At 41.1% G+C, this 72,089-nt stretch overlaps 1 protein-coding gene and 1 pseudogene across 1 annotated transcript; one reads left to right on the top strand and one right to left on the bottom strand.

The window, feature by feature from the left end:
- Positions 1 to 30,251: 30,251 nt before the first annotated feature.
- LOC142456051 (sorting nexin-5 pseudogene) lies at positions 30,252 to 38,159 on the bottom strand (annotated as a pseudogene).
- Positions 38,160 to 41,889: 3,730 nt separating this feature from the next.
- Positions 41,890 to 52,125, top strand: C9H7orf78 (chromosome 9 C7orf78 homolog). The gene is made up of 4 exons (XM_075557339.1): positions 41,890 to 42,279; positions 47,909 to 47,993; positions 50,626 to 50,768; positions 52,042 to 52,125. The coding sequence occupies exons 1-4, from the start codon at positions 41,890 to 41,892 to the stop codon at positions 52,123 to 52,125; spliced, it is 702 nt and encodes a 233-aa protein (XP_075413454.1).
- The last annotated feature ends 19,964 nt before the right edge of the window (positions 52,126 to 72,089 follow it).

The raw sequence follows: 72,089 nt of genomic DNA, 5'->3' as shown, positions 1-72,089 counted from the left end.
GTTAGAACAGGGACTGAATGTTGAACTAGCCTCTGCAGAAGGGAATGCTTTTCAAGATTTCCAGCCACTTGGATGTTTATTCAAACTTACTGAAAACAATTTGCTCGACAGGTAGGCTAAGGAATAGGAGTCCTTTCATGCTTTTTAAAATTGGTTGTTATGTGTGTTCTAAACTATGATTTGGAATTAGACTTTTTTTTGATATTTCAGAATATGAAATGGCTTAATTAGGGAGATAGTGTAACAATGTATCTGGCAAGCATGTGTTTTGTTGATGGAGATCAAAATCTCTCTGTCATGAATTCTCTGGTTAAATTTAGGCAAGTTATCTAATACCTCAAGACTATAGTTTCAACAACAACAAAAAGACTATAGTTTCCTGTCTCCATGATATAAATAACTTTTTTGCAGATACCAAATAATTGTAATAGGTTAAATGAGCTCTCTGAACTTACTATTTCAGTGAAAAATGTATTATATATTTCTACCCCACTCATTCTCATGAATTATTTTATAAATTCTCATTTTGGAGGAATATATTTAGCCTATTTAGAAAATTGGGAGCTCATACAGCTCTTATCACAATCCATACATACATTCATTGTGTCAAGCACATTTGTATATTTGTTGCCATCATCATTTTCAAAACATTTTCTTTCTACTTGAGTCCTTTGTTTCAGCTCCTCATTTTCTCCCCTCTCTCCCCATATTATTATTTTTTCATGTCTTGCACTGTCAGATGTCTCCCTTCACCAATTTTCTGTTGTCTGTTCCTGTGTTAGTCTGTGTACTTTAGAGAAACAAATCCACAGAAACTCATGTATAAAAGAGAGTTTTATATAAAGGGAAAGTGTGCATCAAGAAAATATCCCAACCCAGTGCTGCCCAAGCCCACAAGTCCAACATTAACCCTTATGTCCAACACCAATTCACAAAGTCTTCCTCCATCTCACAAAACACACACTATGACGCAGACTGTAGGAGGAAAGCGGAATCAGTGAGCATATAAGCATCTCAGTGCTGGCAGGGGTCTCCACACAGCTGCTCCAGCACCCAGGACTGCATCAGAATAGGTCCATGTGGCTTCTCCTCAGGGATATCTTGCAGGAAGTGAGCCTTGCCAGCTAAAGCAGGGAACTGGCTAAGGGAGCTGCACCCTTGTCTGATCATCAGAAGGCAAGAGACCTGAAAACTAGCAAGGCGAGGCTTACTGAGCCATTTATCCCTCCACCCTTCAATTAACCCCACATGTGTTTATCAGCCAGGTTGACACAATAAAGTAACTTAGTCTCCCAGGAAGGGAATTATATGTAGATCATTGTGATTGGTTCCCCCTTTCTCTCCCACCTTCTCCTTCCCCTCCTGGTATCGCTACTCTCATTATTGGTCCTGAGGGGTTTATCTGCTTGTGTTTCCAGCTCTTATCTGTACCTGTGTACATCCTCTTGTCTAGCCAGATTTGGAAGTTAAAATTAGGATCATGATAGTGAAGGGCAAGAAGCTCTAAAGAACTAGAGGAAAGTTGTATGTTTCATCAGTGCTACACTGCATCCCTGATTGCCTAGTCTCCTTCCCACAACCCTTCTGTATGGGGATGTCCAGTTGCCTACAGATGGCCTTTGGGTCTCCACTCCGCACTCCCTCCCATTCACATAGAGTATGATTTTTTTCTAGGTATAGATACCTGATCCCATCAATACCTCATGATCACACAGGCTGGTGTGCTTCTTCCATGTGGGCTTTGCTGTTCTGAGCTAGATGGCCGTTGTTTATCTTCAAGCGATGTTTACGATGAACACTTTTATTTTGACTGAGCTTGTGTGGGACATGTGAGAGCAGAGCTGCTGTTAATCACTAGGTCATAAAATCCTACTGGTTACTGGTCTTGGATATGGTAGAGCTCACGCAAAGGAAGCTCAGGAGGAAAATGTTGACAAATGCAAAACTATTAATTTTCACCTGTCCTCACCCCCACACATGTTATCTCTTTAAGGGAAACAAAGTCCAGAAAGGGGAAGAAACCTTCACAAATTCTGCCAGTATTTACTTGTATAACCGGGAACAGCTTATTTAGCTTTCTGGAATACCTTTCTCAATAAAACTGGGATAGTTTGGTGGGATATGATTTCCCCCCTCCCCTCAGGATTGGAGTTTCATGAATCCTAGATGTTCTGTGACTTTCCAATAAAATCATTTTCCACCGATTTATTGAATGCTTTATATTAGGTTTTATTTCTTGTTTGCTGCCTGTGACAGTTAGGTTTTGTGTCAAGTTGGCTGGGCCAGAAGTCTCAGTAGTTTGCCAGCCCAGGTCTCCTCCATGATGCAATCTATTGTGATGAAATCAACTCTGGGATGCCACCTGATTTGAGCAGCCAAATAGTTGCGTGAAGATTAGGGCATAGTGCAACCTCTTACTCAGGTCTCAACCATAACGATGTTTTCTATGGGTTGTGGCCTCCTTCTTGTAGGAGCAGACACTGTGGTGTGCTGTTTACGGATCTGGATCCTGCATCTATTTCTAGTTCTTTGGACTTAAGCAAACAGTCCACCATATTGACTGCCAACCCTGGGAGCCATCTGAGCTGCTGACCTTGGATTTATCTGCCTCTACCTCCACCAGCTAGTGGTTTACCTGCTGTACCTTCCTGATTCTTGCTTCATCCAACCTGGCAGCTACACACATCAGGAAAAGCCTCCAGCTTTTTTTAAAAATCATTTTATTTTGGGCTCATACAATTCTTATCACAATCCATTGTGTCAAGCACATTTGTACCTTTGTTGCTGTCATCATTCTCAAAGCATTTGCTTTGGACTTGAGCTCTTAATATCAGCTCCTCATTTTCCTCCTTTCTCCCCTCCCCCTCCCTCATGAACCCTTCATAATTCATAAATTATTATTACTTTGCCATATCTTACACTGTCCAACATCTCCTTCACCCACTTTTCTGTTGTCCATCCCCAGGGTGGAGATTATATGTAGATCACTGTAATTGGTTCCCCCTTTCTATCCTACCTGTCCTACACCCTCCAGGTCTCACCGCTCTCATCACTGGTCCTGAAGGGGTCATCTGACCTGATTCCCTGTGTTTCTAGTTCCTATCTGTACCAATGTATATCCTCTGGTCTAACCAGATTTGTAAGATAGGATTGGGATCATGATAGTGGGGGGAGGAAGCATTTAAGAACTAGAGGAAAGTTGTATGTTTCATTGTTGCTACCCTGCACCCTGACTGGCTCCTCTCCTCCCTGCAACCCTTCAGTAAAGGGGTGTCCAGTTGTCTACAGATGGACTTTGGGTCTCCACTCTGCACTCACCCTCGTTTACAATGATATGATTTTTTTGTTCTGATGATGCCTGATACCTAATCCCTTCGACACCTCGTGGTCACACAGGGTGGTGTGCTTCGTCCATGTGGGCTTTGTTGCTTCTGAGCTAGATGGCCGCTTGTTTACTTTCAAGCCTTTAAGACCTCAGATGCTATATCTTTTGATAGCCGGGCACCATTAGCTTTCTTCACCACATTTTCTTATGCACACATTTGTCTTCAGTAATCATATTGGGAAGGTGGGCACCCACTGATAATGATTTTTTGTTCTTTGATGTCTGATACCTGGTCCCCTCTACACCTCATTATTGTTTATCTGCAATCCTTTAAAACCCCAGACGCTATATTTTTTGATAGCTCGGCACCATCAGTTTTCTTCACCATATGTACTTATGCACACATTAAGCCTCCAGCTTACCATCTAGGTTAACATCTGACCCATGGACTTTTACTCACCTGGACTTATATGCTTCTATAACTGTGTGAGCCACTTCCTTGATAGAAATTTATCTTTCTATCTGTATCAGTCATCTATCTCACTGGTTTCATTTCACTACAGAACCCAGCCTAACACACTGCTTTATTCCTCAGGTGTTAGAAGGTGTCAGAGATGCTAGTGACACTGGCTATTGTTTCATATTATTGCCTCATTGGTACTTTCCTTTAAAAATATGCAAAATTAATTATTTTTTATTTCTCTAGTAGTGGGAAAAGGTTACAGCTATTAAACTGTGATTCTCCGGTTGATTTCACATGTGTTGTTCTTTTTCTCATAACAATTTTGGAGATGCAAACTATTCTAATCTGTATATATTGTACTATTTTAGTTCACAGTGATCTCTGGATTCAGATAATCTATATATATTTCAAGAATGAACTAATTCTTTACTAACATGACAAATGAGAGGATAACAATAACAACAACAAAATCACTGCCATCAAATTGATTCCACCTTACAGTGACCTTATAGTACAGAGTAGAACTGACCCTATGGGTTTCTGAGCTAGTAACTGTTGACAGTGGTAGAAGGTTTCCTCTTTCTCCCAAGGAGCAGCTAGTGATTTTGAACTGCTGACCTTGGGAAAAGCAGCCCAATTTGTAGCCTACTACCCTACCAGGCTCTTCAAATAAAAGGAAAGACTATTGTTAAACATAAATACAGTTAGTGCCCCCTTTCCTCTGCTCCCCCAGGGATAGCCCATGCATGCAATATACCACATGGAAATAATGTTTGCAGCCAGATTGTGAGCCTAATGCTCACCCTATCTGCATTATAATTCACTTGCCTGATATTTATTATTATTCTAGGAACTTGGGTGGGGAACTTAGAAATGACATAAAACATGTTGGGTCCAAGCTCAAAATCCATGTAGATGACTTATTAGAATCTGGGGTTGGGGCAGGGGAACCCACTTCCATTTAGTTCATTCTGACTCATAGATTGATCCAACAAACGGTTTCTGTGACTAAATCTTGATAGAGCAGAATGGCGTGATTGGTGGATTTGAACTGTGGACTCTGCAGTTATCAGTCCAAATAAACTCAAACTAAAATGGAAATTACACTGGACCAGAAAGGCATGATGATACATTGCATGACTGTACTTAAAGCCATTTCTTCAGTAACTGGAGGATGATCACAAAAGAGACCATATAAGTTAATGCTGCCAGTGAATAAGAAACTTTGACCACCAGGATTTAAAGTCTATACTAATGATAAGATGGATTTGGAGTAGACTTTTCAATCAGTTTTTCACAGAAGGCTAAAAAAATACTTTGAATAATATCTTTTCATGACACTATACCAATCCAATGGATTAATTCGGGCCAATAAAACTTCATCTATAAAGTAAATTTTCTCTGTTAAATATTGAAGCAAAAGTGATAGAAAAAAAATCCATGCCAAAATGTTTTTAACCGAATGAAAACAACTTCAATTTTCTTGAGGAACATGTAAATCCTCTAATCTATTCTCTGGCATGTGATGCAAATTCAATGTGCTTGTTACAAATTCAGACATTTCTGCAATTATAACCAATAAGAACCAGCCCAACAGATTTCTGTGTATAGGAAACATCTGGTCATAGAATCGGTAGATATGGTGCATACTAATTCTCTAACTCATCTATGAGCTTCAGTTTGGAATCAGATGTCTCTGTTACTGTATGTTCACACCAGAACAACCACAAGAAAAAACACAGGAAGTTCTCAAGTACCACCTGAGTGTTTAGAAGAGTATTTGTTGAGTGGATGAAAACTAAACTGAAATTTGCTTAGTGAATTAGAAGTATGGAGTACATCTTGCTGCATATTACTGTTTCTACAAAGAAATTTTTATTTCGGTAAAACTTTCATATTTCACTTAATTTTTTTTCTATTTGGCCACTGCCTTCCCCAGATCTTTAATTGTGGATTATTGGATTATTTATTTCAAGGCCATGCCATCACTCTAAGTGTTTCCAAATCTGAGCGAGAGCGCTTCTATAAAATTCTGTTTCCAAAATAGGATTCAGCCAGGTCAAATGCAAAACATCCCACAGAAGACAGGAAAATTCCAGATGCAAATCCAAACTAGCTGAGTGCCCATTATCTCTTCAAAATGGCTCTTGGGAAATGAAACCTTTCCCTCCAATTAGGTGATATGTTTAGAGAGGCAAATGAGAACTGCGTTTCAGGCTGACCAGGCATCCATTAGCAGAATCATTTAGCCTGATCCCCCACCACCACCACCCTACACCCCCATGCTACCTAGTGTACATGTATGTGACAGAGGCAAGGGAGGGAAAGATTCTAGCTTGCGATTTCACATTTTCTTAAAATATTATATGTCTACAGTGTCTCCCTGCTTCTTAATTATCTAGTTATCCGACATTCTGCATTTCCGAGACTAGTGAAGATCCACTGAGCAATGACTTTGTGCTTTAATGGGGTCCCTCCTCTTGTCCAGTCACACTCAGAGCCACCCGTGTCCATCACGAAAAGATTTCCATCAGTGTCCTAGAACAGCAGCTACAAAGGGCATAGCCACATATCATTTCCACAGTGGCTTGTACCAGTGTAGGCAATAAAGCAACAGAGATCTGTTATGATAAAACCAAGCAAAGCCCCCCACTGAGGTAATTTTTATCCTTTCTTATTTGGCATATGTTTATCATTTAATCAGTTCCAACTCATTGCAACCGTATGTACAACAGAGCAAAGCACTGCCTGTCCCGCACCGTCCTCCCAATTGTTGTGTTTGAGCCTTTTGTTGCAGGCACTGCGCCATCCATCTTATGGAGCGGCTCCCTCTTTTGTGCTACCCCTCTACTTTGCCAAGCAAGATGTCTTGTTCCAGGAACTAGTCTTTCCTGACAATGTGTCCGACGTGTGGGAGGAAAAGTCTCGCCATCCTTGCTGCCAAGGAGCATTCTGGCTGAACTTCTTCCGAGACAGATGGCTTCTTCTTTTGGCAGACCATGGGACATTCAATAGTCCTCACCGCACCGCGATTTAAATGCATTGATGTTTCCTTGGTCTTCCTTCTTGAATGTCCAACTTTCACATGCATATGAGGCAATTGGAAACATCAAGGCTTTGGTCAGGCACACCTTAGTCCCCAAAGTAATACTTATAGAGATCTTGTGCAGCAGATTCACCTAATGCAATGCAGCCTTGTATCTCTTGACTGCTGCTTTCATGATCATTGATTTTGGAGAAAAGCAAGAGAAAATCCTTGAAAATTTCAATCTTTTTTCCATTTATCATGATGTTACCTATGGGCCCAGTTGTGAGGATTCTTGTTTTCTTTGCATTGAGTTGTAAAGCATACTGTGGGCTGCAATTTTTCATCTCCACCAGCAAGTGCTTTAAGACCCCCTCACTTTCTGCAAGCATCAAGGTATGTCATCTTATTACAGGTTGTTCATAAGTCTACCTCTGATCCAGTTCTCCTTCATAGAATCCAAGTTTTCTGATTTTTGCTTAGCATGCAGATTGAAGAAGCATGGTGAGAGGAGCAACACGGACACATACTGTTGTTGATTTTAACCACGCGCTATTCCTCGTCTGTTCGCACAGCTGACCCTGACCCATGTACGGGTTTCTCATGCAGCTAGATGAGGCTTCCTACTCCTGTACAGAGTTCTGGAAACAACAGAGGAAAATCTCGTCTGTCCTGAGAAGATAATCCATAGCCTTTTCTATTTTCAGTGCCCATATTATTATTTTTTCCGTTTTTGTTTTTGTTGGAAGCATTTCTAATAGAATCAGGATTTTTTTTTTGCTAATAAGAACACTTCAGGGACAGACAATTAATAGTAACTAATACCTTTCCGACATGGGTGGTACAAATAGTTAATAACTTGGCTGCTCATCGATAGAGCGGAGTTTCAAAGCCATCCAGAGGCCTGGTGATCTACTTCTGAAAAATCAAGTCAACCACAGCATGCCTCTCATTCAATTTTGGGCAAGATAAATTTAGAGTGAGAACTAAATAATGCCAATACGGTAAATTTCCTTAGGATGTAATTGGAAGACCTAACCATTATTCAAATTCTTGGATTTGCATTCTCAGTGGCTTCTTTGAGGAGCACAAGCTTTAAAAAGTAGTCTTTCTGATTGTTCGTGTTTAGGGAAAGTCTAGTCCCGGATGTTCTACTTGTGATCTGGGAGTGGGTAGAAAATCGTACTTCTCAAGGCCACATGTTCCTACCTACAAGATCTCCTGAAGAAAGTTGTAAAGACCATCCACAGGAAAAAGCAAGGACTTCGGGCAGGAAACATGGCCTGCTCTCTATCAACTCTTCCTCATGTCATCATCATGTCAGCAGAGTTTATCACAGGGATGACAGTCAATGGATTTCTTGTCATTATGAATTGTAACGGCTTGATCAAGAGCAGAAGGCTCATGTCAGTTCACCTCCTCTTAATATGCATAGGGATGTCTAGACTTGGTCTGCAGATCTTGTTAATGATACAGAGTTTGTTCCCTGTGTTCTTGCCACTCTTTTACCGGGAGAAGATTTATGGCACAAAGATGATATTCTTTTGGGTGTTTTTCAGTTCTGTCAGTTGCTGGTTTGCCACCTGCCTCTCTGTATTTTACTGCCTGAAGATTTTGGGCTTCACTCAGTCCTACTTTCTCTGGCTGAGATTCAGGATCGCAAAGTTCATGCCTTGGCTGCTTTTGGGTAGCCTGGTGACCTCTGTAAGCACGGCGGCTTTATGTGTCGAAGTGAATTACCCTAGGAACATAAAGGATGTTGTACTTGGAAATCTCTCACTACAGAGGACTGATATCAAGATGAATCAAATTAATGAAGTGTTTCTTGTCAATTTGGCATTAGTCATCCCCCTAGCCATATTTGTGATCTGTGCTTTTATGCTAGTCCTTTCTCTTTTCAAACACTCTTACAGACTACAAACCCTACCTCAGGGTTTCAGCAACGCAAGCACAGAAGCTCATGTAAGTGCATTAAGAACAGTGACCACATTCTTTTGCTTCTTTATTTCTTATTTTGCTGCTTACATGATGAACATGACATTTAGCGTTCCTTTCGGAAGTCAGGGGTTCTTCATCCTAAAGGACATCATGGGAGCTTATCCTTCTGGCCATTCCGTTATAATAGTCTTAAGTAATTCCAAGTGCCAGCAATCATTGAGGAGAATCCTTTGCCTCAAGAAGAACTGATGAAGAGGAAGGTTGATGTGACATGTTTTTCCTTGACATGGATTCAGTGGACTTATTTGTGTTCCCTGTGTCTTCTCTGCTTCCTACCCATCTCTCACCACCAGGACACCGGGGCACTGCATTTTGATATTGGATGGATAAGCATCTCTTACTTCAGCATTTTGTTTGCTTAAGCACATTTTGTGTGCTTACTTCAAATGTTGTGACAGAAACACATTAAAATGTGTTTACTTAAAATGCTTACTTAAAATGTTTACTTAAAATGTCTACTTAAAATGCTTACTTAAAATGTGACAGAAACACTGGAATGCTAGTGGTGGTAGAAATCAGAAAATGATATAAAGAGGGTGAGTTCATTTGGCTGACCAATATCTGACTGGTCAACACAAATCTGTTTTCCCAGACCCCAAGAATTTTCCGGTTTAGCTATGAAGTAGGAAAGACTTGAAACAATGTAATAATTTGGTTATTTTGGTGTACATAATTATTTTTCAAGAGACTCAGTGTATTTATTAGTAAAATGTAAATGGTATGTTAGAAATAGATGTCATAGCCTTCATTTGGATTTCAGCAATTCCTCTCAGTTACATTGTCCTTGATCCTGCCTTGCCAGACTTTCTACACCTTCCTTGCCACTGATTTTGGATCACTTGTTCCCTTGTCCCTGGGTTCCAGGACAGATGAACCCTTCAGGACTAGTGGTAAAAGTGGCGATACCTGGAGGGTGGAGGGAAGGTGAGGGAGAAAGGGGGAACTGATTACAAGGTCTACATATAACCTCCTCCCTGGGGGACAGAGAAGTGGGTGAAGGGAGACGTTGGACAGTGTAAGATATGATAAAATAATACTTTATAAATTATCAAGAGTTCATACGGGAAGGGGGAAGGAGGGGAAAAATGAGGAACTAATACCATGGGCGCAAGTAGAAAGCAACTGTTTTGAGAATGATGAGGGAAAGAAATGTACAAAAATGCTTGACACAATGGATGGATGGATGGATTGTGTTAAGGGTGTACGAGCCCCCAATAAAATGATTTTAAGAAAAAGAAATATACGTCATAAAAATGCTGAAGGTCTTATTTTGCTTCTAACTTCAGCTACTGATTCAGGATTTAAAAAGGACAGTGAAATTATAACAACTGTAGGTGTAGGCACAGACACACACAGTCAGGGCCATCCTAGTTTACACAACAACTAAAGTTTTCAGCTGCCTGAGTACTAACCTCGAAGTTAAATAAGGGAAAGGCTGCTGACAGTCACATTCCAGATGTGTAATGTTCAGTTGATGTCTAACCTCCCTTCAACTGGGACTGTAGTTTGGAGCGTGAATACAGTAATTGGTATGACAATCAAAAGTTAAACACTTTGAAATCTGTTGATATAGTTGAACAGATTTTGCTCTTTAAGGATCGCCAGTAGTTTTGCTTTGGGGACAAAGCTATATTCTTTTTCAGATATCGTATAGCTCTCAGGATATCTGAAGCTTGTATCACATTCTCTTTTGGAACTAAAGAAAGAAACAAACAAACAGAAATAGCTATTTAATTTAAAGCAAACTATCATTAAAGTGGATTAAACATTTTCCAAGAATTAGAAAATCAATCAACTAGATATGTGTGTTTTATATATTTTCACATATAATGTTGATTTCATTCTCACAAACACTTTGCCGTTGAGAAACGAATGCCCGGAGAGGCCCAGGCTTATGCCTCCTGCCACTCAACTGTTGTCAATGATGTAGCTGCAGCTCCAGCCGAGGTCCTCTGTTGGTAAAGCCAGTGTTCTGTGTATCTGGCTTTTCCACATTTTTATCACATTGCACCGTTGCAGCTGAAGGTGATGACAAGAAGTTATACTTAATCTTAATTTCCTTGACCCTTTCTCCGAGGGTCCCTGCAAGTACACTTTAAATAAAACAAAAATATTTTACAAATCTTTGAAGTGCTTTAAAAACCTTTGATCAATTGTGTTTATTTTCTATTTCACTTCGCAGTTAGCTTGTACATCATTTGAAATGATGCAAACATCCAGGGTGCCAAGCTGACGTTTGTTCCTGATTAAATGCCATTGTTAGCCCATACAGTGTGGGATCGTTGCCAGTCGGGCTGCTTCTAGGTCAGGTGGAGCCGAACTCCTTAAAGCAGCTAGCTATGCTCACCACTGTGCCACCAAACTCTGTCCTGGAAAATAGAACTCCGATCCAATGTTTGCTTCCATGTATCTTCTGAATCGTGGCTCATTGTGAGATGGAACCTGCTGCTCAGAATGGAGAACAGGTTTGCAGACTTTTGAATAATCCAGGGAAGTCTGATCCCCACGGAGAAGCTGAAAGTGTCACTTCTGCCATTGCCCGAATTGAACAGGTAATTGAGACAAGTATGTCTGTGTTGAAGTCTGATAGTGCCGGGCTACATCCATCTTCTACTATATTAATTTACTTGCTTAAAGCTACAGAATAATATTCAATGAACACCTTTGGGAAAATGCAGAAATGTAGTATGTGGACCTGATATAATCACATTATATTTTCATAGATATTCCTCCAGGACATGAAACATATACCTGTTAATATGTTATACATAGGATTATGAAAGTTTGTGCATATCAGATCGCAATATTTATGTTATTATACTTAATATTCATTTAAATTACATGTGAGAAATCTTGTACATTTTCATTGGTTTTATAATATTTCATTTTATACATATAACTTCATTTTAATCTTTGCTCCATTAATTGTCTATCTTTCTATTACTAAAAGGCACTAGAGAAGTATTAATACTGTTTATATTACTTGTGAAAAAGAAACGCCCATCCAAACAAAACAAAACAAAAACACTTTACCCATAATAAAAATCTCCTTTAGACAAAACAGAAACTTTTATTATTATTATTGCTTACATGAGTCACCAAATTGGTTCAAATACATTCAGGTATGATAGATGAGAGAGAGAGAGAGAGAGAGAGAGAAAGACTAAAAACAGTCAAACTTGCTGGCATGGAGTCAATGCTGACTCACAGTGGGTTTCTGAGATTGTAACTGTGTATGGAATAGAAAGTTCAGTCTTTCTTCTGGGCAGCTACTGGTGGTTTCAAACTGCAGACCATGTGGCTTGCAGCCCAATGCTTAACCACGACATCACCAGGGCTCCACTAGATAGGTGGACAGATGATAGGAAATATCTGTTTTATGTAGAACCTCACAGAGCTGTTTAAACTCAACAGATTGAATGCAAAGCAGATATAAGAATCTAGGGATCTGGTCTTCTATCCAATTAGACATATTAAAGATGTGCAAAAATGCAAAACAACACATTTTTCATTATTTTGGGAGGGGACATCATTTTTGTAGTTTGTGCACGTTAACATGTAGTAGGCTATTATTATTATTATTCTAAAATATATACTCTTTTACATTTTTTTGAGCCCTGGTGGCATAGTGATTATGCGTTGGACTGCTAACCACAAGATCAGCAGTGTGAAACCCACCCGGTCCTTGGGAGAAAGCTGAGGCTTTTTGCTTTCACAGACAGTCCCAGTCTTGGAAACCCACAGGAGTGGCTCCATCCTGTCTTAAAGGGTTGGCATGAGTCAGCATTGACTCCATGGCAGTGAGTTTGGTTTGAATTTTTACATTTTAATTTTAATTTCAAATGGGGTGGGTATCCATAGAAATATAACATTAACAAAAACCTTCTGGATCCACATGGAAGGAGAACACCAGCTATGTAATCCAAGGCTTATAAATAATCAAAACTAAGAGCAGAGGATGGAATTGTCTTAGAGTTTAAGTTCTGAGCACTAGATTTGCAGAAGGCTATGGAAGGCAGTGAAAGTCTAAATTCATGTGTAGAGCCCCCACCTGGATTAAGCCCCCACTGTGCTCTCAGACAGTAGATTAGAAAGTGGAGTATTTTGGATATAGGTAGGGTGAAATTTAATACATTTTCCTTTATTTTACTTTTTAAATCATTTTACGTTTGTTCTAGTTTCTATTATCTTCTATTTTCTTCTGGAATGAGGTTTTTCTGTTTTTTTGGGGTTTTTGTGTGTGTGTGTGTGTGTGTGTGTGTGTGTGTGTAAAGATGCTCTTTATATGAAATCCAGGATAAGTGATCCATAGAGATGGTGATGTAGTTAAAGTTTATTGTGCCAACCTGGCCGATAAACACATGTGGTGTTAATTGAAGGGTGGAGAGATAAATGGCTCAGTGAGCCTCGCCTTTCTGGTTCTCCGGTCTCTTGCTTTTTGTTGGTCAGACCAGGATGCAGCTGTCTTAGCCAGTTCCCTGCTTCAGCTGGCAAGGCTCACTTCCTGCACAACATCCCTGAGGAGAACTGCAGGGACCTACCCTGAAGCCGCAGGGACCTATCCTGATGCAGCTCTGGGTGCTGGAGCAGCCCTGTGGAGACCCCTGCCAGCACTGACATCCTTACACACTCACTGATTCTGCTTTCCTCCTGAAGTCAGTGTCATAGTGTGTGTTTTGTGAGATGGAGGAAGATTTTGTGGATTGGTGTTGGACATATGGGTTAATGTTGGACTTGTGGGTTGGGCAAGCACTGAGTTGGGATGTTTTCTTGATGTACACTTAACCTTTATATAAAACGCTCTCATACATGAGTTTCTGTGGATTTGTTTCTTTACTGTACCCAGACTAACACAGATGGTAACCAGATTAATAGTCCCTTAGGGCAGGGGAGGTTGTGGAGTAATGGAAAGCTAATAACAACGAGTACAAAAATGAAGAAAATATCCTAAAATTTATTTTGGTGATGACCGTACAATTCTTTTAACTATATTTAAACTACTGATTTGTATGGTATGTGAATTATATGCTAAGAAACGTGAAAATAAAACACCAATAAAAACATTCTGCAGACTATAGTAATTATTTAAGTGTAAAAATCGTAGAACCAAAAATTATGAACCCCTAATCTACTTCTTGGTGTGAGTATACTGCCTGCTTTTCTCTCCCCTTCTCAGTTTTTGTTTTGATTAGGAAAAAATATTTCTCTTTGTAATCTGCTATTTAAAGTTTCATAATGAAATGTATAGTTTTTAGTAAATCACTTTCAACAACTTATGTCTTGTGGACATAGAACTCCATTAAATGGGGCCATTCTATGAGAATGACGTGGACTTGGGATTGAGAGCTGGGGAACTCTTTGAGAGTGGGAACTCTTAGAACTGTGACATGGCAGGCATCCTGGGGCTTTACCACATTAGCGTAGGGTCGTGAATGTCTTAAAATATATGTCACTAGTTAGATAATTAACGTTTGCTTCCAGAGTGCTCATAATTTTAGTATATATGTGTATTATCCTCACCCACAATGGTAGGTAATAACATTATTATTTACATTAAAGACGAAAACTAAATGTAAGGAAATGAATTGGTTACCCATTTATCCTTGAACATTGGTGTTTAAATCTAAATTAGAGATTTTCTAAATATCAAAGCCATCTGGGAAACATTTAAAAATTACAAATACCCAAGCTCACCTCATATCTGTTGAGTCTCTGGGGATAGAGTTTAGAAATCTGTATCACAAATCTACTGGGGCAATTCTGATACATTAAAAATATTTGAAATTTGAAATTAATACATATATCATTCCATCGTCCAATCACGTCCAGCACAATTGTACATTTGCTACCACCATCAGTGTCCAAACAGTCCTTTCCACATGAACTCCTCGACATCGTCTCCCCTTCAGCCCTCCCCCACCACTGAAACTCCCTCCCCCCGAAACTCTTCTTCTACTTGCTATCGCTATAGGCTCATCAATCCTGGATGTCACATGCCGAGGAAGATAAAACATATAACACAGCCTCAAGTGATAACTCCCAGGGACCTGACACCTCTGCAACCCTCCCTAATATGTACACACAAAACCCAGACAAAACAGTGCAACATGTTTATGGCATAGACCTTGTGATCAAAAAGCATGTTACTGTTTTGTGAGGTGTCGAGTCCGCTCAGCCTCTGGCGACCCTCTGCACAACAGAACAAAACATCACCCAATTCTCCGCTATGCTCACCACGGTTGTTCTGTTTGCGCCGTTGTTGCAGCCACTGTGTCAACCCATCTTGTTGAGGGTCTCCCTGCCTTTCACAGCCCCTCCACTTTAATGAACATGATGTACTTTTCCTGGGACTTGTCTTTCCGGATAACATGTCTAAAGTACTTGAGACAAACTCTTGCCATTCTTGCTTCCAAGCAGTATTCTGGCAGTTTCGAAATATTCTAGGATTTGTTTGTTCTTTTGGCACTTCATTGGACCTCAACATTATTCATGAGCACTGTAACTCAGATGCAATGATTCTTCTCTGATTTTCCTTATTCATTGTCCAACTTTCACATGCATATGAGGCCATTGAAAATAGCATGACTTGAGTCAGGCTCACCTTAGTCTTCAGAGTTACATCTTGCTTTTCAATATTTAAAAGAGATCTTGTGCAGCAGATTTACCCAGTACAATGTGTTGACTGCTGCTTCTATGAGCATTGATTGTGGGTCCAAGCCAAACAACATCTTTACATTTATCTTGATGTTATCCATTGGTCCATTTGTGAAGATTTTGGTTTTCTTTATGTTGACTTGAAGTCTATAGTCTTGATGTTCATCAGCAAGCGTTTCAAGTCCTCCTCACTTTCAGCAATCAAGGGTGTGCCATCTGCATATTGCGGGTTGTTAATAGGCCTTCCTCTGATCCTGATGCCCCATTCTTCCTTATATTGTTCAGCTCGGCTGAGTATCTGCTCAGCACACAGATTGAATACGTATGGTGAGAGAATGCAACCCTTGACACATCTTTCTTGATTTCAAACCGCGCAGCATTCTCTTGGTTTGCACAAATGATTGCCTCTTAGTCCTTGTAGAGGCTCCATTAGCACAATGACGTGTTCTGGAATTCCCATGCTTCTTTTTTAAAAATCATTTTATTACGGGGTCATACAACTCATACATACATACATCAATTGTGTAAAGCACATTTGTACATTCATTGCTCTCATTCTCAAAACATTTCCTCTCCACTTAAGCCCCTGGCATGAGCTCCTCATTTTACCCCCTTCCCTCCCCGCTCCCCCATCCCTCATGAACCCTTGATAATTATGAATTATTATTTTGCCATATCTTGCACTATCCGACGTCTCCCTTCACCCACTTGTCTGTTGTCCATCCCCTAGGGAGGAGGTTATATGTAGATCCTTGTAATCGGTTCTCCTTTCCACTCCACTCTCCTCCATCCTCCTGGTATTGCCACTCTCACCACTGGTCCTGAAAGGATCATCTGCCCTGGATTCCCTGTGTTTCCAATTCCTATCTTTACCAGTGCACATCCTCTGGTCTAGTCAGATTCCTAAGATAGAATTGGGATCATGATACTGAGCGGGGGGGGGGGGGGGGAGAGCGGAGGAAGCATTTAGGAACTAGAGGAAAGTTGTATGTTTCACTGTTGCTACATCGGACCCTGACTGGCTCATCTCCTCCCCACGACCCTTCCAAAAGTGGATGTCCAGTTGCCTACAGCTGGGTTTTGGGTCTCCACTCCATACACACCTTTATTCACAATGATATGATTTTTTTGTTCTCATGATGCCTGATCCCTTCAACACCTCGTGATCGCACAATCTGATGTGTTTCTTCCACATGGGCTTTGTTGCTTCTGAGCTAAATGGCCACTTGTTTACCTTCAAACCTTTAAGACCCCAGACGCTATATTTTTGATAGCCAGGCACCCTCAGCTTTCTTCACCACATTGGCCTATGCACCCGCTTTGTCTTCCCTATGCTTCTCAATGCTTTCCATGATTTGTTATGATTCACACAGTCGAATGCCTTTGCACAGTTTAAAAGACAAACAAACACACGTCAACATTTTGTGGTATTCTCTTTCAGCCCAGCCACATTCTCTGCTGACTCCAGTATGAATTTCTGGCAGCTTCCGGTTGATGTACTATACTGCTGAAATTGTTGCTCAATGATCTCCAGCAAATTTTTATTTGCATGTGATAGTAATGATACCATTCAATAATTTCTGCATTCTGTGGGAGTACCTTTCTTTGTAGTGAATATAAATATGGATTTCTTTCAGTCAATTGGCCACGTGGCTTCTTCCAAGTTTCCTGCTGTAGATAAATAAGTGCTTCTAGAGCTTATCAGTTTGCTAAAATATTTTGTTTGGTATTGTCAGTTCCTAAGGCCTTGTTTTTTGGCTAATGCCTTCAGGGCAGTTTGGACTTCTTCTTTCAGTACTGTACATCTTTGATCAGCAGCTCTTGGTCTCATGCTACCAGAATTTATTAACATTAGTTAATTTAGTATCATTAGTATCACTAGAGTAGTATAAACAGCATACTACTATACATATATAGGATATTTAAATTATAAATATATAATTTTAATATAGTATAGTAAAATTATACTTAAATATACTATAGTAAAATTTAGTATAGGAAAATTGTAAATATATAATTTAAATATACATTTAAATATTTTATTGAACCCTGGTGGCATAGTAGGTTGCTTCTTGGGCTGCTAACTGCAAGGTCAGCAGTTTGAAACCACCTGTAGCTCTGCGGAAGCAAATCAAGGTTTCTTCTGCAGCAAAGAGTTATAGTCTTAGATACCCACTGGGTTAGTTACTTCCTGTCCCATAGGATTTTTAAAAATCATTTTATTAGGGCCTCATACATCTCTTATCACAATCCATGCATACATCAATTGTGTAAAGCACATCTGTGCATTCATTTCCCTCATCATTTTCAAAACATTTGCTCTCCACTTAAGCCCTGACATCAGCTCCTCATTTTTTCACCTCCCTTCCCGCTCCTACCTCCTTCATGAGCCCTTATAATTTATAAATTATTATTTTGTCATATCTTGCACTGTCCAATGTCTCCCTTCACCTACTTTTCTGTTGTCCGTCCCCCAGGGAGGAGATTATATGTAGATCCTTGTAATTGTTTCCCCCTTTCCACCCCACCATATCTCCACATCTCATAGTCAAAATCAGTGTGATGGTAGTGAGGTTTTTAATTTTATTTTGAATTGGGTAAAGGTTTACAAATAAATTGGTTTTCCATTTGACAAGTCATACACATTTATTTAATGTCATTGATTGCAATCCCCATAACATAACCTCACTTATCCCACTTCCTCCCTGTTTCCCATTTCACTTCCTCCTTTCCTAACCATTCCTGCTTTCTGAACAATGTCCTTGGGCATTGTTGATTAGTCTAAGGAGCACTATATAGTCTCCATAGTGGTGCTGTTCACCTTATCAAGCTCAATTCAACTCAGAGTGATCCTATAGGACAGAATAGAGCTGTCTATCTATCTGGTGAGCTCAAACCTCTGGCTTGTGGTTAGCAGCTCAATGTGCTGGCGAGGTTCCTTGTCCAACTTCCAGAAAGATATGCCTATTGTTTGGCTAAGGAATCCTGTGGTGGCAATGCTAGGTAAGCATTGGACTACTAACTGCAAGGCCAGGTGCTTAAAAACCAACAGCTAGTCCGAATGAGAAAGGTGAGTTTATCTCCTCTCAGAGGGATTTACAGCCTTGGAATGCATTGGAACAAGGCTGCTAGTGAAGACTATTGAAAGCACCAGGAACTGCCCAAAGAGCACATATCTGTCTTGGGAGAAGCAGAGTTAGAATGTTCCTTAGAGGCGAGGATGGTCAGACTTGGTTTCATGCACTTTTGACATGTTGTCAGGAAAGACCAGTCCCTGGAGAAGGACATCATGCTTGGTAAAGTAGAAGGTCAATGAAAAAGAGGAAGGCCTTTGACAAGATGGATTGATACAATGTTTTTTTGTTTTGTTTTGTTTATGTTTCTTTTTCCAAATGTTCTTTTTTCTTTATAAAATCATTTTATTGGGGCCTCATACAACTCTTATCATAATCCATACATATATATTGTGTCAAGTACATTTGCATATTTGTTGCCATCATTCTTCTCAAAACATTTTCTTTCCACTGGAGCCCTTGGTATCAGCTCCTCATTTCCCCCCTCCGTCCCACAGCTCCATCCCTCACGAACCCTTGATAATTTATAAATTATTATTATTATTTTGTCATGTCTTACACTGTCGGACATCTCCCCTCACCCACTTTTCTGTTGTCCATCACCCAGGGAGGGGGCTATATGTAGATCCCTGTGATTGGTTGCCCCTTTCTATCCTACCTTCCCCTTCCCCTCCTGGTATTGCCACCCTCATGATTGGTCCTGAGGGGTTTATCTGTTCTGGATTCCCTGCATTTCCAGCTCTTATCTCACCAGTGTACATGCTCTGGTCTAGCAAGATTTTTAAGGTAAAATTGAGATCATGATAGTGGGGGAGGGGAAGCATTAAAGAACTAGAGGAAAGTTGTATGCTTCATCGGTGCTATACTGGACCCTGACTGGCTCGTCTCCTCCCACGACCCTTCTGTTAGGGGATGTCCAGTTGCCTACAGATGGCCTTTGGGTCTCCACTCCCACTCCCTGTCATTCACATTGATATGATTTTTTGTTCTGGGCCTTTGATGCCTGATACCTGATCCCATTGACACCTCATGATCACACAGGCTAGTGTGCTTTCTCCCTGTGGGCTTTGTTGCTTCTCAGCTAGATGACCACTTGTTTATCTTCAAGCCTTTAAGACCACAGACACTATATCTTTTGATAGCTGGGCACCATTAGCTTTCTTCACCACATTCAGCGATCATGTCAGGAAGGTGAGCATCATGGAATGCCATTTTAATTTTAATTTTTTTTGGCTATAAAGTATGAGTTTATTCAAAAGGTACTTTGGTGTGGGAATGCCATTTTAATAGAACAAAGTGTTCTTACACTGAGGGACTACTTGAGGAGTGGAGGCACAATGTCCATCTGCTACCTTAATACTAAACCTACAAATATATGCACATAGATCTATTTCCCCATTGTCATATATAAAAATATGTACATACATGACAAAATTTTTGTAAAAATAAGCTCAAACATGAAAAGAATTATGAGGACAGTAAAGGACTGGGCAGTGTTTCATTCTGTTGTAGAAAGTGTTCCGATCATTTGGGACCAAATCGAGGGTACCTAACAGCATCAACATGAGTTGGAATCTACTTGATGGCAGTGATTTAGTTATTGTTTGACTTAAAATCAAACCACAGAGGGGTGAATTCAGTTCCGGACCGGAAGGGTGACGAAGGGCACTAGTTTCAGGGATTCTGCTGCCTCTATCCTACCGAAGAGCCTGTTCTTTTCAAAATAGTTCTGAATTTTGTCCCACATTTTTTCCCCCCTCTATCCAGGACCGACCTTCTAATATGACCACTTTCAGAGCTATCAACACTGGTAGCGAAGCACCCTCTAGTCCCTCTTTCAGCGCCATGGACGCTGATGTCTGTGTGGACTATTAGTCAATTGTACTAATTATTTCCATGCATCCTTGATTTTATTTTCTCTTCTTTTCTCTGGACATGAAGAGATGAGTATTCACATATTAGACCCATGTAACTAAACATTGACGTAGAGTCTCAAACACTGTCTTTATATGAACTGTTATCCCAATTGACCTGAGTGTTTTTGTTCATGGCTAAGAAGTTTCCCTTACTCTGCCCCTTGTGTGCTCTACTAAATTCATGGGTATATTTGCAGCATAGGTAACGTAGAAATATTCTCTGTCAAACACACACATAAATAAATATATGTATATGTATTTCATTTTTGGTAGTAAGCTCCCATAATGTGAGCTAACACAATGTTATCAATACTGTGAGCATCAGCAGTTGTGGTGGCTTGGTTAGATCACAGCCTTGATGCAGCAGGAATAAAGACTCCTAGGGGTGTGGCCTGCTCCTGTTTTTAGCAGACTGGAACATTCTGGGAAATGAACATTCAGATACAGGGAGGTAGGTCATCTTCTGAACTACTACAGTGCACACCATCACATGAATATCACTTGTCACATCTGCTGGATCTCAATCCTGTGTTTGCCACACTGCCTGCCAATCCAGGGAATCATCGGTGTACTGCCCACCATGGATTCATTTGACTTGTGGCCACTAGCCTGGGGACTTCCTGTTTCATTTTCCTTCCTTTTTTTTTTTTTCAGGTTACAAACTGACCCATGGACTTGAACCAGACTGTACTTACTCGCTTCTTCTACTGGGTGAGCAATTTTTTTATATGAATCTCTTTGTCTACGCATAGGTATATGAATGCCACGGATGTTACTTCTCTGGAAACCTCAACCTAACACACTTCCCCAGAGGTGGACAGTCTAGCTATGCATTCACTCATAAATTACTGTTGTTTCAGGATTGTGTATATAGTAGAATTACTTCTGTTGCCTTTAATTTTTGTACTTCTCCCCATGCCTTCCTTTTCCTTCATTGTCTTTGCTGATCTCCCTCATTGCATATTACTGTCCCTTTCACCCATGTTAATACCACATTTACTCAAGTTTAAGCCGAGTTTTTTCAGCACATTTTTAAAAATTAAATTTATTTATAACAATTTATTGGGGCTCATACAATTCTTATCACCGTTCATACATATACATACATCAATTGTATAAAGCACATCTGTACAGTCTTTGCCCTAATCATTTTTTCCTCCTCTTTTCTTTTTTTACATTTTATTAGGGACTCATACAACTCTTATCCCAATCCATACATATACATACATCAATTGTATAAAGCACATCCATACATTCCCTGCCCCAATCACTCTCAAAGCATTTGCTCTCCACTTAAGCCCCTTGCATCAGGTCCTCTTTTTTTTTCCCCTCCCTCCCCTTTCCCCCCTCCCCCATGTCAGCACATTTTTTTATGCTGAAAAAAACCCCAGTTTTGTGTGGTAAAATTAGTTGCCTTGGCTTTTTTTTTAATTAAATCATTTTATTGGGCGCTTGTACAACTCTTATCACAATCCACACATATACCCATTGTGTCATGCACTTTTGTACATTTGTTTCCCTCATCATTCTCAAAGCATTTGCTTTCTACCTGAGCCCTTGGTATCAGCTCCTCATTTTTCCCTCTCTCCCCGCTCCTCCCTCCCCCATGTACCCTTGATAATTTATAAATGATTATTATTTTGTCATATCTTACACCGTGTGATGTATCCCTTCACCCACTTCTCCACTGTCCATCCCCCACGGAGGAGGTTATAAGTAGATCCTTGTTATCTGTTCCTCCTTTCTCCCTCCCCTTCCCTTCACTCTCCCGGTATCACCACTCTCACCACTGGTCCTGAGGAGTTTATGTGTCCTGGACTCCCTGTGTTTCCAGTTTCCATCTGTACCAGTGTACATCCTCTGGTCCAGTCTGATTTGTAAATTAGAATTGGGATCATGATATTGGGGTGTGGGGGTGAAAACATTCAAGAACTAGAGGAAAGTTGTATGTTTCCTCATTGCTACACTGCACCCTGACTGACTCATCTCCTCCCCACGACCCTTCTGTAAGGGGATGTCCAGTTGCCTACAGATGACCTTTGGGTCCCCAATCTGCACTACCCTTCAAACACAATGATATGATTTTTTGTTCTTTGATGCCTGATACCTGATCCCTTCGATGCCTCATTATTGCACAGGCTGGTGCGCTTCTTCCATGAGGTCTTTGTTCTTTCTTAATTAGATGGCTGTTTGTTTATCTTCAAGCCTTTAAGACCTCGGATTCTATATCTTTTGATAGTCGGGCACCATCAGCTTTCTTCACATTTGCGTATGCACTTGCTTTATGCCAGGAAGGTGAGCATCTCAGACTGCTGAATTGTTAGAACAAAGTGTTCTTGTGTTGAGGGAGTACTTGAGTAGGGGTCCACTGTCCATCTGTTTCCTTAATACTAAACTTATAAATATATGTACATAGATCTATTTCCCCCTCAGCATATATAGATTTACATCTGTAGATGCCTGTACTTGGATCTCTATAAATGCCCTTTGCCTCCTAGTTCTTTCCTCTATTTCTTTTTACTTTCCTCTTGTCCCTCTATCATGTTCTGCCTTCATTTGGGTTTCAGGAATTCCTCTCTGTTTCATTGTCTTTGATCCAGCCCTGCTAGACCTCCTACACCCTCCTTGCCAGTAATTTTGGATTAATAATTGTTCCCTTGTCCCTGGGTTTGTTAACACCCACTTCCTTCCCCCTGCCTCTCCCTCTCCCATGTCCCCCGAGAACTGTTATCCCATTGTTGTCTTCTTCCAGCTTGTTTATCCCCACTATCCCTTCCAGATTGACATGCAGTGACAATATGTACCAATATAAGACTGAGCACAGCGAAACAACAATAGAAACCAAAGCAATATCTACAATAGCAACAACAAGGCAACAACAACAAAGCCCCTATAAATAGTTCAAGGTCTATTTGTTGTCCTTTATGAGTGTTTTCCAGTTCAGTCTGATGGGGTGCATGGCACCCCACATCTATCCCTGACATTCCCTGGGGACTTCATTGCTCTGCTCCCCCTGCTGCTCTGCTGCACTCCCCGTGTCTGACTTCAGCGTAGTGGGCTCAGGGTGGGCACAATTCCCACCGTGTGCCTCTAGTGTTGTCTCTGTGGTGTTATGGGTCAGTGAGGAACATTGTGTCTCGTGGTGGGGCAGGCCCTGTGGTCCTCTCTGTGCATTGCTGCTCTGATCAGAAATATTTTCCTCAGGGGTTGGTGGCCCAGGATATGCTTCACTCTTTTTTTCCCCTCCCCCCTCATTGGCTCCTATGTGCTCTGATCAGACATGTCACTCTCCTTGAGCTGTAGCTTCAGTGCTGTCCTCTGAAGTGATTCTTCTGGGGGGGAAGGTGGTGCTATCCACTTAGTTGGTAATGGGGCCAGTCCCTCAGGCCTCTCTATTGGTTTCCTGCTTCATGTCAGTGTATTGTGTTCTTGTCTTGGAGCTCCGGGTTGAGTCTGGTCCCTCTTTCCCTGTGGAGATACAAACAACACCCTCCCCTTGGGTGGGTTAGTGCCCTGTTCCCTTGGCCACCCATGTCTTTTTTTTTTACTCCCTCCTTTTTAGTGGGCTACCATATGTAACTCTGGGTTTACTCTGGCCCCTGTCATATTACCTGGGCCTCACCCCAGGAACGTATGGATACAGGAATAAAATAAGTAAATGATTATTTGACATTCTACAAAAGTCATGAAGCAAGGGGATAAAATAAAGATTATAAATTATCAGAGGAAGACTTGATGCCCCTCTGGGCCCCCAAGATGGTAGAGCTTCATGCACTTTGTCTCCCTTGTTTTAAATTCATGATAAATTGAAAAACATTTTCTGCCTCTCTTTAGAAGCCAGAAATTAGCCTGTTTCCCTCTGAGGGCATAATCCTAACAATACCTGCAGCTGACACTTGGACAAGACCCTCCAGGCAGAGAGAACAATGATCTGAGAACCAGACAGCCTGTCTCAAGCTCAGAAGACCCCCTCCACTGAGATGACCAATTTTCTCATTAACTCTGATTATTACCTGCCTCCCCTTTCCTTGCTTGTAAAAACATCTTTTAATCTGTTTCAGAAGGCAAGTTTTATTGGACGGGATCCACTCTGTCTTCTTGAATACTGATATTCAGTAAGCTACTCTTGCTCTTCCTTCTACCCTCATCTTATGAATTGGCTTAATTGCAATAAGTAAACAAACCAAACTTACTGCCATGTCAACGACAATTTACAGAGACTCTTCTAATCACCCTGCAATGTAAACAAGTCTACCCTGAATTGTTTGCCATTTCTAATAGTAATCAGAAAGCGCCACTTCCCTTGAGTGAACACTGCTCTTTTAAAAACCCTGTTCTAGAATGTACTGAGCTTCATTGTACATTCTAGAACAGCTTCATTGTTTTAGAATGATACTGCACAGCTTCATTGTTCTAGAATGATACTGACTTGTCATTCTGGGTTAGGTAGACAATGATAACCTTTACACTGAGGGCGCCTCCATGCCTTCGGTGGGAGGGGTTTGTAAACGTAGCTTCCCACGAGCTTGGTATCTTTACAACTCAGAAAGGATGATGAGACAGCCTAAAGGGTCCCAGTCATCACGAGCTGAGCAGCTGGTTTTCTGGACAGCTACTCTGAGCAGCTGGTGGATGAACTCAGTAAGCTTGGTACTCAGACTGCCTGTAAGTCTCTGCTTCCGCGGGTACCTTGCTCTCAGCTCTTAAAGTCTGTCCAGCAGAGTTCTTGGCTCTGGTTGTCTGCTTGCAGGAGTTAAAGGGATTGGAAGTGCCATCCTTGGACTATCTTTTGTTTTTTGCTACCATAATAAAATCAATTACTTGTCCCACGCTGCATGATGTCAGGTAGTGACTACAAAGACTCTTAATTCGTACAACTGTTTCAAGGGTAAAGTCAGGCATGTCTAATTTTTAATATTCAATCTTATAACCTTGTCCTCTCAGCAAGTTGTCAACGGATACCCCTTCATTTCCAAATGCCAGTTTTTACATTGTTCTGATGCATAGTTTACATGGCTTTAGAAAACATAAGTATATGTCAACGCTATCTTTTTTGGATTACTTCCTCGCCTATGTTAAACTTCAACTTTTTAAAAACTAATATTTGGTATTTCCAATTTAGAAATTTGATAAATAAAATTAAAGTTCAATTATTCTGCTACATTATTGTAGCAGTTAAGATAGTTCCCCTGCCCAAAGAAACAAACATTTCCACTCATATTTTCTAATGATTTAAAACCTGTGGAGTATTTAAAGTTACCTGTTACAGGCAAGATGGTTCCTACAATGTCATTTTTTGAGGTAAGCAGCCCTGGTGGTGCTGTGGAGTAAGCTTTGGGCTGCTAACTGCAAAATCAGCAGTTCCAACCCACCAGCCATGCCAAGGGAGCCCGAGAAGGCTGCTTGCTCCTGGGAAGTGGTGCCAAGTTCAGAATCGCTGTGGAGGGTTGGTCTGAGCCGGAATCGACTTGCTAGCTGTGGGTTTCTTTGGGTTTGGTTGTAAGTGAATTCATTTGTATGCACATGCTAATAAGGCACCCTTTTCAAAAGGGTGCATATTTCATAAACCTAGAAACATAAAAATCAGAGTTTTGTTTTCATATGCCACGATAGGTGACCTCAACCAGAACAATGCCACTCCCGCTTGTGGAAGCTGAGAAACAGCTCTTTGTACATCCCATACATATTCATGTGTAGTAAAATTTTATTATATACTCAATATTATTTATCTCAGAATAGATTTTCAGATGCTTTGCACATTTGAATTAGTTAGTTATGAAATAATGTTTTCCTATCAGGAAATTGTAGGGATACATTTATGAAAGCATGAGGGAGAATTCTATTTAGCCGCTCATGCTGTGTATTTACATAGAAAACCCTCTCACTCTTCCCTTTTAGTACGTACGTGGACCGCTTTGTGGACGAGTACTAGTCCCACTTGCTCTCAGAAGTCTCTGGGGGGCACACTCAACTGTCAGCGACCTACCCCGCACTTCTTTTCCTCTGGTACGTGTTACCAAGGCTGATCATCCGCCATTTAGTACCTGGTCCTGGGATTTATTGGTTCATACATTTTCTAGCCAATTATAATTTTCCTGCGAGCTGGCGCCACATTATATATCTTTTTGGATCCCAAACAACTAATAACGCACGGGGGTTGGGGCACGCGGATTTACAACCTTGAAAACGGTCAAAAAGGGGGTAGTAAAATAAGATAGTTTAGGAATAGGATGATTCTATTTTTAAAAAATTGTGAAGAAATTAAGTCAGTTCAATTCCCTTATCATTTTCTTGAGAGAAAACGAGAGTGAGACAACACAATAAATTTGAACACTGGGGAAAACAGCGCAATTATATTCGGTTTGTTTGTAAACTGGAAAAAATGATACTAGATCACATACTGCCACCTAGTGGCAAAGTTTTTTCCATTTTATTTATTTTTTCTCATTTTTATTGTGAATTAGGTGGGGCTTACATATCAGACTATCATTTTGGCCTCATTTAACTATGTATCAATCTCCCAATGGCTTGCTCACCATCAGCCGGGCACCATCAGCTTTCTTCACCACATTTGCTTATGAACCCATTTTGTCTTCAGTGATCGTGATAGCAAGGTGAGCATCACAGAATGCCAGGTTATTAGAACAAATTATTCTGGTATTGAGGAAATACTTTAGTAGAGACCCATTGTCTGTCTGCTGCCTTAATACTTAACATATAAATATATGTGCCTATATCCCTATATAAGCATATTTACATATGGACATGCCTATGTTTATACCGCTATAAATGTCTTTTGCCTTCTAGTTCTTACCTCAATTTCCTTTTACTTTCCTTCTGTTCCACTGTCATGTTTGGCCTTCATTCTTCTCTCAGTAATTCCTCTTGGCTACACTGCACTTGATCAAACCCCACCAGGCATTCTATGCCTGCCTCGCCATCGATTTTAGATGGGGGTTTGTTGGCTCCCCCCTTCCTCTCCCCCATCCACCCCTCCCAGGTCTCCCTTGGACGGATCAGTCCCATTGTTTCGTCCTCGGGATCGTTATACTGCCTATCTTATATAGACAGACATTGGGGGGGGGGGGGAAGTGAGAGGGGAAAAAAAGCTTATAAATAGTTCCAGGTCTGTTTGCTGACCCTTGTGAATGTTTTTCAGTCACGACTGATGAGGTGCCGGACACAGTCCCCCAGTCAGAAGTCTATTTGGGGATTCCTTGGGGACTTCATTGCTTTGTTCTACCTGCTGCTGTGTTGCACTCCCTTTGAGTTTCCGCCTTGGTGTGTGTGTGTGTGTGTGTGTGTGTGTGTGTGTGTGTGTGTGTGTGTGTGTGTGTGTGTGGTGGAGGGTGGTGGGGGTGTTGGTCAGACCAGGCACAATTCCCGCACTGTCTCCAGTGCTGTCCGCAGAGGTCAGTGAAGGGATGCTGTGTCTTGTAGTGCAGCCAGCCCTAAGGTCCTCTCTGTGCATTGGCTGCTCTGCAGGAATGTCGTCCCAGGGGCTTGGTGGGCCAGGTTGGGGTCTCTCTCTCTCTCTCTCAGGAAGGGGGTGTAGCTGGGATTGGGGCCACTCTGCAGACTGTTCTGTTAGTTAGCTGCTTGGTGCCAGTATGTTGCCCTACCAGGTTGAGGTCCGGTCCCTCCCGCCCTTTCTTTTCTTTAAAAAAAAACTATTGTTTTTATTGTTCTTAGTTAAGTCCTTTAAAATACTTTATATATTTGTGTAAAAGCCAAGTTTTTCAGCACATTTTAATGCAGTTTTTGTGTTAAAATTAGGTGCCTTGGCTGATTCAGGTCAGCTTATATTTGAGGATATACAGTAATAACTTTGGGTTTTTTAAAACTAATTATGCTAGGTGAAATGGAATCCTCCTCAAAACTTATTTAAGGTGAAGTCATAGTGGACCAGGTTGGATCCTGAGGCGAACATACAGGATGCAGATGGCCATACGAAGTGTGAGGCAGAAGTGCAGTCCTCCGAGTTTGCCAGCAGCCATCCAAGGCATGACAATTGGTCTCTTCATCAGAGTGGATTCTGACTCGGTGACCGTGCATAGTTTCCGAGGCTCTCCATCTTTATAGGATCAGTCGGTCTCATCTTTCTCCCCTGGACTAAACTAGCAGGTTTCAACTGCTGATCTTTCTTTCTGAGCAACTCCCACAGGGGCTTCGGTCAGGCGTCTTCCTCAAACCCTGGCTCTAAGCTTTCCAGAGATGGTGGCCACAAAGGGGGCAGTAGGCTGTCCTCACAGCCGCGGCCACCCTCATGTTGGGGCCCAAGGAAGATGGACCACAGAGTAAAGGGCCAGAAGCAGGCGGGCCCTCACAGCCCACAGCCGAGCCCCACCAGCCCCACTTCCCCACTCCCTCCCTTTCCTGTGGAGACATAAACAATATCTTTCCCATGAGTAGGTTAGTGCCCTGTTCCCCCGACTACCCATGTCCTCTTTTTTTCTTTTCTTTTCCCCTCCAGTTTAGTTAGCAGCCCTTCTTAAGCCACACACAGGACTTTGCCCATTTTAAATTAGGTTATTATTTCTTTTTGAAGTCTTGAAGCTTTCGGTATAGACTTTAGGGATTAGTTCTGTCTCCGATATGTTGTTTCCAAAATGTTGTTTCCAGTCTAATATTTTGGTACATATAAGTTCTAGTGGAAAACTTTTGTTTCAAGTGAAATAATGTTTGAAAAATCCAAAAACTTTGGCCATGAGGGATCTTTGTTCAGAAACTTTTATATGCCGTTTAAAAAAGATGAGAAGAGAAATGATTACTCACATATAGGAAATCTTAGCCTAATGGAAACTAAAATAACAAACCCACATCAAACAAACTCACTGGAAAAATAAAAAAATCAAAGTAACATTATTTATGACATTTATGAAATATTTAGGAACTTGAATGCTGACTGAATGGAGTACTACTTAATGTTTGTTTTATAAAATTTAGTAATGGTACTATGCTAGGTTTTTAAAACATATCAGTCCATACCTTGTAGAGAAACATTTTAAAATAACATAAGAGATGTAGAGAGAAGAGTTAGAGGTATAGATGAAGCAATTTTTGTAAACCAAATTGACTGTAAGTCAACAGCCTTTTTCTTTTTTAGTTTATCACATACTTTATTTATGAAAAATAAAAGCCAAATCCTTACAATGCTCCTCACTAAGAGGTATCAGAAAAGGACAACACATTCTTGTGGAGATCTGACCTTTTCCTTTAAGAGATCGTAGTACATCTGTTTCAGTGTCCTGCTGATATCCCAGCTACAAAAACGGAGCTGCGTGCAAAAGGTGTATAAAGATCAACGAGATCTCTAGCTCTTGGTATTGGGCAAACATGAGATGGCTCAAAACCATGGGATCAGCAGGGAGACTGAAGAAATGGAATGTACATGACGTGACAAGTATTTGCTGTGATGCCCTATCTTAAAATATTCTGTTTGTGGGACATAGAGAGGTGAGCACGTGCTAGGCAATTTCTTATCCTTGTTTCCAGAAGGCACGTGTTCCCCACACCCTTTCTTAATAAAAATAAACTACAGGAGAACCCTGTGTTTAGATTCTGACAACTTTGAGGTATTAAATGCATAAGAAAAGGATTAGTTATAACCAAGTAATATTGCAATAAAATAGCTTTAAACCAACAAGGTTAAGTGTTAAGATTTTTGGAAACCAAAACATTTATTCACATCATTTTAAACTAAAGTAAGAAACTAATCAATCTTCCATGGCTAATGATTAAAGTGCTGGCTTTCTCATTGTTTCGTTGCTTCTCCTTCACTCAGAACAAGAGCAGATCAGCTGTTCTTAAACAAGTCAGTACAGCTTTGCAAGAGGGAGACATTATTCCTGGCATGCCTGATATCCAGCTCAGACATTTCAATGAGAGTCTTTCTAAATGCTGCCGCTCGCTTCTCTTTGAAATTGGTGGATTCTTCCTTTGCAGATCCAGAAAGCTGTTCAAGTTTCTGGCAATATTCCTGTTGGTGTGTCTCTGCCAATTTGACATCTTTGCTTTAAAAAAAATGATTTTATTGGGGCTCTTACAAGTCCTATCACAATCCATAAATACACCCATTGTGTCAAACACGTATGTACATTTGTTGCCATCATCATTCTCAAAACATTTGCCTTCTACTTGAGGCCTTAATATCGGCTTCTCATTTTCGCCCTTCCCTCCCTCCCCACTCCCCTCTCCCTCATGAACCATTCATAATTCATAAATTATTATTTTGTCATATGTCACATTGTCTGATGTCTCCCCCTGCCTTCTTCTCTGCTGTCCATCCCCCAGGGAGGAGGCTATACATAGATTCTTGTCATCGGTTCCCCCTTTCCACCCCACATTCCCTCCACCCTCCAGGCTTCACCACTCTCACCACTGGTCCTGAAAGGGGTCATCTGCCCTGGATTCCCTGTGTTTCCAGTTGCTATTTGTACCAATGTACATCCTCTGGTCTAGCCAGATTTGTAAGGTAGAATTGGGATCATGATAGTGGTGGGGGGGGAGACAGGGACCATTTAGGAACTAGAGGAAAGTTATATGTTTCATCATTGCTACCCAGAACCCTGACTGGCTCATCTCCTCCACACAACCCTTCAGTAAGGAGCTGTTCAATTGCTTAACGATGGGCTTTAAGTCTCCACTCTGCACTCACCCTCATTTACAATGATATGATTTTTTGTTCTTTGATGCTTGATACCTGATCCCTCGACAGCTTGTGGTCACACAGGTTGGTGTGCTTCTTCCATGTGGGATTTTTTGCTTCTGAGCTAGATGGCCACTTGTTTATCTTTAAGCCTTTAAGACCCCAGATGCTATATCTTTGGTAGCTGGGCACCATCAGCTTTCTTCACCACATTTGCTTATCCACATGTTTGCCTTCAGTGATCATATCGGGAAGGTGGGCACCCACTGATATGATTTTTTTGTTCTTTGATGTTTGATAACTGGTCCCTTCTACACCTTGTGGTCAGACAGGCTGGTGTGCTTCTTCCATGTGGGCTTTGATGCTTCTCAGCTAGATGGCCGCTTGTTTATCTTCAAGCCTTTAAGACCCCAGATGCTATATCTTTTGATAGCCTGGTACCATCAGCTTTCTTCACCACATTTACTTATGCACACATTTGTCTTCAGCGACCATGTTGGGAAGGTGTGCATCATGGAATACCAATTTAATAGAACAATGTATTCTTGTATTGAGTAAGTACTTGAATGGAGGTCCAATGTCCATCTGCTGCCTTAATACTAAACCAATAAATATATGCACGTAGATCTATTTACCCACCCTCCTATATAAATATATTTACATATGTACATGCCAGTGTTTAGACCTCTATAAATACCCTTTGTCACCCAGTTCTTTCCTCCATTTCCTTTTACTTTCCTCTTGTCCCACTATCATGCACAACCTTCATTTGGGTTTCATTCATTTCTCTCAGTTACATTTCCCTAGCTGAATCCCTACCAGGCCTCTCATACCCTCCTTGCCACTAATTTTGGATCACTTGTTGCTCCCATGTCCCTGGGTTGGTCAGCACCACTACCTTAGCACCACCTCCCTCTCTCCCATGTCCCCCCAGAACCATTGGTCCCGTTGTTTTCTCCTCCAGACTATTCATCCAGTGTATCTTATCTAGATAGATCTGTAGAGATAATAACATGCACTGAAAATCAAGCCATAGAAAGAAAGGCAATGAGTGAGAACACAGTGATGATAACAAAAAAGAAAAACAATTACCCATAAAAGAATAAATTAATTAAAAGAAAAAAATTTTAAAGAAAGAAAAACCTGTAAATAAATCAAGGTCTGATTTTTGATCTCTAGGCATGTCCTTCAGTCAGGTCCAATGAGGTACCATGCTCTGGCCCCAGAGTCTGTCCTTTGTACTCCCTCAGGGTCTCCCTGCTCTGCTCCCACGGTTGCTCTGCTGCACGCCTTTAGTGGTTTGCCTTTTTGTCACGAGGTCAGTCCGGGCCAATCCCGACACTGAGTCCCCAGTGTTGTCCTCCTTAGAGCCCTGGGGAAATCTTTGCTTTTTAATCGGGCCTTATCCAAAGCTTTATTTGAGTTCCCATAGTCAATGAGAGCTTTGGTATGCCTGTGTGAAATAACCTGAGCAGCCTCTATGATGAGCATTTGGTATCTAAGGAGCTCTGTCAGCTTTAAGTCTTCATCAGATGAGACTCAGCGCTCTACTTTCCTAAGTTTCTCAAATAGCTCAGCAACCGTCCAAAGGTACTTTTGATGACTGGGCTCTTCTCAAGCCAGGCTCTGTGTACAGGCTGCAGCGCGGATACCGGCATCTGCAACAGTGTTATGAGATCTGGTCATTCTGTCGGCTTTTGGACACGGATCCTTGATTCTATTGTAATAGTCAATGAGGAAATTCTCCTGCTCAAAGAAGCCATCCACCTCCGTCCCTCCAGAAAAGAGGCCTTCCTCAGCCCTTTTCACAACGCTCTTGAAAAGCCACCAAACAGCCCTTTGGTATTTTTCCACCTACTGCTTAGATCCTGATCTTATTCCAGGGACACATGAGAGTTTCGATCTTTACTAAGACCCGGGAGAAGAAAGTCTCTGAAGAAAGACTTCATGGGTGGATTCAGTCTTCTGGATACTCCGCTTTTGGCACTTGCTTCATTAGTCACAGCCCCTTCGTCTTCTCCCAGTTTCAGCATCTTCTCTCGAAGACCCTCAAAGTCAGGTTTTGCAGGAGCAGGCGGAATAACGAGTCCAGCATCATCTGGTGTTTCAATAAGAATGTCATGTAACACACAAAATCTTCGTGTTGCCTCGTTACCGAGAATTCTGGACTCTGAAGTGTGGACGGTGTGGTCTGTGTGTGCACGGTGAATTTGACCTTCTCTCTCTCACTGAGCACGTCAGGTGTGTCCATCTGAAGTGAGGGATCGAAGTCCACAGTCTTTTAAACTGGGTAATATTTGCATAGAGTTCAATGTACGATTCTATTAATTTTGTGCATATTTTAAATTGTGATAAAAAGTTTGAAATCAAAATATCTTGCTCAGAGATATATGTATTGAGTGTATAAGTTGGTCGATAAAAACAAGAGAGCTTTCTCCATACATTATTTAGTAAAATTCAGTCAATTAAGGTAGACATGGGGTAGATTTTGTTATCTCTTCCTGCCTCCATTGCTTTACAAAATAACCTTTGGAGGAACTAACTCATTAAAGAAAAAAAGATTATGTAATTACAAGTGTGGCAGTTACATAATCTCCTGTCAACTTGTGAAGGGGTGGAGTCTAGCCTGTCAATCAGGCCATAGTCAATGAGGCCTCTGTGTGGGGATGGCCTTCTCCTGAGAGTTCTGGGAACCCCCATATTCCTCCCTGGAGGTGAGACTCACTCTTTGTTTCGTCTTCCTGCTGACAAGCCACATGGAGCTACCCTTATGCAGCCAGAGCCCTGGAACCACTTGGAGACTCATGCCAGCCCTGAGATGCTTCCACCGCCACTGGATTCACAAGACTTTTTACCCATTGGCCTTTGATCTTCCTGCCTTCAACATCATTGCATGGCTGTGTGGGTCTAAAGAGGAATGAACTAGTATTGACATGTGGCCTAATATCGGACTCATGGACTTGATCTGGACTGGGCTGGAATGTTTTCTTAATGTATAATTGCTCTTTGATAGAAAGTTCTTTCTTACACACATATGAGTGTCTGTAAATCTGTTTCCCTAGTCAGCCCTGACCTACACAAAAGTGTCAAAATTTCTTTCCGTGACCATGTTTTTTTAACTAACTCTCAAACTCACATTGAGCTAGAATGAGCATAGTTAAACAAATACATCAAGTGCTTTGCCAAGTCCATTGAGTGCACCTGTCCTGGTGACAGATAATGATCTCTCCAAGCCCCCCGCCCCTCTGTCCCGGTGACAGATAATCATCTCTCCCAGCCCCCCGCCCCTCCTCTCACACACTCTATTTCTCTTCCTGAGTATTTACTGGATATTAACTTTCTATTTTGTTGATTTTCTGACTTATGGAACAAGAGCAGGGAAGTTAATCACCCTGTTGCTAGGTTTTAGACAACAATTAGAGGTCCCAGTTTCAATTATTTGTTATGTGTGGGGTTTTTTTTCCTTCTTTCATCCCTACTCTGAAGTGTGTCCTTTATAAAATGAATTCTGTTTCTTAGCAACTCAAATGGGGAAAAAATGAATATGCCTTGAATTCTTTTGTAAAGAAAAGAGTGCAGGTTTCGCTTGTTATCGTGTATCTGTTTGGTTAGTCTCCCTTGGATTTGCAGAAGAGATTTTGTGCAACAAACCTGCCTTGCCAATGGTGAGTAACGTTGCCACTTTTAAAATGACTATTTGTGCTTTTATGATTATTTTGCATTCTTGCAGCTTGTCAGTTTGATTAGCTCTTTGGAGTTGACACTCAGGAAACTATGTTAGATATGTAGGATGGGTTCATTCATAAGATAAGCAATTTAGGAAAGGCATTCATGAACAAGTAGAGGGAAAATAAAAGAAACTGTTTAGTATCTCTTTTACTACCGTGTGAACGTATGTAATTCTGCGATCAAGATCAAAGGCTTTTCTTGTAAATCAGTATATTATATAATCATATAAAATATTCTGTGACTTTTCAGTATGAAACATTTGAGGGAGAAGTGATTTTTTTCTTTTAAAATTTTAAATATGGCCACTGCAATGGTGATGTTTTTATTATTTAGAAATGTATTATTATGATTGTTATTGTATTAAGTCATTATTAGATTATAATGTTAGGGTATCTGGGTGTTTAGAAGCATTTTCGAATTATGTAACTTTCTGAATCTGGCAAGCAGGGAATTCCTATCATTCTTTTTTGCAGGGCCTATATAAAGCTACCATTCTCGTAAGGTTAAAAAATATCAAGTAGCAGTAATTTTAGAGGACACAACCTAAACTATGCTTAGTAGGATTTGTAGAGGTAGAAATTTTGATACCAGCTAATTGACATATTTATTTCTGTACTTAAGTGTATATGTACATTTACATATATGCAATTGTAATCTGGAGGAAGACTTTCAAGTAAGCAATTGTAATAGGCACTACAAGACAAAAGGAGGTTCCGATTCCCTGGCTGTATTCCAAAGAAGGGAAGATAAATCCTGATGGGGAACTTTGCTGTTGTTAGGTGCCACTGAGTCAGTTCCAACCCACAGCAACCGTGCGCACAGCAGAGGAGACCCTCCCCGTGCTGGCGATCTCCACGTTGGTTCCTACGTTTGAGCCCCTTGTTGCAGCCACTGTGGTGATCATTTTACTGAGGGCCTTCCTCTCATAGGCTGTCCCTCTGTGCGACCAAGCACGGTGTCCTTCAGGGACAGGTTTCTCCTGACAGCATGGCCAAAGTATATAAAACGGAGTCTTGCCATGCTTGTCTCGAAGGAGCAATCTGGTGTACTTCTTCCAAGAAAGATTTATTTGTTCCTTTGGTAATATTCTTCACCAGCACCACAATTCAAACACATCAATTCTTCTTTGATTTTCTTTATTCAGCTTCTAACTTTCACATGCATACGAGGCCAATGGGAATACCATAGCTTGGTTCAGGTGCATCTTAGTCCTTAAAATAATATCCTTATTTTTCAGTATTTTTAGCGATCTTGTGCAGCAGATTTACCCAATGCAACTCATCTTTTGATCTCTTAAGTGCTACTGCCACGAGCATTGGTTGTGTATCCAAGCAGAACAAAATCCATGAAAACTTCATTCTGTTCTCCATTTATCATGATGTTACCTTTTGGTGAGGATTTGGGTCTCTTTCCAGTAGTTGTAATCCATACTGATGCTGCAGTCCTTGATTTTCATTAGCAAGTGTTTCAAGTCCTTCTCACTTTTAGCAAGCAATGTCGTGTCATCTGCATATCATCACATTCCTCTTCACATAATCCAGCTTCTCTGATAATTTTCTCAGCATACAGGTTAAGTCAATATGGAGATAGGATACACCTTTCTGAATTTTAAACCATGCCATTTGCTCTTGTTCTGCTTGAATAACTGTCTGCACAAGTTGGTCCAGGGACAAGTTCCATATGGGCACAATGAAGTGTTCTGGAATTCCCCTTCTTGTCAAGGCTCCTCACAGTCTATTATGATCCATGCAGTTGAATGATTTTGCATAGTCAATAAAATACAAGCACACACACCTTTCTGGTATTCTCTGCTTTCAGCCAAGGGCCATTTGGCGTCAGCAACAGTAGTCCTAGTTCCATGTCCTCTGCTGAACTGCCTGAACCACTGGCAGCTCCCTGTCAATGTGCTTCGGCAACTGTTGTTGGATGATCTCAGGCACAGTTTTACTTGCATGTGATATCAATGACATTGATCTATAATTTTAGTAATCCGTTGGGTCACCTTTCTTCTGAATGTGTAAAAATGTGTATCTGTTCAAATCAGTTGGCTCGGTAGCTATCTTGACATTTCCTAGCACAGATGAGTTTGCTTCCAGTACGGCAACAGCTTGTTGAAACATTTCAACTCATTTTCCATCAATTAATGCTTTCAATGAAGCTTGAATTTCTTCCTTCAGTTTCATTGGTTCTTGCTTATATGCTCTCTCTTGAAATGGTGGCTTGTCGACTAGTTCTTTTGGGCACAGTATCTCTGTATTCTTTCCTTTTTTTTTTAAATGCTTCCCACATTATTCAGTATTTTGCCCATAGAATGTCTCAAGATTGCAATGCAGGGCTTCACTTTTTTTTTGAGGTCTTTCAGCTTAGGATATCCTGGGGAACTATAGGGATGGGCACTTTAGGAATTTTGACTGGAGACTGCAGTTAAATTAATCCTTGAACTATAAGTATAATTTCATAAATGGAGACTAGCTGTGCTTATTAAAAGCATATTAAGCCACTCTTTTATTTCCAATGAGGCATCTTGACCAAAATATCACACTTCTTATTTTTAAATATCTCACTTTTGATCCCACTAATTTTGGCTGAATTAGAATATTGATAGTTTTTTTCTTAATTTTTCAGGAAGATATCTGATAATTTTGTATCCCTTTATGCCTTAGTGTGTCTCATATAAAGTGAAAATAATGATGTGGTATTATAAAAGAGACTTTAATCATTCAACTTGCCCTCCATTTGAGGGATTTCTGGTTGTTACCTAGGGATTAAAAAGACATACTAATCTAAGATTCTCATAGTAGAGAAACCTATTATATATATTATTCAAAAGGATAACAGTGATTAATAAATTCATAATCTAGGATAAAATGAAGAATAGTACATAATTTCAGAGATTCTGCACTCATATAGAATAGACAGAGCGATAAATTCAGTAGTAAGAACGTGCTAATAGATAGATATACAAAGGTAAGTAGAAAACCAAAATTGCTAGTAGAGTTACAGTTTGTACACTTTGGTTTCTTTCTTTCTGTTTCTGACAAGTAGAGACAAAGAGCTCTATATCTCAGTTGGCTGCTTGCAAACTTATGAACTATTTTAAAATTTCATTATTATTGTTGAGAATATATACAACCAAATATACACCAAATCATGTATTGGCTGGATTTTAAACCATGCCATATGCTATTGTTCTGTTCAAACAACTGCCCCTTGACCCATGTCCAGGCTCCATGAGTATTGACCGTCTCTACATGTACAATTCAGTGACATGAGTACGTCCTTTGAGATGTGCCACTCTTCTCGTTTCCTGACTTGTTCCTCTTCCATTGACGCACACTCGTGGCTTCCTAAGTGTTCTACTTACCTCATAGGTATGCAAAACATGAACTTTGTGAACTAGATCATTTTACCTGAGTGCAATATCTCGTGAGACTAAAGTTCTAAGCCTTCAAACTCACAAAACCAATTCCACAAAGTGTTTGATTATGTCTGAGAAGTATTTGTAACCGTGTCCACTATGTATATATATCCATGCACAGATACATCTACATGAGAGGGTACTGAAAACAACAACAACAACAAAAACCCCACCAAGTCCGCCCCTCCCCCGGAGCTATGTATTTAAATAGTTTTACAAAGCAGCCTTATCACCTTCAAAGCACTCTCCGTTACACTTCACACATGTGTCAGATCTGCGATTCCATTCTTGGAAACATGTTTGAAACCCATCTGTTTGGATGGCTGACAGCACCTCCCCCATAATTTCCTTCACCTCTTCTAAGTCATCGAATCTCTGACCTTTCATGTCCCTCCTCATTTCTGGCTACAAAAAGAAGTCACATTGAGCGAGGTCAGGTGAATCACTTGTGAGGGACAAGAGAGGCATGCTGTTTTTTGCCCAAACCTGGTGCACTGAGATGGCTGAATGAGGAATTGCATTGTTGTGGTGGCAAAACAAGTCCTCTGTCTGCCACAAATCAGGTCTTTTCTGTCACACACTGTTACGCAATCTTTTCAGAACCTCTAAATAGAAAGCTTGCTTAACAGTCTGACCTGGTAGAATGAACTCCAAATGCACTATGAATCTACATTTTCCTCCATTCAGGAAGTCTGTCATCGATCGACATTTCACCATTTCTGAAACAAGAAAGCTACTTGAACACTTGCATTTTCACATATGCTGTCCTTGTAAGCTGTGTTCAACATCACAACAGTTTGTGTGACATTTTTTTTCTGAGCAGAAAACAAAATGTCATAGCTGCACACTGCTCTTAAATCAACCATCACAAAAAATGAGGTTCCAATGAAACTTTTTACGAAAAAATTCACTGTGACCAGAGAACCTTCCCAGGTGATGCCACTGAGTACACTAATTCAGAGTGAGTTTCTGGATGCTTATGTAGTTGGAGTAGCGGTGGGGGGGAGGGGGGGCGAAGGGGGACAAATGCCTACTATGAAAGCTCCACTTCAATAAGGAGAGCTTTTTCCTGTTTTGGGGGGGGGAGGTACCCCCTTATATGTACATACACATGAACATGGAGATACTTCTATTTATGTGTCTATTTGTATGCACATACCTCTATACATTATATACTTTGTATAACTATGTGACAGTACAGTCTTTTTTGCTATTCATATTGTTGGCAGTTTAAATTCTTCCCAGAAATGATTTTAAAAGTTTGTTGAAAAATGAGATAATGGAATTTTTTCCATGAAATGTTTAAAGCCCTCTCAGGTGTCATATTCTTTAGCACAGCTTTTCCTCTCATGTGCTTCTTAGTGGGAACATCTATTTTGGTCAAGTCATGCAACGTTCACCTACATATGTTGCTACTTCCATTACCGAGAATGATGAGTATCTATAGTTTTGAGAGTGATTGCCCTGCCTCCTTATCTCTTGTCACTAATAAACATTGGCCCCTACATACATATCTATTCTTGCCTTCATATAAAAGTGGCATCACACAATATTTGTCTTCAGGTGATTGACTGCTTCTATGAAACCTTGTGTCCTGCAGGTCAGTCTATGTTGGAACATGCTTCACAGACTCAGCATTGATTTTCATGACTGCATAGTGCCAGTCCGTTTTAAGTAGAAAAATCTTTATTTCAGAATTGAAAAATGTAGTCCGATAGCTTAATTTTTGAAAAGAATTTATTCAAAAATTTTAAGTTGACACTTGCAGTGTATCTTCTAATATTTTTCTTTTTGACTTGACTTTGTTCAATAACATTGAAAATTTAGAATATTTTTATATAATTATCAAACAACCAAAATTTTAGCTCAAAATCAAGGAAATTCATCTCTGTCTAAGATTCTTATCTCCTAGAACCCAGTAGCATTGTGTTATTTCCAATTAGTCAATATACTTTCTTCTTTTCTTTTAAAAAGTCATTTTATTTGGGGCTCTTACAGCTCTTATCACAATGCATCCATCCATTGTGTCAAGCACGTTTGAACATGTGTTGCCATCATCATTCTCAACATATTTTCTTTCTACTTGAGCCCTTGGTATCAGCTCATTTCCCACCTCTCCTTCCCCCTCCCTCACGAACCCTTGATAATTTATAAATCATTAATTTTTTTCATGTCTTACACTGACCGCTGTCTCTCTTCACTCTCTTTCCTGTTGTCCATCCCCCTGAGAGGGGGTTATATGTCGATCATCGTGATCAATTCACCCTTTCTCCCCAGCTCCCCCCACCCCTTCCCCTTATCCTCCTGGTATTGCTACTCTCATTATTGGTCCTGAGGGGTTTATCTGTCCTGGAATCTCTGTGTTGTGAGCTTTTATCTGTACAGTGTACATGCTGTGATCTAGCCAGATTTGTAAGGTAGAATTGGGGTCATGATAGTGGGAGGGAGGAAGCATTAAAGAACTAGAGGAAAGTTGTATGTTTCATCGGTGCTATACTGCACCCTGACTGGCTTGTCTCTTCCTGTGACCCTTCTGTAATGGGATGTACAATTGTCTACAGATGGGCTTTGGGTCTCCACGCAACACCACCCCTCATTCATATAGAAATGATTTTTTTCTCCTGGGTCTTTGATGCTTGATAACTGATCCCAACAACACCTCGTGATCACATAGGCTGGTGATCTTCTTCCATGTGGGCTTTGTTGCTTTTCAGCTAGATGATTGCTTACTGATCTTCCAGCCTTTAAGACCCCAGACCCTACATCCTTTGCTTATTATTGTCTCTACACAAAAGAAGACAATGAAAAACATAACAACATAAGAAAACAACAACAACAAAGCAAACAGCCAAAAAAGAAAAGCCTATAAATAGTTCCAGGTCTGTTTGTTGACCTTTATGAGGTGATGCTTTTTCCTAAGGAGGATTTAAATTCAGTGACAGCATCATAATTGTTGACAAAGTCAGCAAATACCACAATATGCCAACAATTTCCTCATTCTCCTTCAACAAAATGCTAATACAGGATTCTTACATGCAAGTTTAATAGCTGTAGCTACAGTGTACGTACGCATGGTGGTTTAGGACCCCATGGGTATTCCAGAAATTAGCTGGCACAAATTTTACACACTTCCTATGCCTCGATGTGTCATTCCATTCCCCCACTCCCCAGAGCGTTTCTGCTTATCATCCAAACTAGGCCCAGATAACCTTTCTTCTCATCCTGCTTTTATTTCCATGACAGAACTAGCAGCTCATTTATGTTGTTGCTTATTGTCACACCATCCATAGATTGTGTTTTGTTTTGATTTATCTCCCAAGCAGTCCATCAATTATTCAAGGAAGAGGACTTTGTTTTTTTCATCTCCAGCCCCCTCACTCATGGCAAAGGTATTCAATAAGTACTTTCAGCAGCCATGATTGGCTTTCCTCCCTGCTCCCACCATCCCCTGTCATTTCTGAGCTTTCTCCCCCTCCATCATAAATCTTTCAGAGGTTACCCTCTGCCAGAGAGAAAATGTTCGATATGATATTGCTATAATGACAAACTTCTCCAATTTTCATGTCTATTGCAGATTCTTATGTGAACTATGCCCCCACATAATGGAACTTGTGTCTCAGAAGGGCAGGAGATGCAGCTATGTCTTTGAAAAGAGCCTTGAATCTCCCTTTCAACAAGGTCTCAACACCAAATGGAAAAAAAAAATGGAATGATGTCTCTCAATCAGACCCGAAACCTAACATCTGGGAAATAAAGCCTCCTGATTTTAGTTATAAACAGTATACGTCTTTGAGATTTCCAGAAAAAAAACCCAGAAACATTAAGAAAGAAAGAAGAAAACCAAATACTTTCCCAGAAGCAACAGTTCACCTGCCCAGCATCAGGAATGAGCCTGCGAAGTCCACAGCACCTCGGTTTATAACTACATTTGCCCCGCTGGATGCATTTAAAGAGAAGACAATGATTGTAAAGCAAGGAAAATATCCAAGCGGTGTTTACCTCGATCCCAAGCCACCTGACTTTAGACAGGTAACAAAAATTATTTGATCCTAAATAAAGTTCATGGGAGTGTATGATTCTTTTCAACTATTTCTTGATTATGACATTATTATATGAACAAAAACTAAAGAAGTGGTAGATAAGGCCCAGTGTGTATCGTTCTACATCTTTACTTCTTATGCAACTTAGATTCATCAATAAATGACAGCAGAGAAAGATAAAACCCGTATCTGGTAGGTATGATGACTAACTCTAGATTAGGTTTGAAGAGAATAATGGATATTTAGAGGTGACTGAACATAGATTTCAGGTACCTTGAATTTGTAATATAAGTAAAAAAGTATTGCTGCAAACCATAGAAATCTTTACTAAATAAGAATATCAAAATATGAAGCTTGTTTCTTGATCTGTCCTTCACCCATGACCATTATTTAGGTAGCACATGGCTGAAGGTGGTACCATCTCTCTGTGTCACCTGTCCCCTTTAAGAGCGCATGCTCTTCAATTTATATCATCTCAAAGCAACATGTTTGTGATCATCAAGGGATTTGAATCATGTTCCATTTTAATGGAGTTTGTTTTTGTTTTTTGCATTTTGGGAACAGCAAAAAGGTCAGAAAGAGCAAGTTCAGGATTGTAGGGTACAGGGAATAATTAAGGTTCCCAAAGAATTCTTGTAGGACAGGCCTTGCCACCTTCTAAGAAGGAACAGGTGGAAGGAATATCAAGACCATCCATTTGGGATCTCAGAAAACAGTTGCCATAACCTTCTGAGCTGACCCCTCTACTAAGATGTCTAGTCAATAGATCCCTTTAGAAGCTAGTCTTTTGGTCTCTCTAGATTTTAAAATACTTTTATTGGGGGCTCTTCAGACATCTTACAAGACTAAGACAGAGCTATTACTAAGAGCACTTGCTATGAGCCATCCATGGAGCATGGGATATGTTTAAGCATATTTTGCTTGGAGCAAATCCATGAGTGCATGAACTGGAACCCTGGGAGCGATACTTTCAGCTTATCTTTGTAGTAGGAATGAAATCCTCTAAAAGAACAAGTGGAGGAAGAGAAAAAAATTACTAGTGGATATGATATAATTTTAGTATTTCCAATGATTGACAATTTTTCAAATATTTCAAGAAGTTAGGTTGATTAGCTTCAAAAAGAGTTTTGCTTAAAGTGAAATGTGAGATCAAAATATAATTCAACAAGAATATGAAGATGCTGTGCCATTGAGTTGTTGCTGACTCATAGTGACGTAGGCGCAGAACAGAATAAAACACTGTCCAGTCATTCCCCATCCTCACAATTGTTTTGATACTTGAATCCATTGTTGCAACCACTGCATCAACCCATTTGTCCCAGGTCATCCTCTTTCTCTCTGTCCCTTTACCAAAGTATGTTGTCCTTTCCCAGGGACTGGTCTTCCTGACAACATGTGCAAAGTAGGTAAGATGAAGACTCACCATCCTGCAATACGCGGATGTTGAGTCTTGCAGTTGAAATGAGGACTTGCTTGCTGAAAGGAAGAAGGACTTGGAGCACTTGCTGATGAAGACGAGGACTGCAACCTTTCGTATGGACTATAATTCAATGTAAAGACCACAAAGGTTTCCACAACTAGATCAATAGTTAACATCATGAGAAACAGAGAAAAGACTAAAGTTGTGAAGAATTTCATCCACAATCTGTTCCTGGAAGCACAAGTCAAGAGATAAAATAATACAAATCTTTAAAGTGTTGAAAAGCAAGGCTGTTACTTTGAGAACTAAGGTGTGTCTGTTCCAAGCCAGGGTCTTTCCAGTGACTTCATATGATTGTGAACGTTGGACACTGAATAGGGAAGAAGGAGAATTAATGCACTTGAACTGTGGTGCTGGTGCAGACTATTGAAAGTGCCAGAGACTGCCAAAGGAACAAAGAATCTGTTTAGGAAGACGTGCACCCAGAATGCTCCTTAGAAGCAAAGATGGTGAACTTCGTTTTACATACTTTGGACATGTTATGGGGAAAGCCTAGTCCCTGGAAAAGGACATCATGCTTGGTAAAGTTGAGGGGCCGTGAAAAAGAGGAAGGCCCTCAGCAGGATGGATGGACACAATGGCTCAAACTTAAGAAAAGCTGTGAGGAGGGCGAGGCTGGATGGTGTTTCCTCCTGTTGTCCGTAAGGCAGCCATGAGTCAGAACGGACGCGACCTCACCAAACAGCAGCAGCATGTGGAGAATATGAAGAGAGTGTGTGCTTAAGCCCATAGTTTATAGGCAAATGTGACTCTTGTGGGGCAATCCTTGAAGCAACAGGACTGACATGGTTGTTGCATTGCTGGTGCGTGTCACTGAGTTCATTGTCTCATGGTGACCCTGCAGAACAGAGTGAGACTGATTTGTAGGACTTTCTAGACTGTCATCTTCATAGAAGCAGATCGCCAACCTGTTGGTTAGCACCGGAGTGCTGACCCACCGTACTACCAGGGCTTTGGCCGGATGCTGTATATTCCCTTTGAAAGGCAGGAAAATATTAATCCCATTGGGGAAATGTGAGGTGGCATTTAAGAGGAAAGCCTCTGGGATCAGATTATCTCTGGGATCAGATTATCTCTGGGATCAGATTATCTCTATTCTACTTCTTAAGAATTTGGGACAAATTACAGAGCCTTTTCCCATATTCATAATTTAGGATAATGATATAAACACTACTTATTTCATGTGGTGATTATAACTAATCAAGGAGTCACTATGCAAAGCATGCAAAACATTTACAACAAGGTCTGGAATACAGAGTTATTAAATGCAATTAATTCTAATAAAGTATTAGCATGAATCGGGAAAGCCAGGGGCTTTATAGCTTTCCTTGTACAGCAGGATATGTAAGCACCTAATTCTATTCCAGTGAGATCTATTATCATTTGGGGAAAAATACAGGCCAAGTAGATATAAAATGACATTGGAGCATGTAAATATCTCATTAGTTACAGTTAGGATATAAGAGTTGAATACATGGACTTCAAAGAATCAGAAGATATTTTAATTTTCACTTAATTTGTTTCTAAGGAGCCCGGGTGGTGCCATGGTTGCATGATCATCTGCAGACATTGCAATTCACCTTCAAACCCACCGACTTGATTTCTGTAAGCAGAGAAAGTCTCTGCTGATCCGTAATCTTATCTCTGTAATCCGTAAAGATTACAGCCAGGGAAACCCTGTGGGGGCAGTTCGACTTTGTTGCATTGTGTCACTATGAAAGTTGGAATAGACTCCATGACACCGCACTGCAGTAATTGGCTTCTATCTATGAGACTGAGCTGGAGGCAAAGTGATAAAACTTGTGCAAACACCAGATGTCAGTATTGTCACCAACTGAAACGCAAGAGCAGGCTTTCGACCTTTGGCCTCGCATCACATTTAATTGGTGATAAATTTCATCCATCTCAGAGAGTTTCCTTCTTTCGGGCTTTTAATAGTTCCCTACTTGTGACAAGAGCTAGAGCCATTCGCTGAAAAGAAAATCCTATGCGGCTTCTGTTGGTCTCTCCTCAAATCCACTGTTTATGCTCACATTCCCCCCACCAGCTTTCAATTGGAGAATGATGTTTTATTTCCTCACCAATTTATAATGATGATACAAACCTCAATTCAAACTGGTTTATTAAACCAATAGAAAAAGGAAAATGAAAAGCCCACATGGAAGAAGCACACCGGCCAGTGCGATCACGAGGTGCCAAGGGACCAGGTATAAGGCATCATGCAAAAAAAACAACAACGATATAAGTGTGTGTATATATGTGTATATATGTGTATATGTATATGTATATATATACCATATTAAATGAAGGGGGAAGTGCAGAGTGGAGACCCAAGGCCCAAGTGTCGGCCAATGGAGATCCCCTCATAGAGGGGTTTAGGAGAGGAGATGGGTTAATTAGGGTGCGAGGTAGTACTGATGAAGAACACAGCTTTCCCCCAGATCCTGGATGCTTCCTCCCCCCAACTACCATGATCCGAATTCTACCTTGCAGGACTGGATAGGGCAGAGGCTGTACATTGGTGCACATGAGGGCTGGGGGTACAGGGAATCCAGGGTGGATGATGCCTTCAGGACCAGGGGTGTGGGGGGCGATGCTGGGAGAGTGGAGGGTGGGTGGGTTGGAAGGGGGGAACTGATTGCAAGGATCCACATGTGGCCTCTTCCCTGGGAGAGGGACGGCAGAGAAGGGGGGAAGGGAGACTCCGGATAGGGCAAGGTATGACAAAATAACGAGGTATAAATTACCAAGGGCGCATGGGGGAGGGGGGAGGGGGGAGGGAGGGGGAAAAAAAAGGAGGACCTGATGCGGGGGACTTAGGTGGAGAGCAAATGCTTTGAGAATGATTGGGGCAGGGAATGTATGGATGTGCTTTATGCGGTTGATGTATGTGTATGTGTGGATGGTGATGGGAGTTGTATGGGTCCCTGGTAGGGTGTAGAAAAAGAAAAGAGGAGAAAAAAATGATTGGGGCAGGGACTGTGCAGATGTGCTTTATACAATTGATGTATGTATATGTATGAACTGTGATAAGAATTGTATGAGCCCCTAATAAATTGTTAAAATTAAAAAAAAAAGAAAAAGGAAAATGAGTTTGTTTTACACCTTACTAAAAATAATCAACACTTTGTTCTAGACTGATTATTTCAGCTTTGTTCAACATTCTTGCTATGTCCCTGAAATAAGTTCAGCTTCAAAAGATAATATAAAAAGATATTTTTCCAGGAAGTCCCTGGTGGTGCAAATGTCTAAGAATTCAGCTCACAGCTGACTGTTGGTGGTTCAAACCCACCGGAGGCACCGCAGAAGGCAGGACTGGCAACCACTCAGATGGCAGTGGCAGCACACGGGGGGCTCAGGTGCTGACTCAACTGCAGCTGCTTTGCTTTGATTTTATGTTCATTTAACATTAAGCTCCCAGTTCTGAAAATTTCAGTTTTGTCCTTTTTAAAATACACTTTCTAATACAGTCACTCAAAACCAAAACCATACTCAACCCACTGCCGTCAGAGGGGCTTAGACTCATAGAGACTTTGTAGGATAGAGTAGAATTACTCCTTAGGTTTCCAAAACTGTAACTCTGTCCGAAACAGCTCATCACGTCTTTCCCCCAAGGAGCACCTGATGGGTTTGAACCACAATCTTACAGTCAGCAGCCAATGTTTAACTCACTTGCCCCACTCTGTTGTCAGGGACCCATTTTTTTCAAGGGTAATTAAAATAGTCCCTTGTACCATAAAATGTGAAATGCTCAATCACAAAATAAAAATTTGAGGTTCCAATTCACCCACAGTACCTTGCAAGACACGCCTGGAGATACACTCCCCAATGGCCATGACCTTGACAACCCTGTAGCACACAGTTCTACTCCGCAACATAGGAGGTCCTGGCAGTGCACCAGAATTGACGTGATGGCCAACTAGCAATGGCGGTCTACCATATAGGTCACTGTTTAAGTAGTATCTTGAGTGTCAGATTATTATTTCAAATTTTTATTCACAAGTTTTTAAAAGTTACAAGGTTCTCAAAGTTGCATTTGGTTAGTAAAATATTTAATAATTGAAAAATTCCAACTACATTATCAGCAATGAGAAAAATATTGATTTATAGTGATGTAATTTTCTCTTTACATATCTAGTACCAAGCTAATTTACCAAACTTTGTGACTACTTATGAAAAAGATCCCTTTGGCTTAAAATTTAAATCAAGACACCTAAGTACAGGTAAGTTATTATCATATTTTACCACGATTACAAAAATAAGCTTTCTGCATGATAGATCCATAATGGTACTTGCAAAGCAGACCATATTTTTATTTCAATAACATATAGATTAGATGGTTTTCATATAGTGTGCGGTAGTTAGTTTACTGTGCCAGCCTGGCCGATTAACACATGTGGGGTTAATTGAAGGGCGAAGGGATAAATGGCTCCGTGACCCTTGGCTTTCTAGTTCTTGGGTCTCTTGCTTACTGATGGTTGGACCAGGGTGCAGCTTCCTTAGCCAGTTCCCTGCTTCAGCTGACAAGGCTCACTTCCTGTAAGACATCCCTGAGGAGAAGCCACATGGACCTACCCCGATGCAGCCCTGGGTGCTGGAGCGGCTGTATGGAGACCCCTGCCAGTGCTGAAATACTTAACTCTCTCACTGATTCGGCTTTCCTCCTGCAGTCGGCATCATTGCATGTGTTTTATAAGCTGGAGGAGGACTTTGTGGACTGGTGTTGGACATATAGGCTAATGTTGGACTTGTGGGCTTGGGCAGCACTGGGTTGGGATGTTTTCTTGATGTGCCCTTACCCTTTATATAAAACTCTCTCTTATACATATGAGATTCTGTGGATTTGTTTCTCTAAAGTACCCAAGACTAACACATAGTGCAAGCTTCTTAGGCTGTTTTCATAAGGTCGTGTTATCAATATTTTTACATGTTGCTGACTTCAATTTAAATTATTATTTCTGTCCGATGGATTAAATGTTAAGTTTTCCTCTTGGTAACAGACCTGGAGATTTGGTTCATTGCAGCGTCACCTCACTGGACTGCCCTCAATTTCCTGAAGAAGCCCTCTCCTTGTAGGGGCCATTGCCTGCTCTGCACACAGCTTTTTTCAATGCAGGAGAAAATATCTCCTTCTACCTGGGAACCTGCCCTTGCTAGGCCTGCTGGTCCCAGCCTTACTTGCGACCCTCTCCCACCCTTCCACCTGTCTCCAGGGCGAAGTACCTGGTGACAGATGGGCGACCAGGACCTCTGCTGCTCTCAGGTTCTGCTGAGAATGGCCCCAAAGCAAATGCACACCTTCCGTTGCTTGTTTTCTGATCACTGGGGTACTTTCAAATTCGACTCATGACTTCTTAATCATGGCTTATATTCATACAATATTTCCAGACTATTGAATGAGGGTGGATGAGGCTAAAATTCACTTCTGGAAATGTCATGAGGCATGTGTAGTATACTCCTGTCTCTTTTTAATCACTTTATTGGGAGGGGGAGGGGAGGCTTTACAGATCTCATACCAATTCATCATTCAATTGTATTAAGCACACTTGTACATATGTTGCCATCAACATTTCCAAAACATATTTTTTTTCTACTTGAGCCCTTGGTATCAGCACCTCTTTTATCCCCTCCCTCCCCCACCCTCCAACGCTCGTGAATCCTTGACCAATTATATATTATTGTTGTTATTTTATATCTTACACTGTCTGTTGTCTCCCTTCATCCACATTTATTTGTCCCCCACTCCTGTCTGTTTCAAACATAAAATTTCAATTTCCTGGCTTTGTATGTGTGCCTACTATTTCCGTGGGTGTGCTCGTTGCAAAAAAAAAAATACTACAGCTAAAAGTTAAAAAGTTAGTACTTTCAATGATATGCTAAAAATTTATATATCCAGTTAGTCAATGGCAACATTCCATTTATTTTGCTATCCGCATGCTTAATATCTTGTTAGTTTGAATTTGTTACTCAATCTGTCCTGAGTAGAAAAGAAATAGAACATAGTATTAAGAGCACAGATATGGGAGCCAGGTTGTGTCACTTGGATCCTTGACTTCACTGCCCAGGTTATAAAAGCTGTCCATCCCGTGCCTTCCTCACCTAGAACGTGGATTGGCTGTAATGGAGTCCACATCATAGGACGCTGGGGAGCAACAACTGCTGCGTCTCACCGGACTCCTTGCACAGTGCTCCTCTCGAGTGAATGTGTGTGACCCACTGCCCTTCCTTTGGAAGTGATGAACAGCACTCGCCAGCTATATTTATGTCTGGGAATTGCGTATCATTTATGAACAAAACATGAAGATAATGACAGTGGGATGATAATGGTTGACTGCTATTTTCGTGTGTTGAAATGAGAACTTTTTGTAATTGGAAACTTAATATAATACTTACAAATCATGTACACATTATTTGGTGGGTTATAATTATACAGGTATGGTTCAGGTGTGATTAAAATGGAACACGGGGATTTGCCTTGTCTGCTCAGTAACCCATTAGAGAGAAATGCCAGAGACCGTCTCTAGGATACGGCCTAGGAGCTCGGGACACTCCTTAGGAAACTATAAAGCAGAGTCCCAGGGACACTCCACGTTGTAAAGCAGTAACTGAGAAGTTTCATAAAAAGGCTTCTGGGAGATGAAAGGAAATGGGGTTTGAACTGGACTTTGAAACAGAAGGAGCACATTAATTGCAAAATAAATTATAGAAGTAAGCAAAATTTTATTTACCATTTGTAAAGGGCTCGTATTTTGTCACTCCTGGGTCTTGATGTCCCAGAAATGACATCTTCTGAGAGAATTCATGAACAGAGACAGTTGTAATTGCTAAGTTGCACTTTTTTCTTTGCATGTCTAGTGTATGGAAGCCAGTTACTGAAAGACGACAAACAGAAGAACGGTTCAGAAAGATTTATTACCTATATGGCTCGTGAATGCTCTTGGGATTCAAGCCTAATATTACCCAAAGACCCATGGCCCGTAAGATCGGCTTCCTTCACGGTGAGTCCACAGCTGCTTGGGAAGTGTCTTCCGGTGGTGGGAGCAGTTGGGGTCGTGCAGCAGCTTTGGATTCCCTCTCGTGTGCAGTGCAAGGCGCCGGGGCGATGCTGTGGGTTAGGCGCTGGACTGCTCACTACAAGGTGGGTGGCTCAAACCCAGCGACTGACCCTCGAGACAAACCTGAGGCTGTTTGCTCTGGCAAAGATTCGCCGCTCTCAGAACCCCAATGCAGGCCTGCTATGAATCGGAATAGACGGGATGGGAGTGGGTTTATATGTTTAGTGCACAGAAGCTAAAGTAAAGAAAGCTTGCACACCTCTTAAAGGCAAAAGGGGATTGACTATCCAGGAGTTTTCATAGTCTTTTCTTACTACAGAGGAGTGCAGGTGGCACTGGTGGGTGGGCAAGCCCTGAGTGCTACCCACAGTGGGGTGCTTCTGCAGGAGGAAGGGAATGCTGTTTGCTCCCCCAGCAACCCTGCAGAGCCAGAGGACCACCATGAGTCTGCCCTGCCTTGAGGGCAGTGAGCTGGTTCATCTTATCACAAAAGTAGTTGGTGTGATGGACTTGCGATCTGCATATCAAGGATTTCCTCTTAATTACTGTTACCTCATTACAAACTGCTTATTTTCTTTTTAAACAGAGCGTTTTCTTGATGTAAAATTCACATACCATACACTTCCACAGTTAAGTCGCTTTTCAAGAGTTGTATATACATCATCATAAGCGCTTTTAGTCCTCTCTCCTCCCTCCCACATTCATTGTTTTCTCCCCAATTTCCCTCACCCTGCACTGCACCACCACCTCCCAGCTCCAAATATACCATTTCATCAATTACTATCTCAATGCATCCACTCCTGTGCTTCCTAAACTGGGAAACCTAACAGAAACCATAAAAAGTAAAACCAAAATGAAATAGAAAGGAAAAGGATAATATGAAGATAAAAATAAAGACCACCAGCAATATTAAAAAGTCAGAAACACTATCTCTGTCCTGGAACAAGTGTCAGCGTCTTGTTTTCTTAAGCAGGCCTGACAAGGCTCTTCGGTGACACCATCTTAATGAGACATGGCGAAGCATACTTCTGTCTTGGTTCGTATGTGCCCCTAGCAAACCAGGCTGCTCTGTTATCCCTGCATTTCGAGGCAGAAAATGTTAAGGCCTGAGCATGCTGTTCCGGCTTTTACAGCAAAAGTTGTTAGATAGCAATAAAAAAATTAAAATCGATATGTTCTTGTTTTTGCTAACTTCCTGGGCACTGCCTTCCTGAAGAGACACAGAAGGGAGCGTGGTGCCTACAGTGCGTTTATGGATCGTGTGGAAGAAAAGTTTAGCAAAGCACACAAGAACAGGTGAGCAAAAAACTTAGAATTTGTTGTCAAGCACTTATGCTCTTAGAAACTGTTACTCAGTTACTCTTGTAAGACATATGACTGCCCCCTAGGGAAGTTTTGCTATCATAATCTGTTGCCATTGAGTTGTTTCTGATTCTTGATGACCCCATATGTATCAAAGTAGAATGTGCTCTGTAGGGACTTCAATGGCTGATGTTTTGGGATGTTGATAACCAAAATTTCTTCCAAGGCACCTCTAAGTGAACTTGAACCTATAACATTTCAGTTAACTGCCAAACACATGAACTCTTTATTCTATTTATTTTTTAATTTAATTTTTAAAATCGTTTTATTAGGGGCTCATCCAACTCTTATCACAATCTATACATACACAATTGTGTAAAGCACATTTCTACATTCATTGCCCTCATTATTCTCAAGACTTTTGCTCTCCACTTAAGCCCCTGGCAACAGGTCCTCCTTTTTCCCCTCCCTCCTCCCTCATGAACACTTGATAATTTATAAATTATTATTTTGTCATATCTTGCCCTATCTGAAGTCTCCCTTCACCCACTTTTCTGTTGTCTGTCCCCCAGGGAGGAGGTCACATGTAGATCCTTGTAATCTGTTCCCCCTTTTCAACCCACCCTCCCTCTATCCTATCAGTATCGCCACTCACACCACTGGACCTGAAGGGAACATCTGTCTTGGAGTCCCTGTGTTTCCAGTTCCTATCTGTACCAGTGTACATCCTCTGGTCTAGACAGACTTGCAAGGTAGAATTCGGATCATGATAGTGGGAGGGGGAGAAAGCATTTCGGAACTAGAGGAAAGTTGCATTTTTCATCGTTGCTACGTCACACCCTGACTGGCTCGTCCCCTCCCCGAGAGCCCTCTGCAAGGGGATCTCCAGTGGCCGACAAATGGGCTTTGGATTTCCACTCCAAACTCCCCCCCTCATTCATCATGGTAAGATTTTTTGTTTTGATGGTGCCTGATACCTGATCCCTTTGGCACCTCATGATCGCACAGGCTGGTGTGCTTCTTCCATGTCGGCTTTGTTGCTTCTGAGCTAGATGACTGCTTGTTTACCTTCAAGCCTTTAAGACCCCAGATGCTATATATTTTGATAGCCGGGCACCATCAGCTTTCTTCACCACATTGGCTTATGTACCCATTTGTCTTCTACAATCGTATCATGGAGGTGAACACACAATGATATGATTTTTTGTTCTTTGATGCCTGATAACTAATACCTTCAGCACCTCATAATCACACCGGCTGGTGTGCTTCTTCCACGTGGGTTTTGTTGCTTCTGAGCTAGATGGCCGCTTGTTTACCTTCAAGCTTTTGAGACCCCAGATGCTGTATCTTTTGATAGCCAGGCACCATACTCTTTCTTCACCCCATTTGCTTATTCACCTGCTTTGTCTTCAGAGGTTGTGTCAGGAAGGTGAGCATCATAGAATGCCAATTTAATAGAAGAAAGTATTCTTGCATTGAAGGAGTACTTGAGGAATGGAGGCCCAATGTTCTTCTGCTACCTTAATACTAAACCTATAAATATAGGCACATAGATCTATTTCCCCAAACTCATATATAAATATATTTTCATATATACATGCTTTTATCTAGACCTCTATAAATTCCTTTTGCCTCCCAGCTCTTTCCTCTATTTCCCTTGACTTTCCTCCTGTCCCACTAACATGCTCAGTCCCCACCAGGGTTTCAGCAATTCCTCTTTGTTACTTTACTCTTGATCATGTCCTACCAGGCCTCCCAAAAACACCTCACCACCAATTTGGATCACTTGTTCCCTTGTCCCTGCGTTTGTTAGCACCACTTCCCCCTCTCCCATGTCCCTGTGGAACTGTCGATCTCGTTGTTTTCTCCTTGAGATTGTTCATCCAGCCTATCTTATTTAGGCAGACCTGCAGAGATAATAACATGCACAAAAACAAGACAGAGGAAAACCAAGCAACAATATACAACAAAACAACAACAAACCAATGACAAAAAACAAAACACAAGAAAGAAAAGCTTGTAGTTAGTTCAAGAATCGTTTGTTGGCCTTTAGGAATGTTTTCCAGTTCTGTCTGTTGGGGTGCCACGCCCTGGCCCCAAAGTCCACCTTCAGCATTGCCTGGAGACCTCACAACTCCATTTCCTTGCTGTTCTGCTGCACCCTCTTAGTGTTTTGCTTCAGTGTGGCAGGATCAGATTGGGTACAATTCGCATACTGTGTCTCCGGTGCTGTCCCCCATAGGCCATGGATCAGTGAGGGACATCATGTCTCAGAGTGGGGCTGGCCATGTGGTCCTCTCTTTGTACTGGCTTTCCAATTGGGATCATCGTCCTCAAGACCTGGTGGGCCAGGATGTGCTCCACTCTCTTCTCCTCCCCCTTCATTGCTCACATGTGCTCTAATCAGATATGTCCCTCTCCCTGAGCTGCAAATTCAGTGCTGTCATTTGAAATAAATTTTTCTGGGGGAGGGGCAGGTGTCCACTTAGTATTTGGGACTGAGGCCAGCCCCCAAGACCTCTCCACTGGTTCCATATTCCTTGCCAGCATGTTGCATTCACACCTAGGAGCACTGGGTTGAAGTCTGGTCCCTTTTTCCCTGTGGAGATATAAACAATACCCTCCCCTTGGGTGTGTTAGTGCCCCATGCCCCCGCTACCCACTTCTTCCTTATTTTCATCATTTTTTCCTTTCCCCATATCCTCCCCAGTTGTCTACCATGTGCATCCCTGCTTTGATCTGGTCCTTGCCATACTACCCGCTCCTCACCCCAGGAATGTTTGCATACAGTAGCTTTTTCCCTATACCCTTTTTGCATTTTTTTAAAAGCTTACCTCAGTGGACTCATGTTGTACTTGTCCTTTTGTGATTGACTTACTTCACTTAGCATGATTTCCTCCAGTTCTTCCCATTGCAGCAATGTGCTTCATACATTCATCACTGCTTTTTAGTGATGCGTAGTACTCCATTGTATGTATATACCACAGTTTTTTAATCCAATCGTCAGTTGATGGAAATTTGGGTTGCTTCCAACTCCTTGCAATAGTGAACTGTGCCACAATGAATATTGGAGCACAGATGTCTGGCTTTGGTTTGTTTCTTGCCTTTTCTGGGTATATGCCCAGTAGGGGGATTGCTGGGTCGTATGATAACTTTATTTCCATCCATTTTAGATATCGCCAGATTGATTTCCATTGTGGTCATACATACTTACAAGTCCACCAGCAGTGGATGAGAGTTTCTGTCTCCCCACAGCCCCTCCAACACTTGTTGCTTTCTGATTTTTTGAATTGGGCTACCTTTGAGGGTGTTAGATGTTAGCTCGTTGTTGTTTTAATTTGCATTTCTCTATGGGTAAAGATCGGGAACATTTTCTCATATGTTTGTTGGCTATTCAGATTTCTGCCCCTGTGAAACTTCTGTTCAGGTCCTTTGCCCACCTCTCAAGTAGGCAATTAGTTTTTTTTTTCTTTTTGAAAGCTAGCAGAGTATTGTAGATTTTAGTAATAAGGGCTTTGTCTAATGTGTCATTGCTAAATATGTTTTCCCAGTCCATGGACTCTCTTATTACTCTCTTGGTGAATTCTTTAGATGTACACATGTGTTTTATCTTCAGTATATCCCATTTGTCAATTTGTGCCTCCTCTGTGTTTTTGTCCTTCCCTATTTCTGATAGCCTATGTATTCCCTGTGCCAAAGTTCTCAGGTTTGTCCCAATTCCCTCATTGATGGCCCTAATAGTTTGGGGTTTAACTTTAAGGTCTGTGATCCACCTTGAGATAAGGGTCTTGCTTTATTTTTCTGCAGATAAATATCCATTTTCCAGTACCATTTTTTACAGAGGGCATCCCAGTTGATATTTGGGGGGCCCTTATTGAAGATCAATATTCTGTATGCTGTTGATTTTATTTCTGGGTTTTCAGTTCTTTTCCATTGGTCTGAGTATCTGTCATTGTACCAATACCCTGCGGTTTTGAAAACTGTGTCTGTATAGTGTGCTAAAGCCTGATAAAGCAAGACCTCCCGTTGTGTCCCTCTTCTTGGGGAGTTCTCTGCTAATTCTGGGCTTCTTCTCTCTCCATATGAAGTTGGTAATCAGTTTTTCCATTTCTTTGAAGAAAGATGAGGGTAATTGTATCGGGATTTCTTTAAACTTATATAGGGCCTTTGGCAGAACTGGCATCTTGACTATATTGAGTCTTTCCATCCATGAGCATGGGATATTCTTCTACTTGTTGAGGTCTCTCTTGGTGTCTTGTAATAGTGTTCTGTAGTTTTCCCCATGTAGATCTTTTGTTCTTTTAGTCAGGTATATCCCTAGATATTTTCATTTGTATTTGGCTATTGTGAAGGGTACCACCTTTTTGATCTCCTCTTCTGTGGTCTTATCCAATGTGTATAACAGTTCAATGGACTTCTTTTTGTTAATCTTGTATCCTGTCACTCTGCCAAACTCCTCTTTGCTTCCAGTACTCCCCTTGTGGAACTTTTGGGATTTTCCATATATAAAATCATATCATCTGCAAATAACGATAGTTTCACCTCTTCCTTCCCCAGACGAATACCTCTGATGTCTCGTCTTTGCCTTCTGGTGTTAGCTAAAACCTCCAGCACGATATTAAATAAGAGTGGGGACAAGGGGCATCCTTGTCTGGTCCCCCTTTTCAGTGGGATTGTGTTAGTCTTTTCTCCATTGACTACCATGTTGGCTGTTGGTTTTTCATATATATCTTGTATTATCTTGAGGAATTTTCCTTCCATTCATATCTACTCAAGTGTCTTACACAGGAATGATGTTGGATGTTGTCAAATATTTTTTCTGAATCTATTGATATTATCATGTGGTTCTTATTGTTTTTCATATCAATGTGATGAATAATACTAATGGTCTTTCATATGTTGAGCAATCCCTACATCCCTGGTATGAATCCCACTTGGTTATGGTAAATTATTTATTTTGTATACTTTGTATTCTGTTGGCTAGTATTTTGTTAAGGATTTTTGTATCGATGTTCATTAGGGATACTGATCTGTAGTTCTCAATTCTTGTGGGATCCTTGCCAGGTTTTGGTATCAGAGTTATACTAACTTCATAGAAGGAGTTCAGGAGTTTGTCGTCTTTTTCTGTGTTATGGAAGAGTTTGTGTAGGATTGGTGTTAGTTCTTCCCTAATTGCCTGGTAGAATTCTCCAGTGTAGCCATCTGGTCCAGGGGATTTTTTTTGTTGGTAATCCCCTGATAACCTTGTCTATTTCTTCTATTGCTATGGGTCTGTTGAGATTCTTGATGTCCATCAAGGATAGTCTAGGGAGCCATTGTTTTTCCAAGAGTTTGTCCATGTCTTCCAAATTGTTGAATTCATTGGAATACAATCCTTTGTAGTACTGTGTAATTATCCTTTTGATTTCATTAGGGTCTGTTGTAATGTCCCCTCTTCCATCCCTTATTCTTGCTATTGAAATTTGTTCTCTCCTTTCTTTGGTTAGGTTTACCAGTGGCCTGTCGATTCTGTTTATCCTTTCAAAGAACCAACTTTTAGCAGCATTAATTTTTTTCCATAATTTTTTAATTTTCCCTCTCCTGAATCTCATCCCTGATTTTTATAATTTCTTTACTTTTGCTATTAGTAGGATTGTCCTGCTGACTCTGTTCTAGTTGTAAATTTTGTGCCAGCATATCAATCGTGAGTCTTTCTTCTTTCTCAGGTGTGCATGTATTGCTATGAAACTTCCTCTGATGACTGCCTTTGCCGTATCCCATAAGTTTTGGAACATCATGTGCTCATTCTCACTGGTTTCTAGAAGTTTCCTAAGTTCATCTTTGATCTGTGCCAGTACATATTCCTTTTGCAGTAGAGAGTTATTCATCCTCCAATTGTTTGCTCTTGATTTCTTCGCCTGTCTTTTGTTGATTTCCAGCCTTAAGGCAGTGGTCAGAAAGAGAGGTCTGTATAATATCAATGTTCTTAATTTTGTGTAGATTCACCTTATGTCACCGCATGAGGTCTATCTTTGAAGATGCACCATGTAGGATTGAGAAGAATGTGAATAAATTTTGTATTTGGATGAAATGCTTTGTAAATATTAGGTCAAATGGTTTAATTGTAGTGTTTCAATCTCTAGCCTCCTTGTTGAGTTTTTTCTCTGTGATCTCTCTCAGAGAGTGGTGTGTTGAAGTCACCCACTATAATTGTTGAGGCTGTGATTTCTTTTTTAATCTTTTGGAGTGTTTGGTTGATGTGTTCATCGAGTCTCTGATTTGGGGGAAATATGTTTACAATGTAGTGGTTCTTTGTCAACCATTCCCTTGACCATTATATAGTGTCCCTCATTATCTCTTTTTATGGTTTGTACTTTGAGGTCAATTTTATCCGAGATTAGGATTGAAACCCCTGCTTTTTTTGAATTGTTGTTTGCTTTGTATACCTTTCTCCAGCCTTTGATTCTCAGCCTATTTTTGTCTGTAGCCTTGAGATGTGTCCTCTTGTAGGCAACTGATTGATGGGTTGTGTTTTCTAAGCCAGTGTGCTAGTCTCAGTCTTTTAATGCCTGAGCTTGGGCCATTGATGTTCAGGGTTATTATCTCCATCTGCGAACTCTCTGATGTCATCGTATACCTTTTGTGTTGGGTGTTTTCCTACGTTCCTTTCTAATTAGTCTGTTTTGCATGTGTGTGTATATCATTCTTGAGTTCTTTCCATCCTTAAGTCGATGCTACCTTGGGGTCTATTTTCTCTTTGTTGTCCTCTGGGTGAGGTTGTTCTATGTGGCTGTCTCTTATTTATGCTTGGTGAGTGTTGCTCTTCTGCCCATACTGGGTCGGCAAGGTTCTTTAATAGGGCTGGGTTTCTTCTAATGTATTCTTTGAGTTTTTCCTTGTCTGAGCAGACTCTTACTTCTCCATCTATCTTGATTGATAATTTGGCTGGGTAGGGTATTATTGAATTTGCATTGTTTTCCTTCAATTTTTGGAACATGTTACTCCACTCTCTCCTCTTCTTCATAGTTTCTGCTGATAGGTCTGAGCATATTCTTATTTGGGAACCTTTATATGTGATTGCTTGTTTTTCCTTAGCTGCTCTCATGATTTTCTCTTTTCCTCAAAGTTGGATAGTTTAATTATTATGTGCCTTGATGACTTCTTCTTGAGATTCAGTCTAGTTGGTGTTCTTTCAGCCTCTTGAATGGTTGCCTGGTTTTCATTCATTAAGCTGGGGAACGTTTCCTCCAAGAATTCTCTCACTATTGTTGCAGATGACTTCTTTGTTGTGTCTTCCTCAGGTAAGCCAATAATTCTAATGTTGTTCTGCTTCATAGCATCAGACATAGCTATTAGGTTTTCATCAGCTTCTCTGATCTTAATAGATTTTTGTTCAAATTTGTTAAAGTCTGCTTGGCTGTCCACCAAGTCACTGATGCAGTTCTCTGTTCCTCCAGTCGATTCTCGATGTCCATGTTTCTGCTACTGGTTTTCGTTATCTCCTCCCTAAGCTCCTGTATTTCTCTTTGATTTATGGCTTTTACCTCTTCTATGATTTCATCCTTTTTCTGTATTGCTTCCCTCATATCCTGTATGACTCCAAGCAACTTTCTGAAAATTTCTTTGTGTGACAGCTCAATATCTGCTTCTTCTATGCATGCCATTATGTTCAGGACATCTGCCATTGTCTTTTGTTTCTCCTGTTTTTTCATTGAGGTCATTGGGTTTGATGGCTGTTTGCGTTGTCTTGTTTTAGAGGAGCCAGGTGTCATTTCCCAGGGAGTCAAAGAGCACTGGCTCTCTCTGGAGAGTTGTAGGAATGCTTCTTTGAATGCCTACAGCTAATTTCACAGGGAATTAACCTACCACTTTATCCTCCTGTGGCTTCCCTCTCAGGGGAGTGCTCCAGAAGGCTGGTGGGTTGCCTGCTCTGGTGTTGCAGAGGTTGGGCAGAGGTTCCTGCAATAGCTTGGAATGTTGAGGAATGTTGGCCGAGCTGCCTTATGCCCCCAGGTACACAGGCAGGAATTCCCGGTTAGAAGGTGGGCAGAGTATCCCCTGGAGAGAAAGCAGGGCTTTCCCAGCCTCAGGCTTGCTACACAGGGTGGAGCTCACCTAGCTGGGTGTGGTACAGGGGTAAATGCCCTAGGCTAAGGAGAGTGGGCTGGAGTGTCAGCAGTGGAGTGTGAGAGAACAGGAAAGAGACAAAGAGGAGAAAAAAATTAAAAAGTAAGACTGATTAGATTAGGCGTGAGGGGGGGGATAGAGAAGAGAGGGAAACAAAAGCAACAATGTAGTTGAGTCTCGATCCCCTCCTGTGTAGATGCAAGGTTTTAGTCCCTGCCTCTAGGTGGCCATGTGGCTGAGCCAAGAAAAATCCCTTGCACAGACCTCTAAGATTGTGGGGGGACAGAGAGGAGAGATGGAAACAAAAGCAACAGTGTAGCTGAACCCTGACTCCTGCCGGTGGAGCTGCAAGGGTCCAGTCCCTGCCCTGAGGCAGGCGGGGGCAAACTGAGACTGTGTTGATACCAAGCCCCACTTCCGGGCTCCAAATGGTTCTGGCTCGGGCAGAGACAGTGGCAGGGCCAAGGTCAAGCCCCAGCCGGCTCCCACTGAGGTAATCCAAAAGCACCCAACCCCTCAAAACCCCATGGGCCTATGCCTACTTATCTTTATGATGTTCCTCCTGCATTCCAGCAGCTTTGAATTCCCCTCTAAGCAACACTCCTGGGCTGAATTCTGAGGAGTCCCTCTGGTATGTGTTAAACTGTTGCCATCTTCCCAGAAGTCGAAGCACATTAACTGTTTATTCCATCCAAAGTCTCCTCGACTGTCACGGAAACTATCAATGTGGCATTTGGATGATACTTAGACCCTTTTAAAGGGAGTCTGAAAGAATCCAGTCTCTGGCTCAGATTATTGTTTTTTTCCCTAGATTTCACTGGGCACGCTGGAAAACTACTGGTATGTCAAAGTACAAGGTTTAGCAATTGGAGGGTTCCTGATTATTATCTCCTTAGCCTTTGTCATTCCAGAGCATTTCTATCTAACCTCCAATGGCCAGCAGCTTGGCATCCTCTTGTCCGGGAGCTTTCTTTGCCTGCCGGAGCTCTGAAAACAAACTGAGGGACTGTCTCCCAGGCGCAGCCCTCAAACCATGAAGTAATTGTTTTTGCACAATTTCCCAGAGTTCCCCAAATGACTTTCTTATGCTTGGTTGGCTTCCTGCCTTTTCCTGTCTCACACTTCCACATTCTCACCTGTGTTTTTGAGATCACCCTTGGATCCTCTAGAATCCCATTCCAGTGTCTGCCTTAGTGGAAACCTAAATTAAGATGGCAGGAAACAGAACAATGGCATGTTCATCATCCTAAAGGGTTGAGAGCTTGGCTTTGAATCCCAGCCTCATCATCTGATTTTGGACAGATTATTTAACCACGCTCTTCTTCATTTTTTAACTGTAACATTCAGATAAGGTGTACTGTCCTCAGCTGCAGACAAGAGGAGTCATTGTGACATTGTACTGTATAGATTCTTCTCTTTCATCTGTCAATGAAATCTGCAGGAAAAAGGTGGAAGGGTACCGGGAAAAGTTGGAGTTTGGTCAAAATATGTTCAAATTCTAACGGAACCACCATCATCCTGTGCTCCTGAATGACTAGCTTAATTTTCTGACCTTATTTTCCTAAAAAATACTGGCAAAATTCCTCAAATCATCTGGATTGTTATTCCTTATTATTATTTATGATAATATCAAGTCATTGTTTTGCATTGTCATGTATAAGTTACACAATATTCTGTGGTTGAATATCTTCATCTGTAAAAGGATAGCAATTATAATTTCTACTGCATAGCGTTATTATAACATTTTAGAAGTGTTTGCATCCGTAAAGCAATCGGAACGTAGCTCATGGCATACAGGAAGGAAGTTTTTAGAAACCATGAAACGGTGTATTTTGTGCATACAAAGTACAGAATATATGTTGGGCAGGGCTGACCTAGTCAAAATTTGGCCATATAAATAAAGAAAAGATGGAGATAGAGACAGAAATAGGTAGATAGATATATAGTAGACAGAAAATGCAATCAGAAATATTGTCCCATAGATTTGCATATGTGAGGGAATGCCGATACTGGTTAGCAGGGGACCAAGTGACAGATGAGTTTAGAAAGAGTTGGTAGGTGAGTATAAAGCTGCCTTTATATGGGCAGGAGTTCTGGAGGGACTGAGACAATACCATTTTGTATTGACATATGGTGGATATAGAGCCAATCTACCACAAACATCCTGAGTGGTTATTTCTAATTACAAAGGGTTTCTTGTACATATGTGGATTCTTGACTTCTAATTCAATAACAGAAACTTCTCTTAGTTATTGGTGCTTTAACACTACTTTCTATCTAGTAGCAAGTCTCTGGAAGAAGGCTAGCTGGTCAACCAACTGGGTGGATCTATATTTGTATTCATTCCAAAGAAAGATGACTCCATGGAATGCAGGAATTATAAAAAATATCACTGATATCTCATGCAAGTAAAATTTTGCTTAAGATAATTCAGCAATGGTTGCAGCAGTCCATTTACAGAAATTTCCAGAAATTCAGGTGTTTTCAGAAGAGAATATTGGATAAGGAATGAGATCATGCTTGTCAGATGGATCTTGGCTGAAAGCAGACAGTACCAGAAAAAAAAAAAGTTTACTTGTATAAAGGCATTCAACTGTGCTGACCACAAAAAACTATGGATATCATTGAGAATGAGAATTCCAGAACACTTCATTGTGCTCATGTTGAGCCTGGACATGGATAAGGGGAATCGAACAAGGGAACACTGCATTGTTTAAACGTAAGGAAAGTAGGCATTAGGGTGGTATTTTCTCATCGTATTTGTTCAATGTGTATGCTAAGCAAGTCATCAGCGACGGTAGCTAATATGAAGAGCAGAACAGCATCAGGATTGGAGGAAGGTTTCTTCACAACCTGACATATCCCGAGGACACAACCTTGCTTGCTGGAAGTGAGGAGGCCTTGAAACACTTGCTGATGGATATCAAGGATGGCAGCCTTCAATATGGATTTCAGTTCAATGTAAATAAAACCAAAATGCTCAAAGTTATACCAATGGGTAACATCACGATGAAGTTGACCAGGATTTTGTCTTAATTGGATCCACAATCAAACTTCGAGTAATCTACCAAGTCACTGCATTGGGTAGATCTGCTGTACAAGAACTTTTTTTTAAGTATTGAAGAACAAGGATGTCACTTGGAAGTGTGCCCGATCCAAGCTATGGTATTTTCAATGACTCATATGCATGTGAAAGTTGGACATTGAATATGAAAGCCTGGAAAGGAATCAATGGCTTTGAATTATGGTTCTGGTGAAGAGTGTTGAAAGTACCACGCACTGCCAAAAGAACAAACAGATTTCTCTCGGAAGAAGTAAAGCAGAATTTTCCTTGGAAGAGCATTCTTGGTCTCTTTAGACATGTTGTCAGAAGAGGCCAGTCCCTGGAAAAGGATATCGTGTTGGTGAAGTAGAAGGGCAGCAACAAGGAGGAAAGGACTCACGGAGATGGACTGATCCAGTAGATACAACAACGGGCTCAAATAATGCATCCATTGTGAGGCTGGTGCAGGCCTAGGCAGTGCTTCCTCTGTTGGACATAGCATTGCTGTGAGTGGAAACCATCTTGTAGCAAAATACAGGATACAACAACCAAGGAATGAAATGGCAGTCTGTCCTTCGTAGTTTCATAAAGCTTTTAGAGAAGTCTAAGAGCCCTGTTACTGGTGACACTATGAACTCGGGGCTTCCAGCTTCAGCAAGAACCTCAACCTTCCTATATGTCACTAGGAAACATCTTCTATTAGCCTAAAGGGCAAATGTTCCTCAATAGCCCATAAGCTTCTCAGAACAAAAATATTTTGATCCAAAATAATATTTTTCATTAATATTTTCTTATCAAAACCCTATATAGTAAATAAATTGGATTCTGTAAGTGTTCAATAACATGACCTTATTTTTCACAAATGAGGACTTTCTTATTAAACATCATTTTTAAAACATTTTATTAGGGGCTCATACAACTCTTATCACAATCCATACATATACATACATCAGTTGTATAAAGCACATCCGTACATTCTTTGCCCTAATCATTTTCAAAGCATTTGCTCTCCACTTAAGCCCTTTGCACCAGGTCCTCTTTTTTTCCCCTCCCTCCCCACTTCCCCCTCCCTCATGAGCCCTTGATAATTTATAGATTGTTATTTTGTCATATCTTGCCCTATCCGGAGTCTCCCTTCCCCCCCTTCTCTGCTGTCCGTCTCCCAGGGAGGAGGTCACATGTGGATTCTTGTAATCAGTTCCCCCTTTCCAATCCACTCACCTTCTACTCTCCCAGTATCGCCCCTCACACCCCTGGTCCTGAAGGTATCGTCCACCCTGGATTCCCTGTGCCTCCAGCTCCCATATACACCAGTGTACAATCTCTGCCCTATCCAGTCCTGTAAGGTAGAATTCGAATCATGGTAGTTGGGGGGAGGAAACATCCAGGATCTGGGGGAAAGCTGTGTTCTTCATCGGTACTACATCGCACCCTGACTGACCCACCTCCTCTTCTAAACCCCTCTGTGAGGGGATGTCCAGTGGCCAACAAATGGGCTTTGGGTCTCCACTCTGCACTTCCCCCTTCATTCACTATGGCATATATATATATATATATATATATATATATATATATATATATATATATATATATATATATATATATATATATATACATACATGATGCCTTATACTTGGTCCCTTTGGCACCTCATGATCGCACTAGCCGGTGTGCTTCTTCCATGTGGGCTTTTTTGCTTCTGAGCTAGATGGCCGCTTGTTCACCTTCAAGCCTTTAAGACCCCAGACACTATCTCTCTTGATAGCCGGGCACCATCAGCTTTCTTCGCCACATTTGCTTATGCACCCGTTTGTCTTTGGCAATCGTATCATGGAGGTGTGCAGCCAATGATATGATTTTTTGTTCTTTGATGCCTGATAACTGATCCCTTTGGGACCACGTGATCACACGGGCTGGTGTGTTCTTCCACGTGGGCTTTGTTGCTTCTGAGCTAGATGGCTGCTTATTTATTTTCAAGCCTTTAAGACCCCAGACACTATCTCTTTTGATAGCTGGGCACCATCAGCTTTCTGCACCACATTTACTTGTTCACCCGCTTTGGCTTCAGCAGTTGTGTCGGGAGGGTGAGCATCGTAGAGTGCCAATTTAATAAAAGAAAGTATTCATGCATTGAGGGAGTGCTTGAGTAGAGGCCCAAGGTCCTTCTGCCACCTTAATACTAAACCTATAAATATAGACACATAGATCTATTTCCCCATCCTCATATATATATTTGCATGTACATGCCTTTGTCTAGACCTCTATAAATGCCTTTGACTCCTAGCTCTTTCCTCCATCTCCCTTGACTTTCCTCCTGCCCTACTACCATGCTCCATCCCCACCTGGGTTACAGCTATACCTCTTCTTTATGTAACCTTAGCCTTGATCATTCCCTACCAGGCCTGCCACTCCCGCCTCACTACCATTTGGGTCCCATGTTGTTCCCTTGTCCCTGTGTTCCCTTGTCCTACCTCCCCCTATCCCAAGTCCCCCCGGAACTGTCGGTCCCGTTGTTTTTCCTCCAGATAGTTCATCCAGCCTGTCTTAATTAGAGAGACCAGTGGAGACACTAACATGCATGAAAACAAGACAGAGGAAAACAAAGCAACAGTATACAACCAGACAACAAAACAACAAAAACAAACCACTGACAGAGAACAAAACACTTCATGAAAGAAAAGCTTGTAGTTCAAGGATCGTTTGTTGGCCCGTGGGAGTGTTTTCCAGTCCAGTCTGTTGGGGCACCACGCCCTGGCGCCAAAGTCTACTTTCAGCATTCCTGGGGACCTTGCCACTCCATTCTCTTGCTGTTCCGCTGCACTTCCCCAGTGCTTTGCCTCGGTGTGATGGGATCAGGGCAGATGCAATTCCCACACTGTGTCTCCGGTACTGTCCCCTGTATCGCCCTTGGTCACTGAGGGGCATCATTTCTCATAGTGGGGCCAGCCATGTTTTTCTCTCTGTGAACTTGCTGCTCTAATCAGGAACATCATCCTCACGGCCTGGTGGGCCAGGCTGTGTTCCACTCTCTCCTTCTGCCCCTTCATCTGCTCCTGTGTGCTCTAATCAGATATGTCCATCTTCCGGAGCTGCAGAATCAATGTCGTCCTTTGAAACAAATTCTTCTCGGGGGAGGGGTAAAATCATTTTATTGAGGGTTCTTACAGCACTTATCACAATTCATACTTCCATCCATTGTGTCAAGCACATTTGTACATATTTTGCCATTGTGATTTTCAAAACATTTTCTTTCTGCTTGAACCTTTAGTATTAGCTCGTTTCATCCCTCCTCCACTTTCCCTCCCTCATGAATCCATGATAACTTATAAATTATTATTATTTTTCATGTTTACACCGACTGCTGTCTCTCTTCACCCACTTTTCTGTTATTTGTCCCCCTGGGAGGGGGCAATCACAACTGATGATTGTGACCGGTCCCTCCTTTCTTCCCCCATCTTCCCCTCCCACACCTGGTATCGCTACTCTCATTATTGATCTTGAGGGTTTTATCTGTCCTGGATGGCCTGTGTTGTGAGCATCTGTACCAGTGTTCATTCTCTGGTCTAGCTGGATTTGTAAGGTAGAATTTGGGTCATGATAGTGGGGGTGGGGGAAGCATTAAATAACTAGAGGAAAGTTGTATGTTTCATCGGTGCTATACTGCACCCAGACTGGGTTGTCTCTTCCTTGTGGCCCTTCTGTAAGGAGATGTCCAGTCGTCTACAGATGACCTTTGGGTCTCCACTTCACATTACCCTTTATTCCCATTGATATGAGTTTTTGTTCTGGGTCTTTGGTGACTGATACCTGATCCCATCGACACTTCATGATCACACAGGCTGGTGCGCTTCCTCCATGTGGGCTTTGTTGTTTCTCAGCTAGATGGCCGCTTGTTTATCTTTAAGCCATTAAGACCCCAGATGTTATATCTTTTGATTACCGGGCACCACCAGCTTTCTTCGCCACATTTGCTTATGCACCCATTTTGTCTGCAGTGAGCGATCATGTCAGGGAAGGTGAGCATCACAGAATGCCAGGTTATTAGAACAATGTGTTCTTGCGTTGAGGGAATACTTGTGTAAAGGCCCAATGCCTATCTGCTACCTTAATATTAACATAAATATATGTACATAGATCCATTTCCCTATCATATATAAATATATTTACATATGTCCATGCCTTTATTTAGACCTCTATAAATGTCCTTTGTTTCCTACTTCTTTCTTCTATTTCCTTTTACTTTCCTTTGTCCCGCTATCATGTCTGACCTTCATTTGGCTTTCAGTAATTCTTTTTGGCTACATTGCACTTACTCAAGCCCCACCACGCATCCTAAGCCCCAAATGAGGACTTTTTAATGTGCTTTGTTCAAGCTCCCTCCCCTTAGCATGAAATATCTTTGACAAATCCCATAGCTTCACAGACATGTTCAGTTGTATTAACAGGCTCATTTTCCTGATAGAAATACACTTTCAGCCAAGAAAAAGTTAAATCTAGGGTGAAAAACTGTACTCACATCATACGAAAAAATCTACTTATATCGTTCCTAAAACCTTAAATTATGTAGATTTTAGCTCTAATCTGAAAACAATAAAGCTTCTAGAACAAACTTTGAAAATTAAATGATTTCCTAAATAGGATAAAAAATTTTAAAGACACCGCACACAAGAAAAAAGTGATAAACTAAAACTTGTTTATATTCATCAAAAGATACCAGTAATAGTGGGGAAAGATAACTACAGCATTCAGAGAAAAATACTGCTACTCATATAGACAAAAAATGTTTAATAACACAAAATTTTTGCAAATAGATAAGAAATAAATAATCCAATAAAAATGGTCAAGCACATTGAACAGAAATTTTACAAAAGAGGATCTACTACAGTACACACTAGACTACTAGTACACGTCTATTGGACTAGCTAACTGGAAAATATATGATCAAGCACAAGTAATGGTGTGGAGCAACTAAACTGACTGCTAATGGGGTATCAATTGGGACAATTACTTTGAAAACTCATTTGGCAATATATTCTAAAGTTGGACATTTGTATCTTCTAATTATACAAAGTGCTATTCTTATATAGGTTGTTGCCATTGAGATGATTCCAACTTACGGCAGCTCTAGACGCTCCAGAGTGGATGTTATTCCCAGGCTCTTCTTGGCTGTAATCTTTATGAAGCTGAGCACCAGGCCTTTCTGTCATGACACCACTGGCTGGATTCAACTAGTAGTCAAAAGAAAACTATATATATTTTTTGACACTAAAGGCCTAAAGCATATTTAACTAAAATACGTAGGTGGCATCTACATCTGCATTACAATGTGTACAGGAATGTACATAGAATTATTAATATAAGAACTCTTAAAGGAAAAATAAAGCTCAACAGCAAGAAAAAGGAGAAATATACTGTGCTATATTTAGACATATCTTATTGGGTAAATCTGCTGCACAATACCTCAATACAAGTAATGAAAAGCAAGAATATTACTTTGAAGACTAAGGTACACCTAACACAAGCCTCAGTGTTTTCAGTTGCCTCATATGCATGCGGAAGTTGGATACTGAATAAAGAAGACTGGAGAAACGTTGACACACTTGAGCTAGGTGATGAATATTGAAAGCACCATGGACTGCCAAAGAACAAGTTTCCGTCTCGGAAGAAGTACAACTGGAATGCCCCTTAGAGGCAAGGATGCTGAGACTTCCTCTCATGCACTTAGTTTGGACATGTTAGCAATCCTCAGAGAAGGACATCATGCCTAGTAAAGTGGAGGAGAAGCTAAGGGAGTTAGGCGCTCCATGGCATGAATTGATGAGATGAATTCACTCAGTGACTGTGGCAATGAGCTCAAACACAGTAACAATTGTGAGGATCATATAGGACTGGGTGGTGTTGCATTCTGTTGTGCATAGGGTCGCCATGAGGCTGAACCCACACTCACCTAGCAACAATATTTAGATAATGAGTCATTACACCTGACTGTCATCACGTTAATTCTGACTCATAGTCTCTATAGTACAGGGTAGCACTGCTCCTGTGGGTAACTCTTCCTGAGAGTAGAGAGCCTAATCTTCTCCCTTGGAGCAGCTGGTGGTTACAAACTGGTGACTTTGTGGGTAGCAGCCCAGTGCACAGCCACTACACCACCAAGGCTCCCAGATCAGCTATGACAGAGGTAAGAAAATGAATGAAGTGTTGCTGTATACAACAGCATGCATGAGTCCCACAGATTACAGTGAGTTTAAAAAAAACAGATGCATAAAGGTATATGTTACATTATTTTCTTTATATATAGGAAAATTCGACCATGTCTTAGAAATAGGTGATTGACTTACTTCTGTTGGGAGAAGCAAGTAGAATGTAGAGACTCTGTATCCTATAAATATGTTTCCTGACCTGAAGGGGTGATTATATAGATGCAATCATTTTGTGACATTTCATAAAAGTATTAATTTAATGCTTATGCATTCTATGTATGTATGGTGAATGTCAATATTTTTTAATTATGAGGAACTTTGTTATAATTGCTTTAAAGTTTTGAAGGAAAGGAACAGTATCATCCATTCTAAATGAGAATGCTAGTTGGAACATCCTGCATATGTAATATCCCTAATCCCTGACATGCACTTCAAAATAAAGGTCTGCCCTGCAGCTTAGGGGTCTGTAGTGGGAAAGTGGTCTCTTTCTGTACGCTCCTTCTATCTTCCCCCACTGCATGCTATTGCTTGTTGGTCTGCCTTTCCCTGCCAGTGTTTTAATGCCCAGAAGGAAGAACGCAGCCACTATGCCCACCCTCTAAGATCTCCCAGGGATGCGTGAGAATCTCTCCTCCAGGAACTCCCGAAATACTTTGTGCTGAGGGGCAGCCCAAGTGGTTGCTGTATTATCTGTATCTCAGCAATATCTAGTCCATGATGGCTTTAAGTTACCTCCCATTTCTACAAGCTATTCTACTGAGCCCCCACAGTTGCCTTTTTAGAAATGATGCCTCTTTCCTTTTTCATAGCAAATAGACGGGGGACTTCACAGTGCTTTTCCCTAAGGACAATGTCTCTTACTTCACAAACAGCTTCAGAATTTTTGTTTTGTATCTAGTCAATTTGACTTGAACAGGGCTTTTATAAAAAAAATCATTTTATTAGGGGCTCTTACAGCTCTTATAACAATTCACACATCGATTGTATCAAGCACATTTGTACATATGTTGTCATCATCATTTTCAAAACATTTTCTTTTTGCTTAGACCTCTTTTTACCCTCCCCCCATGACCCCTTAATAAATGATAAATTTTACTATTTTCATATTTCACACTGACTGCTTCACCCATGGTTTCTGTTGTTCGTCCCCCCAGGAGGGGGGGTGGTGTCTTTATGTGTCAAATATTGTTATCAGTTCCCCCTTACTCCCCTCCTCTCCCCACTTTTCTCCTACCCTCCTGGTATTGCTATTCCCATTTCTGTTCCTGCAGGGTTTATGTGACCTGGATTCCGTGTGTCGTGAGCTCTTAACTGTACCAGTGTACATGCTCCTGTCTAGCCCACAGTGAAATGCAGGACTGGGGTCATGATGGTGAGGACTGAGGAAGCCTCAAGGAGCACACAATATTGTGTGTTTCATCGGTGCTATGCTGTGCCCTGGTTGACTCATCCCTTCCCTGTAGCCTTTCTGTGAGGGCATGTCCCATTGTCTACAGATGAGTTTGGGGTCTCTGTTCTGACCCCCCTCATTCTCAACAGCATGCTTTTATGTTTGTTTGTTTTGGGTTTTCCAGTGCCTGTTACCTGATCATGTTGACACCTCATGATCGCATAGACTGGTGTGCTTCTTCCATGTGGGCTGATTGCTTCTTTGCTAGATGGCCACTTGTTTAACTCCAAGCTGTTAAGACCCCAGATGCTATATCTTTTGATAGCCGGGCACCATCAGCTTTCTTCACACATTTGCTTGTGTACTCATTTTGCCTCCAGCGATTTTGCCAGGAGGGTGAGCAGCACAGAATGCCAGGTTGTTAGAACAACGTGTTCTTGCATTGAGGCAGGGCTTGAGTAGAGGCCCAAAGTCCATGCACGACCTCAATGTATTACCATATAAATATATGTACATACACCAATACCTCTTTCTATGAATTAATTAATTTACATATATACACCTATGGTTATAGGGATGGAAATTCTTAACTGTGAGATTTAGGGTGTTTTAAGAAACCCTTGATTTTGTATCATTTAGTTGCCTTATATGCATCAAAATCAACTGTGCAAGACTCATTCATAAATATGTTGTTAGGTCTCAATTCTCTCTTGAAGTATGCAATGTTTAGGATTATTATTGCTATTATTATTTCAATCTTAAAAATGAGCAAACTGAGGGTCTCATTAATATTTAATCTCATTAATATTGATATTTAATTTAATATTAAATTCATTTATTCAAGATGCTACTCCAAAATACTCCCATGATACTGCAGTACCCCATACCATGCATGTGCTTCCTGCTATGAAAACTAGTTACTTTTGCTATTTTGGTTAACTCCAACACATGGTGGCCCATTGGAACCACACTAGATATGTGTTTCACAGGGTTTTCAATGGCTGCCTTTCCTCCCATGGGCAGTAGATCTCTAGACTTGTCTTACGAGCTACCTCTGGGTGGATTCCAATCACCAACTTTTCAGTTAGCATTACCTGTTTTGACCATCCTGCTAAGTAACCAAAAAGAAATTAGACTTTAGCTAACATGAAGTTCTCATTCCCTCCTATTACTGTAGTCATGCTCAACTGTTCTATTTTGTAAATATCATGTTCGGAGTT

Source organism: Tenrec ecaudatus, chromosome 9 (genome assembly GCF_050624435.1).
Source record: "Tenrec ecaudatus isolate mTenEca1 chromosome 9, mTenEca1.hap1, whole genome shotgun sequence".
Taxonomy (NCBI): domain Eukaryota; kingdom Metazoa; phylum Chordata; class Mammalia; order Afrosoricida; family Tenrecidae; genus Tenrec; species Tenrec ecaudatus.
This window is presented reverse-complemented; position numbering and strand designations above follow the sequence as displayed.

Excerpts from the sequence above, each read along its gene's own strand:
- C9H7orf78 (XM_075557339.1), top strand. The coding sequence starts at position 41,890 with ATGTCTTTGAAAAGAGCCTTGAATCTCCCTTTCAACAAGGTCTCAACA. Across the intron at positions 42,280-47,908 it reads AGCCACCTGACTTTAGACAG|TACCAAGCTAATTTACCAAA; the intron begins GTAACAAAAATT and ends TTACATATCTAG. Across the intron at positions 47,994-50,625 it reads ATCAAGACACCTAAGTACAG|TGTATGGAAGCCAGTTACTG; the intron begins GTAAGTTATTAT and ends TTGCATGTCTAG.